Source organism: Triticum aestivum, chromosome 2D (assembly GCF_018294505.1).
Source record: "Triticum aestivum cultivar Chinese Spring chromosome 2D, IWGSC CS RefSeq v2.1, whole genome shotgun sequence".
Taxonomy (NCBI): domain Eukaryota; kingdom Viridiplantae; phylum Streptophyta; class Magnoliopsida; order Poales; family Poaceae; genus Triticum; species Triticum aestivum.
In genome coordinates, this window is record NC_057799.1 from 109,880,589 (window position 1) to 109,952,677 (window position 72,089).

The 72,089-nt window shown below is 45.0% G+C and overlaps 3 protein-coding genes and 1 long non-coding RNA gene across 4 annotated transcripts; 1 reads left to right on the forward strand and 3 right to left on the reverse strand.

Moving 5' to 3' along the window:
• Positions 1-18,820: 18,820 nt before the first annotated feature.
• Positions 18,821-21,673, reverse strand: LOC123048959 (uncharacterized). Its single transcript, XR_006423412.1, has 3 exons — positions 20,800-21,673; positions 20,108-20,709; positions 18,821-19,955 (listed from the first exon to the last, which is right to left on the reverse strand). It is a non-coding gene; the product is annotated as an uncharacterized lncRNA (long non-coding RNA).
• A 3,587-nt stretch (positions 21,674-25,260) lies between these two features.
• LOC123048960 (ribonuclease 1-like) lies at positions 25,261-26,127 on the reverse strand. Its single transcript, XM_044471968.1, has 3 exons — positions 26,035-26,127; positions 25,755-25,940; positions 25,261-25,683 (listed from the first exon to the last, which is right to left on the reverse strand). Exons 1-3 carry the CDS (start codon positions 26,125-26,127, stop codon positions 25,261-25,263), a joined length of 702 nt encoding a protein of 233 aa, XP_044327903.1.
• Positions 26,128-32,703: 6,576 nt separating this feature from the next.
• LOC123055698 (putative F-box protein At2g02030) lies at positions 32,704-34,002 on the forward strand. Its single transcript, XM_044479602.1, has one exon. It carries the CDS (start codon positions 32,704-32,706, stop codon positions 33,994-33,996), a length of 1,293 nt encoding a protein of 430 aa, XP_044335537.1. The 3' UTR covers positions 33,997-34,002.
• A 4,846-nt stretch (positions 34,003-38,848) lies between these two features.
• Positions 38,849-40,047, reverse strand: LOC123048962 (ribonuclease 1). The gene is made up of 2 exons (XM_044471969.1): positions 39,890-40,047; positions 38,849-39,727 (listed from the first exon to the last, which is right to left on the reverse strand). The coding sequence occupies exons 1-2, from the start codon at positions 39,983-39,985 to the stop codon at positions 39,098-39,100; spliced, it is 726 nt and encodes a 241-aa protein (XP_044327904.1). The 5' UTR covers positions 39,986-40,047; the 3' UTR covers positions 38,849-39,097.
• Positions 40,048-72,089: the final 32,042 nt, after the last annotated feature.

The window sequence follows — 72,089 nt, forward strand, 5'->3', positions numbered from 1 at the left end:
GGTTGCAGACACGTGCCATGCATGATGCCGCTATTGAAGATGACCTGTACTTGCTGTCCCAGTTACCATCTTCGAATATAATGACTTTCAAAGGGTACGAGATAAATGGGAATACATTTTACATGATCGCCCAAGATAAGAAGAGCACCAACCAAAACAGTGGTGTCCGCTTTGATGCAGCAACCAAGACGGGAAAGGACACATATTATGGTTACATAGAGGACATATGGGAACTTGACTATGGACGTGGTTTGAAGGTCCCTTTGTTTCGCTGCAAATGGGTCAATAGGACACGAGGCGGGATAACGGAAGACCCGCAGTACGGAATGACAACAGTGGATCTCAACAATCTTGCGTATGCAGACGAACCATCGTCCTAGCCAATGATGTGGCGCAGGTTTTCTATGTGGAGGACATGTCTACCAAGCCGAGAAAAAGAAAAGATAAGGAAGCGAATACATCATACGATGAGCCAAATCTCCACATAGTTCTTTCAGGGAAAAGAAACATCGTGGGAGTGGATGACAAGACAGACATTTCAGAAGATTATGAAAAGTTTGATGAAATTGCTCCCTTCATAGTGAATATTTACCCGAGCATCCAGTTAAATGATGAAGATTGTCCATGGTTACGGCGCAAAGGGACACACGCGAAGAAAAAGTTTCACACCCAAAGATCCCACTCTGGGATGTGACCGGCTTCACTGTCATCACTTTCTTCTCTAGTGAGTTTCTCGACTTATATATCTGGAAAGTCCCACTTTGGACAAACCATAGGGAATCTTTGTAATAGTTAGGGTACTTATGTGTTTTGACATTGGGATAATTGATTTTATACCCTTAGTTGGGTCATACTCGACAGGTTTATCCCTAGTTTCTGAAAACCCTCGGTTTTGCCCAAGCCCGTTTGCTCCTCTTATGGTTTTGCCCTTCCGTCACGTTTCCATCTAGTTAGTGTTGTTTGACCGTCTGTTGACCGTCTATGGACTTTTTGTTGGACTTATTTGCCCCTGCTTCTTCACTCTCTAGTGAGACACTGCCAAGTGGGACCCATCAGTCCAAAAACCATCCAAGGTTCACTTTTATTTCTATCCCATCGGTCAAACCCTAGTATCAGATCCCCTTTCTCTCTCTCTCTCTCTCTCTCTCTCTCTCTCTCTCTCTCTCAAATCCTGTCGGCGGTGGAGCCACATATCCCGTCGATGGCTAGCGGGGGAGGCCAACGGCGGTCCCGTCGGTGGTGGAGCCATCGATCCCGAGCGCCCGTAGGAGGAGAACCACCCCGATCCTCGTCGTCTCCACGCCCCAGATCCACCTCGTCTCGGCCCTGATCTACCTCGTCTCCGCCCCCGATCCGTCGAGGCCGAGCGTGAGTGCTGCCCTGCCCATGCTCTTTCCTCACCTCCTTCCCTCTCCCTTTCTCTCTCGATTCACTCTATCTCTCACCCTGCTCTTTTCTCTTCCTCAATAGTAGCAGGGAGCAGCACAAAAGCCACCATGGCCGCTGCCCATGGAAGTCCACCTCTGGATCCGTTTGCCGCCGACGTCCGCGTGGACCCTCATCCACGCCAACGTGGTCCAGCCAACCCCGATGCCCCCCGTTGGCCCAGATCCAAAGCGCCCCGTTGACCCTCCCCAGGGCCTCCTTCCACGCTGCAGCGGCGGTGGCCAAGCGTCCGTCATGGGGATGCACGGGCGAGGAGGATCTGGTGAGCTCCGGCGCCGATTCCGGGTGCTCCGGCGAGCTCCCACGTTGATTCCTTTGGCTCCGACGAGCTCCGGCACCGATTCCTTTGGCTCCGGCGAGCTCATACTCGACCTTCAGACGGTGTGTTTTCAATCGTTGACCCATCATTTCTAACACTTGATGCAAATTAGCTAGTATAGCTGGCAACTATGTATTGATGATTAATTATATTCGAGATGAGACCGACCTTAAGTACTGATTTGTGTTAATTACTGGTGTTTTAGTTAGTTTATGCAGTGTTAATTATTGCATAAAAAAGTAATGCAAAATTGATATTATGTTTATAACATGGCAGTGTCCGTTAAGAGATATTTGGTCCATTGTGGGTTCCACATGTTAGTGAGAAGAGAGAGGGATGTTTTCTGAGTGATGGGTCCCACTTGGAAGTGTCTAGTGACAGAGTGAGGAAGCAGGGGTAAATAAGTCCAACGAAAAGTCCATAGACGGTCAACAGACGGTCAAACAGCACTAACTGGATGGAAACGTGACGGAAGGGCAAAACCATAAGAGGAGCAAACGGGCTTGGGCAAAACCGAGGGTTTTCGGAAACTAGGGGTAAACCTGTCGAGTGTGACCCAACTAAGGGTATAAAATCAATTATCCCTTTGGCAATTGAAATGTGTACTTTTTGTGCGTTCAGTATGCACCGTTCAAAGCCACGTCATCAACTTTCAACCCTTTCTGACATCATTTGCTATTTTTCATGCATTTGCTGATTTTTTGAGCTAAATGACCCTGAAACTGAAAAGCACTACAAATGAACTCTGAAAAGGTTGAAAGTTGGCATGGTATCATCATTTCACCCACATATCATGTGCAAAAAGTAGAGAGGGTTACAGCAAAAACTGGATGCACTTCGTGTACAATCTCTTTCGAAGTATCAGAGTTTCGAAGGAAAACTCATCTGTTACAAAGGCATTTCATTTTTTTAACTTATCTCAACTCCAGACTTTTTGTGCGTTCAATATGCACCATTCAAAGCCACGTCATCAATTTTCAATCCTTTCTGACTTCATTTGTTATTTTTCATGCATTTACTGATTTTTTGAGCTATATGACCCTGAAATTGAAAAGCACTACAAATGAACTCTGAAAAGGTTGAAAGTTGGCATGGTATCACCATTTCACCCACATAGCATGTGCTAAAAAGTTGAGAGGGTTACGGCAAAAACTGGATGCACTTCATGTACAAAATGGACAATCTCTTTCGAAGTATCAGGGTTTCGGACAAAAACGCATCTGTTACAAAGGCACTTCATTTTTTGAAATAAACTAAGTATTACCAAATTGAATATAATGATAAAACACACTAATATTAAACATAAGAAAAAAGAATCACTGAAAAATCTATTTTTAAAGTGAAGTTATTCACAAACTAGTGATTCACACAAATTTCAAATAATTCAAATTTAAACTTTTCAAATTTGAAAACTACTGGCACTAATAGAAAGTTTGTAATTTTTTGTACCTAAAACAAAAATATTCACAAAGAAACTCTAAATACAGCAAAAAACAACTCACAAATAAATAAAATAAAAGAAATAAACCAGAAAAGAAAAAAAAAAGAAAAAAAAAGCCCGCCTACTGGGCCACAACGGCCTGCACACGACTAGAAACCCAACCTGTAGTTGGGCCAGGATGCAGGCCCAGTAGGCCCACAGGGCAGCGGCGCAGTTTAGGCCCAAAAGCCTGCTTTAGAGAGGAGCTCAAAGGAGCAGCCGCGACTGGGTTTATAAACCAGTGCGGCTGCCCTTCGCTCGGCGAGGTGGGACTAAACTTTGTGCACCGTAGGGTGGCAGCGCACCCCCTTTAGTACCGGGTCGTGGCTCCAACCGATACTAAAGGGGGGTCTTTAGTACCGGTTGCAGCCACGACCCGGTACTAAAGGGGGTCGCTTCCCGCCGCTTGGGCTAGCCAAATTTGACCTTTAGTACCGGTTGATGGCTCCAACCAGTACTAAAGGCCCCTCCTATATAAACAACACTTACGAATTTCGTCAGTTTTCATCTCTTCCTCTTCCCCGTCACCGCCGCCCCCCGTCGACGCCCCCCGTCGCTGCCCCAGTCGACGCCCCCGTCCCCGTCGTCGTCCCCGTCGCCGCCCGTAGCCGCGCCATCCCCATCGCCACCCGTCGCCGTCCCTGTCGCCACCCCGGCTCGTCGCCGCCCGTCTCCATCCCCGTCGTCGCCGCCCATCTCCATCCCCGTCGTCGCCGCCCGTCGCCGTCCCCGTCGCCTCGCCTCGCCGGTGAGCTCATGCCCCGCCATGGCCACACACACACACATTGTTAGTTATAAAAATGTTAGTAATTTTTATATTTTTTAGTTATAGAAATGTTAGAAATTTTTCTGTTTTTTAGTTATAGAAATGTTAGAAATGTTAGAAATTTTAGAAATGTTAGTTTTAGCTAGATGAATTAGATTAATGTCAAATTGTTAGACAATGATCGATGTTATAGATGCTTATAGAATTTTGACATATGCAACGATATCATTTTACAAATTTGTATATAAGAAATCACAATCCAATCATTTAAAAAATGTTACATTTGCATATAGTATTTGTTCTCGACGATGCCCGGCCCGCATCCTCGCCGTCGACCCGTTCGCGACGACGTCCTACTTCAGAGGACCCATGTCCGGGACTGGGCTCCGCCGGGTTGGCACTGGGAGGTGCTACCTTCAGGGGCGCGCCGCTTGGTGAGGAACCTGGCCCCAGGTCCCGTCGTCGACCCTGAGCTCCTTTGGTGGCGTTCGCGTGGGCCATTTTTGTTGGGAATCGTAGCATAATTTAAAATTTTCCTACGCTCACCAAGATGCATCTATGGAGTCTACTAGCAACGAGGGGAAAGGAGTGGATCTACATACCCTTGTAGATCGCGAGCGGAAGCGTTCCAATGAACGTGGATGACGGAGTCGTACTCGCCGTGATCCAAATCACCGATGACCGAGTGCCGGACGTACGGCACCTCCGCGTTCAACACACGTACGGTGCAGCGACGTCTCCTCCTTCTTGATCCAGCAAGGGGGGAGGAGAGGTTGATGGAGATCCAACAGCACGACGGCGTGGTGATGGATGTAGCGGGTCTCCGGCAGGGCTTCGCCGAGCTTCTGCGAGAGAGAGAGAGAGAGGTGTTGCAGGGGAGGAGGGAGGCGCCCAAGGCTTAGATATTGCTGCCCTCCCTTCCCCCCACTATATATAGGGCCAAGGGAGAGGGGGGCGCAGCCTTGCCCCTTCCTCCAAGGAAGGGTGCGGCCAGGGGGGAGTCCTTCCCCCCCAAGGCACCTCGGAGGTGCCTTCCCCCTTTAGGACTCTCCCTTTTTTTCTTATCTCTTGCGCATGGGCCTCTTGGGGCTGGTTCCCTTGGCCCATATAGGCCAAGGCGCACCCCTTACAGCCCATGTGGCCCCCCGGGGCTGGTGGACCCCCTTGGTGGACCCCCGGACCCCTTTCGGCACTCCCGGTACAATATCGATAAAGCGCGAAACTTTTCCGGCGACCAAAATAAGACTTCCCATATATAAATCTTTACCTCCGGACCATTCCGGAACCTCTCGTGACGTCCGGGATCTCATTCGGGACTCCGAACAACTTTCGGGTTTCCGCATACATATATCTCTACAACCCTAGCGTCACCGGACCTTAAGTGTGTAGACCCTACGGGTTCGGGAGACATGCAGACATGACCGAGACGCCTCTCCGGTCAATAACCAACAGCGGGATCTGGATACCCATGTTGGCTCCCACATGTTCCACGATGATATCATCGGATGAACCACGGTGTCGAGGATTCAATCAATCCGTATGCAATTCCCTTTGTCAATCGGTATGTTACTTGCCCGAGATTCAATCGTCGGTATCCCAATACCTTGTTCAATCTCGTTACCGGCAAGTCTCTTTACTCGTACCGCAATGCATGATCCCGTGACTAACGCCTTAGTCACATTGAGCTCATTATGATGATGCATTACCGAGTGGGCCCAGAGATACCTCTCCGTCACACGGAGTGACAAATCCCAGTCTCGATCCGTGCCAACCCAACAGACACTTTCGGAGATTCCCGTAATGCACCTTTATAGTCACCCAGTTACGTTGTGACGTTTGGCACACCCAAAGCACTCCTACGGTATCCGGGAGTTGCACGATCTCATGGTCTAAGGAAAAGATACTTGACATTGGAAAAGCTCTAGAAAACGAAACTACACGATCTTTTATGCTATGCTTAAGTTGGGTCTTGTCCATCACATCATTCTCCTAATGATGTGATCCCGTTATCAATGACATCCAATGTCCATAGTCAGGAAACCATGACTATCTGTTGATCAACGAGCTAGTCAACTAGAGGCTTACTAGGGACAGGCTGTGGTCTATGTATTCACACATGTATTACGATTTACGGACAATACAATTATAGCATGAATAATAGACAATTACCATGAACAAAGAAATATAATAATAACCATTTATTATTGCCTCTAGGGCATATTTCCAACAGTCTCCCACTTGCACTAGAGTCAATAATCTAGTTCACATCACCATGTGATTAACACTCACTGGTCACATCACCATGTGACCAACATCTAAAGAGTTTACTAGAGTCATCAATCTAGTTCACATCATTATGTGATTATCACTCAATGTGTTCTGGTTTGGTCATGTTATGCTTGTGAGAGAGGTTATTAGTCAACGGGTCTGAACCTTTCAGAACCGTGTGCTTTACGAATATCTATGTCATCTTGTGGATGCTACCACGCGCTATTTGGAGCCATTTCAAATAATTGCTCTACTATACGAATCCGGTTTACTACTCAGAGTTATCCGGATTAGTGTCAAAGTTCGCATCGACGTAACCCTTTACGACGAACTCCTTTCCACCTCCATAATCAAGAAAAATTCCTTAATCCACTAGGTACTAAGGATAAGTTCGACCGCTGTCATGAGATCCTTTCCGGATCACCATTGTACCCCCTTGACCAACTCATGGCAAGGAACACTACATGTGCGATACACAGCATAGCATACTATAGAGCCTACGTCTAAAGCATAGGGGACGACCTTCGTCCTTTCTCTATCTTCTGCTGTGGTCAGGTCTTGAGTCTCACTCAATACTCACACCTTGTAACACAGCCAAGAACTCCTTCTTTGCTGATCTATTTTGAACTCTTTCAAAATCATGTCAAGGTGTGCTGTCTTTTGAAAGTATCATCAGGCGTCTTGATCTATCTCTATGGATCTTGATGCCCAATATGTAAGTAGCTTTATCCAGGTCTTCCTTTGAAAAACTCCTTTCAAACAACCCTTTATGCTTTCCAGAAATTTTACATCATTTCGGATCAACAATATGTCATTCACATATACTTATCAGAAATGTTGTAGCGCTCCCACTCACTTTATTGTAAATACAAGTTTCTAACAAACTTTGTATAAACCCAAAAACTTTGATCACCCCATCAAAGCATATATTCTGACTCCGAGATGCTTGCTCTAATCCATGGAAGGATCGCTGGAGCTAGCATACCTTTTAGCATCCTTAGGATCGACAAAACCTTTCTGATTGTATCACATACAACCTTTCCTTACGAAAACTGGTAAGGAAACTTGTTTTGACATCCATCTGCCAGATTTCATAAATGTAGCTAATGCTAACATGATTCCGACGGACCTAAGCATCGCTACGGATGAGAAAAACTCATCGTAGTCAACTCCTTGAACTTGTGAAAATACTCTTTGCCACAAGTCGAGCTTCATAGACGGTAACATTACCGTCCATGTCCGTCTTCTTCTTAAAGATCCATTTATCTCAATGGCTTGCCGATCATCGGGGCAAGCTCACCAAAGTCCATGCTTTGTTCTGATACATGGATTCTATCTCGGATTTCATGGCCTCGAGCCATTCATCGGAATATGGGCCCACCATTGCTTCTCCATAGCTCGTAGGTTCATTGTTGTCTAGCAACATGACTTCCAAGACAGGATCACGCATTACTCTGAAGTAGTGCGCATCCTCGTCGTCCTACGAGGTTTGGTAGTGACTTGATCCGAAGTTTCATGATCACTATCATAAGCTTCCACTTCAATTGGTGTAGGTGCCACAGGAACAACTTCCTGTGCCCTGCTACACACTAGTTGAAGCGACGGTTCAATAACCTTATCAAGTCTCCACCATCCTCCCACTCAATTCTTTCGAGAGAAACTTTTCCTCGAGAAAGGACTCGTTTCTAGAAGCAATTACTTTTGCTTCCAGATCTGAAATAGGAGGTATACCCAACTGTTTTTGGGTATTCTATGAAGATGCATTTATCCGCTTTGGGTTCGAGCTTATCACCTGAAACTTTTTCACATAAGCATCGCAGCCCCAAACTTTTAAGAAACGACAACTTAGGTTTCTATAAACAGTGTCGTCTCAACGGAATTGCGTGGTGCCCCTTTTAAAGTGAATGCGGTTGTCTCTAATGCCTAACCCATAAACGATAGTGGTAATTTGATAAGAAACATCATGGTATGCACCATATCCAATAGGGTGCAGTTATGATGTTCGGACACACCATCACACTATGGTGTTCCAGGCGGTATTAATTGTGAAACACTTTCCACAATGTCTCAATTGTGTGCCAAACTCGTATCTCAGATACTCATCTCTATGATCATATCACAGACATTTTATCCTCTTGTCACGACGATCTTCAACTTCACTCTGAAATTGCTTGAACCTTTCAATAATTCAGACTAGTGTTTCATCAAGTAAATACACTCAGTATCTACTCAAATCATCTGTGAAGTAAGAACATAACGATATCCACTGCATGCCTTAGCATTCATTGGACTGCATACATCAAAATGTATTACTTCCAATAAATTGCTCTCTTGTTCCATCTTACTGAAAACGAGGCCTTTCAGTCATCTTGCCCATGTGGTATGATTTGCATGTCTCAAGTGATTCATAATCAAGTGAGTCCAAACGATCCATCTGTATGGAGTTTCTTCATGCATATATACCAATAGACATGGTTCGCATGTCTCAATCTTTTCAAAAATGAATGAGTCCAAAGATCCACCTACATGGAGCTTCTTCATGCGTTCTACACCAATATGACTCAAGTGGCAGTGCCACAAGTATGTGGTACTATCATTACTATCTTATATCTTTTTGGCATGAACATGTGTATCACTACGATCGAGATTCATTTTAGGTGCAAGACCATTGAAGGTATTATTCAAATAAATAGAGTAACCATTATTCTCCTTAAATGAATAACCGTTTTGCGATAAACATAATCCAATCATGTTCAACGCAAACACCAAATCTCGATAGTAGAGGGAGCATGCGATGCTTGATCACATCAACCTTGGAAACACTTCCAACGCACATCGTCATCTCACCTTTAGCTAGTCTCCGTTTATTCCGCAGCTTTTATTTCGAGTTACTAACACTTAGCAACCGAACCAGTATCTAATACCCTGGTGCTGCTAGGAGTACTAGTAAAGTACACATTCATATAACGTATATCCAATATACTTCTGTCGACCTTGCCTGCCTTCTCATCTACCAAGTATCTAGGTTAGTACTGCTTCAGTGACCGTTCCTCTCATTACAGAAGCACTTAGTCTCGGGTTTGGGTTCAACCTTGGGATTCTTCACTAGAGCAGCAAACGACTTGTTGTTTCATGAAGTATCCCTTTTGCCCTTGCCCTTCTTAAACTAGTGGTTTTACTAACCATCAACAATTGATGCTCCTTCTTGATTTCTACTCTCGTGGTGTCAAACATCGCGAATAGCTCAAGGATCATCATAACTATCCTTGATATGTTATAGTTCATCACGAAGCTCTACTAGCTTGGTGGCAGTGACTATGGAGAACTATCACTATCTCATCTGGGAGATTAACTCCCACTTGATTCAAGCGATTGTGGCACTCAGACAATCTGAGCACACGCTCAACGATTGAGCTTTTCTCCCTTAGTTTGCAGGCTTAAGAAACTTGTCAGAGGTCTCATACCTCTTGACGTGGGCACTAGTCTGAAATCCCAATTTCAGTCTTCGGAACATCTCACATGTTCTGCGACGTTTCAGAAACGTCTTTGGTGCCACAATTTTAAACCGCACCGAACTATCACGTAGTTATCAAAACGTGTATGCCAGATGTTTTGTAACATCTACAGACGACGCTGAGGTTCAGCACACCGAGCGGTGCATTAAGGACATAAGCCTTCTGTGCAGCAATGAGGACAATCCTCAGTTTACGGACCCAGTCCGCATAATTGCTACTACCAACTTTCAACTAAATTTTCTCTAGGAACATATCTTAACCAGTAGAACTAAAGCGCAAGCTATGACATAAATTTGCAAATACCTATTTGACTATGTTCATGATAATGAAGTTCATCTGATTATGAACTCCCACTCAGATAGACATCCCTCTAGTCATCTAAGTGAAACATGATCCGAGTTCAACTAGGCCGTGTCCGATCATCACGTGAGACAGACTAGTCAAGATCGGTGAACATCTCCATGTTGATCGTATCTTCTATACGACTCATGCTCGACCTTTCGGTCCTCCGTGTTCCGAGGCCATGTCTGTACATGCTAGGCTCGTCAAGTCAACCTAAGTGTATTGCGTGTGTTCCGAGGCCATGTCTGTACATGCTAGGCTCGTCAACACCCGTTGTATTCGAACGTAAGAATCTATCACACCCGATCATCACGTGGTGCTTCGAAACGACAAACCTTCGCAACGGTGCACAGTTAGGGTGAACACTTTCTTGAAATTATTATAAGGGATCATCCTACTTGCTACCGTCGTTCTAAGCAAATAAGATGCAAAAACATGATAAACATCACATGCAATCAAATAGTGACATGATATGGCCAATATCATTATGCTCCTTTGATCTCCATCTTCGGGGCACCATGATCATCTTTGTCACGGGCATGACACCATGATCTCCATCATCATGATCTCCATCATTGTGTCTTCATGAAGTCGTCACGCCAACGATTACTTCTACTTCTATGGCTAACGCGTTTAGCAACAAAGTAAAGTAATTTACATGGCGTTATTCAATGACACGCAGGTCATACAAAATAATAAAGACAACTCCTATGGCTCCTGCCGGTTGTCATACTCATCGACATGCAAGTCGTGATTCCTATTACAAGAATATGATCAATCTCATACATCACATATATCATTCATCACATCTTCTGGCCATATCACATCACATAGCACTTGCTGCAAAAACAAGTTAGACGTCCTCTAATTGTTGTTGCAAGTTTTTACGTGGTTTGTAGGTTTCTAGCAAGAACGTATCTTACCTACGTATGACCACAACGTGATTTGCCAATTTCTATTTACCCTTCATAAGGACCCTTTTCATCGAATCCGTTCCGACTAAAGTAGGAGAGACAGACACCCGCTAGCCACCTTATGCAACTTGTGCATGTCAGTCGGTGGAACCTGTCTCACGTAAGAGTACGTGTAAGGTCGGTCCGGGCCGCTTCATCCTACAATGCCGCCGAAACAAGAAAAGACTAGTAGCGGCAAGAAGAATTGGCAAACTCAACGCCCACAACTTCTTTGTGTTCTACTCGTGCATAGTAACTACGCATAGACCTGGCTCATGATGCCACTGTTGGGAATCGTAGCATAATTTAAAATTTTCCTACGCTCACCAAGATGCATCTATGGAGTCTACTAGCAACGAGGGGAAAGGAGTGGATCTACATACCCTTGTAGATCGCGAGCGGAAGCGTTCCAATGAACGTGGATGACGGAGTCGTACTCGCCGTGATCCAAATCACCGATGACCGAGTGCCGAACGTACGGCACCTCCGCGTTCAACACACGTACGGTGCAGCGACGTCTCCTCCTTCTTGATCCAGCAAGGGGGGAGGAGAGGTTGATGGAGATCCAACAGCACGACGGCGTGGTGATGGATGTAGCGGGTCTCCGGCAGGGCTTCGCCGAGCTTCTGCGAGAGAGAGAGAGGTGTTGCAGGGGAGGAGGGAGGCGCCCAAGGCTTAGATATTGCTGCCCTCCCTTCCCCCCACTATATATAGGGCCAAGGGAGAGGGGGGGTGCAGCCTTGCCCCTTCCTCCAAGGAAGGGTGCGGCCAGGGGGGAGTCCTTCCCCCCCAAGGCACCTCGGAGGTGCCTTCCCCCTTTAGGACTCTCCCTTTTTTTTCTTATCTCTTGCGCATGGGCCTCTTGGGGCTGGTTCCCTTGGCCCATATAGGCCAAGGCGCACCCCTTACAGCCCATGTGGCCCCCCGGGGCTGGTGGACCCCCTTGGTGGACCCCCGGACCCCTTTCGGCACTCCCGGTACAATACCGATAAAGCGCGAAACTTTTCCGGCGACCAAAATAAGACTTCCCATATATAAATCTTTACCTCCGGACCATTCCGGAACCTCTCGTGACGTCCGGGATCTCATTCAGGACTCCGAACAACTTTCGGGTTTCCGCATACATATATCTCTACAACCCTAGCGTCACCGGACCTTAAGTGTGTAGACCCTACGGGTTCGGGAGACATGCAGACATGACCGAGACGCCTCTCCGGTCAATAACCAACAGCGGGATCTGGATACCCATGTTGGCTCCCACATGTTCCACGATGATATCATCGGATGAACCACGGTGTCGAGGATTCAATCAATCCGTATGCAATTCCCTTTGTCAATCGGTATGTTACTTGCCCGAGATTCGATCGTCGGTATCCCAATACCTTGTTCAATCTCGTTACCGGCAAGTCTCTTTACTCGTACCGCAATGCATGATCCCGTGACTAACGCCTTAGTCACATTGAGCTCATTATGATGATGCATTACCGAGTGGGCCCAGAGATACCTCTTCGTCGCACGGAGTGACAAATCCCAGTCTCGATCCGTGCCAACCCAACAGACACTTTCGGAGATACCCGTAATGCACCTTTATAGTCACCCAGTTACGTTGTGACGTTTGGCACACCCAAAGCACTCCTACGGTATCCGGGAGTTGCACGATCTCATGGTCTAAGGAAAAGATACTTGACATTGGAAAAGCTCTAGCAAACGAAACTACACGATCTTTTATGCTATGCTTAAGTTGGGTCTTGTCCATCACATCATTCTCCTAATGATGTGATCCCGTTATCAATGACATCCAATGTCCATAGTCAGGAAACCATGACTATCTGTTGATCAACGAGCTAGTCAACTAGAGGCTTACTAGGGACAGGCTGTGGTCTATGTATTCACACATGTATTACGATTTCCGGACAATACAATTATAGCATGAATAATAGACAATTACCATGAACAAAGAAATATAATAATAACCATTTATTATTGCCTCTAGGGCATATTTCCAACAATTTTCGGTGTGGAGGGAGCCGGCCCCACCGGAGGTGGTACGTCGCCGTGTCAGGGAGGAGGATGAGCACGTCCATCGCTACATGGCTGCTATGGACGTCAGGTTCTCAAATACCTGGCAGGTTCTTTGGGGAGATGACCCGAGCTATGATCCTGTGATGGTTCCTTCTGTTTGGGTGTCCACCGCCCGCGCCTCAAGAACCGCGAGTGGCCTAGATTATCCTGTAGTATTCGATCTTTATTAGCTAGCTAGCTAGTGATGTATTCGATATATAATATTTGAGATGATGTATTCGAGATTATATATATATATTATTTGATAATATTAGAGACGATGTATTCGAGATTATATTCGATGATGCATATTATGTACTATGATTCAGTTTTTCCTTATTGATTGCATGCATGCATTGTAATTTGAATACTAAATTGTTTTATATTTCTTCTGGATTAGTTAAATAAAAGCTATGGCGGACAATACCGGCAGAGAAGGAGAAGAGGCCCTGTTCGAGATCATACGCTCCCCTCGCGGGCCAGATGATCAGAATGAAGAAGATGACGGCTCCCAATATCTGAACAATACCGGGGAGGGTGATATGATATTCGATCACGACGACCGAATTGATGAAGTCATGAACTATGATTATGATGACGAAGAAAATGTTGTTCTTGAAATAACAGAGACCGACAAGGTATATTTATATAAGCAGGCATCTGATGATCATCACATGTTTTAAATGATTTGAAGATATATTAACGAATAGATCTTTGTTCTTTCAACCCTCCGGATCAAGCAAATCTTCTACAGGCAGCATGACAGTGCGAGGCCCGGCCAAAAAGTTGAAGGAGGGCGTAATGTACAACATCGATGCCATCAAAACTTATGGCGAACCAATCGCGACTAAGAACATTGTGAACAAGTTCGTTCGTCAGTGCGGAGTTCTTGTGAAGGACCAACTCCCGATCTCCCTTCAAGAATGGAAAGAGCCAGCAAAGAAGCGTCCAGATCTTACTTTTCTCGACGACAGAGCAAAATCTCTGCTTTGGGAATCTCTCATGGAACATTTCACCCTACCAGATCATTTCACAGATGCAGATGTGCAGAAAGTCAAGGACGCTGCTCTTAGGAAGATGGCAATTGCATTCAACAACCACAAAAAAATATATGGACCAACTACGTCACAGGAGGAAGGAAGACTCCAGAATTCAAGGGAACACTGGAGAAGCAAAGAGATCACTGGCCCACTTTTATGAAATTCAAGGAATCCGAATTATCTAAGGAACGGTCGAGAAAAAACAAGGCCAATGCCGCAAAAAAGGAGCAGTTCCATAGGCTGGGGCCAGGTCGCTACGCGGTGGCAATGCCTAAGTGGGATAAGTCTGAGCAAGAGATGCTGGCTGCAAAGGTCACTCCAGTTACATTGAGCTGGCCCCCCAGGTGCAGGACTTGGTTCTATGCGCATGGGGGGCGTTGAACCCGAAGACAGGCCAGGTTTCGAAGAAGGCATGTCTTAAAGGAGCCGAAGATAAGTTACTTGATGCAATAGAAGAAGCTAGAACGGGGGTGTTCACGCCCAACAGAGGGAACGACGAGCTTACGCGCGCCCTGGGAAATCCTGAACACCCGGGAAGAACACGAGGCAAGGGCGTTGTTCTGTGGTATGAGGGGTTTTCGGACTGGAACGCGGACTACAGAAGCCGTGCGAGAAGGAAGATGGAGGAGGAGAAGAAGACGAAGCTGGAGGAGGAGCAGAGGAAGAAGCAAGCAGAACGCCTTCAAGGCCTAGAATCAGCGCACGCGGAGTTGGCACTCAAATTCCAGCGGCAACAGCAGCAAATCGACTCACTTAGCCAGGAAAGGGGGTCTCGGCGGCAGCAGCTAGCGGATGATCCAGCATTGGATAGCACCGTCCCATCCATGCCTAGAAGCAGCGTGGGTTCTGCCCCGGGCGATGCACTACTGGATAGATACTCTGTGGATAACATCATGGAGAACACTAATTGTGAGCTACACTTCAAAATGAAGAACATATCCATGAAGGTGGCGGATGCCGTTGCTTATACAAATCCCCCCGAAGCAACCTTCCATTGCAACCCGATTCCAGATGGCTATGCTCGTGTCGTGGTTGATGAGGTGGTGGACCAATATTCGAGGCTAGAGCTTGACATTCCTGGAGGTGACGAGGAGCACACACTGGGAGAGGCCATGCATCGTATCATCCTATGGAGAAAGGATTGCATCATCTTTCGAAGGTCACCGACACCGCGTCAGCCGACTCCTCCTCAAAGTCCGCCACCGCGTCAGCAGACTCCCGCTCCTCCAAGTCATCAGCCACCGCCTCAGCAGAGTCATGCTCCTTCAAGTCCGCCAACGCGTCAGGCCACTCCTCCTCCTCCAAGTCCGGCACCGCGTCAGACCACTCCTCCTGCTCCAAGTCCGGCACCACGTCAGCCCACTCCTCCTCCTCCAAGTCAGCCACGGCAGCCGTCTCCACCACCTCATCAACAGCGGAAGAGAGCCCCCGCAGCTATGGTGCATAGTGGTACAAGTCGAGTTACATGAGGTACGGGTGGAGGCAAGCGATTTCAATATGGTCCAAGCCTCGCGCCTCTTCCGATGAGGCCTTACGACATGACCGACGAGCAAAATGAAGCCATAGGAAGGCCCAAGTGGACGCCCATTTTGGACCGAAACCGCCACCGCCGCCAAAGGAGAAAGTGCCTGAGGATAAGGTTGACCACTGTATTCGTATGGCTAAACCACCAGCTCCCAAGCCTGTTGACTCAGACTATGAGCGCCAAATCAGGAAGGCACATCGAGCACAACAAAAGAAGGAGTCGAGCTCGAGCCAAGCAGCTGCCAAAAAAAGCGGGAAAACCGTTCCCCAGCTGGGAGAACAGGCGGTGCAATCGATCCCCCCGCTCATTGTACCAACACATGCGAGTACCGGCGCCGATCAGCTGGTAATAACCGACGAGCATAGAAGGCAGACTGAAGAGCTCGGTATCACTGTTGGACAACTCCTAGAGATCGAGCCCATGTCTTCGCTTAGAGAGGAGGACATAAAACGAAAATATGTCTACGGCGAACCTTTGGTCAAGCCTAAGGAGGTCAAGAACCTCCCAACGAGAATGTATGAATTACATGAATGGTACATGAAAATTACCAAGAGTTCCAATCGAGAGTCCCTCATGGTGAAAGTCAATGCAGACCATTACTTCCATGCGCTAGCTCTGTCCGTTGAGTATACAGAACTGTTTCAGTTATTCAATCAAGAAGCACTCGACAAATCTCTCGTCAGTTGCTATTGTTTGTAAGTCATTTCTTTCTGTAATTTAAGTCTCAAGCTAGCTGTCGTGCTCATTGATCGATCATTACCTCTAATTATCCTCACTATATTCTTTTCTGTGGTATTATGCAGGATGAAGATGTATGAAATGAAAAAAGTTGGACGCTATGGCATTGGGTTCATTGACCCAAATACCATTAATGAAGAGACATGGACATTGAAATGGTATCGAGTAGATGTAGAGAAAAACATGCTAGAGTTCTTGAAGCGCCTCAATACCAATGAAGATATACTACTTCCTTACAACTTTCGGTGAGTCACACTGTCCTGTACTACAAATTCTGTTTTTGCTTACTAGCTAGCTAGATGTTAATAATTAAGTGTATAGGGTTTAGGGTAGTTGATGAGTGTTATGCACATGCCTGCTTAATTAAGACATGCAAACGTGTGCGCATGCAGTTATCACTGGATCTTGTTAGTCATTAAAGTTGAAGAAGGAACAGTTGAAGTACTGGACTCACTACTTAAAAAACAAAGTGACTACTCAATCTTGAAGGGGATAGTCGACAGGTAATTTCAATCATTATTAACTATATGTCGGCCTCTTTAGTTTGTCATTTCCTGATATCAACTATTTAATAACTCCTTTATTCATTTTCTTTGCCGGCGGGCAGGGCTTGGAAAAAGTTCATCAACGTGACTCCAGGCCAATGGAAAAAAAGTTGTATTGGTTTCGACCCAAGGTAAGTAATTAAGTAGTACTAGCTAGCTACCATCTCTTTAATTTTTGTTTCAATACCATTAATTATCATGCTTGATTAATTATTATCTGATTAAATTCTATTCTGGTAAAGGCCCTGAAGCAGGCGCCGGGGACTGAAGTGTGTGCATACTACGCTTGCGAGAATATTCTCATGATGGCGTCCGAAAGGAGCAAATCTGATAGACAACTATGAGTACGTTTGCCCGAAAACTATTCACAATTTTTACATCATTATCGATATCTAATCACACAACTAATACATGCATATTGATCTCCTTCTGAAAAGTTCAATGAGATGCGGGATAAGCTCCTACCAACGGAGCGCATACGAGCACTTCAAGAGGAAATAACGGGATTTTTGCTCGACCAGGTCATAGATCCCAAAGGAGAATACCATTACCTGCTACCACCCCCATAAACCACTCCCAATTGTCATCGTGCTCCGAAGGCACCAAGGCAAATGCCACTGGCTCTGATGGCAACATGTAGGAGAAATTGTATATACCTAATTGTATATATACTAGTACAATGCCCGTGCGTTGCCACGGGCTCTTGAAATAGTTTGCAAGAGTTATATAAAGATAATGCATGTTAAATTTCACACGTACGGACAATATAACACAGACACAATTATTTAATAATTAAAGTACATTTTTGCAATGTAAATTGCCAAAAAGAAAAATTAACGGCATGTCCATGTAACAAACTTAATGGAGTTCCAACTAAACATCTATTATAAAATTATTAATATCTAGGTTATACGCTTAAGAAATTCTTTCACAATATACGGAAAGTTGTCTTTAGCTTCATTCCCACGATGTTTTAGCAAGTATAATAAAAACTGCTTTCTCAACTCATATCCATCCTGCACAAACAATATATGTAGTTAGTATGAAAATAAGTAACGGACAATACTCACCGCGCAAACCGGCTTGACCCGTTCCACCAGAGCATAAAATGAATCATCGCTAATCATAATTCCCATTAACATCAACCAGTATTCTTGGTGTTTATTACTGTTAGTCAACTGGCATTTCAAGTTTCATTACTGCCTGAAATGAAGGTTATCACTCTAAAATAGCATGGTCATATTAGTGACCGTGCAAACTTCAAGATTTAAAACCGATAAGCAGCCCTTCAAATTGGAAAGGGTGCACGTGCAGCGCACGTAAGTTTAGGAATTTCTTCATCATTTTGATTATCTAAATCAATTTTTTTCATAATAGTTGTCACAATAACATGTTATGTTTAACAAGAATTGGTCTAAACTGAAATTTTATAACAATCCAAAGTCCAATTTCGGCAAACAGCCTCCTCGCTAGCAAGATGTGTCAGCACCATCCAATCGCCATCTCGCAACTGTCATCCTGGTGGTTTGGATTTCTGAATATGTTTGTCTCTTTCCTGCCGCACGCAACACTTTATCTCCATGTCACGCCGAATCTTCTTTTTGGGCTATCATCAGGGGATTTTGTCTACCTAAATATAATTACACACCATGAAGACAAGCTCGAATTGCTGGTGGCTTGGATCGTCTCAACAACACCCAACCAAGAACCAACCGACCAGGCTCGATCCTCTGCAAGGAGGGCATACCAAATCATCTCCTTTTTTATCAACACAGATAGAATGTTCAAAACAATGCCATCGTAATCAACATGGGCAAAACATAGCAAAAAATAAGGACATGCTATTGTTCTACGCGAGACAATAAGCAACTTCAGCATCCAGTGTCCCATCATCTACCATGAAGATTGGGAACTCCGTCGTTCCAAGATATGCTTCAATATTTCAATATTTCAAGATTGGGAACTCATTGCATATAACCTTTTTCTTGCTTGTTAGCATAAACCCAGACATTGTCACCCCACAACAGAAAACATTAAGGTTTCAAAACAAAAGAAAACATTTGAACAAAAGAAAGTTAACGTATAGCAGATCTCAACCCATCTTACATCGCAAACTGTTAACCCCAATATTTCATGATCTGAATGGGGGAATTAAGGTTGGATTTTGTCTCTGACGAATCAGATTTCTGGACATTGTCAACATCAAGATTCCATCGCATGGTTTCATAACAATCAACCTGTACATGGATCTCTGATTAAATTCTAGCCACTACCATGAAGCTCCCGGTCAGCAAGAGTTGTATTTTTTCTGTTTAAGCGGGCACCTAGTTTTTCTAATACATGGATGTAATTCTCCCCATGTGGCTCAAAAGAAGCATGATGCCCCTGGGTTCCTGAACCTTGACCCAACGCCACCCATTTATTTGTGACAATTTATGCCCAAATTTATCTCAAACAAAAGGTATGCCCAGATCTGTAACACAAGCAGCTGAACAATTAAAAAATATAAATATCCTAGCCTTCTTTTTCATACGACTCATGAGATTCTACAGCAACAAAAATGATTTTACATTGTTTTTCACACACGCATGAACCAGAGCTGCTAGGCAGCAATATTCCACCATTTGACAATAACTATAACGATAAAGAATGACTACCAGACCATATCCTTTACTACATAATGGAATACTAATGTGCAAACAAATGCCACCATTGCTCCTGAAGTATTCATATCATCGAGTAAGAATGGTTGCATGTTTATCACCTTTTCCAATCCAATGAAACTGATGTTATAACGCATTACACATGCTATGAAAGAAATTGATGAGAACAATATTACATTTGCTCTTACTGCAAATCAACACCAACAAATCTATAATAGGTTCATGCATAAAGCAAGTGAATTTGAAAAAGAAACCAGAACCTTATTAAGTGATCCTAATTCCATGCGAAGTTGCCTAGGAAAAATAGAAGTGGAGGATCAAGGTGGATTCCAAATAATAGTAATATAATACTCCTTCAAGGTAAAAAAATGAAATCTAGTGGGTACAAGCATTTTGAATAATAAACAAAATTAAGATCTAACTATATACGTGCATCATCTACTAACCCTTCAAAATGATGATTTTCATTTGGACCAAGTACATCTCAAGCTGCAAGCACAATAAAATCACCATGGGCTTGGAGCCCACCATCTCTCCACGTTCCTGCATGTGAAGAATTAACCAGTGCCCCAAGTCAGAACTACTGCTAACCTTATTCATGTAGACCTTACTAAAAATTCAGAAAATATGCAGAGTATCCATTTTTGTTAACCTAGCTATCTGCAGTCCAAGACAGAGCGTGACCATAATCCACACTACAACACATGAATATAGCTACCTTATGGGGCATATATGCCTAATCCTCATATCTTCTTGTTTGGAAAAGAGTTGACCATTTGCACATAGTATAGAATGGCGAAGATTGAACATGCTCTCGTACAATTGGGGAATGGTGTGGAGCTCCATAAGCGACGGCGGCGATGCCGGCTACAGTTGTTCTGACAGGAACTAATTTGCTTACTCTTCGTTTTCAGTTAACCACATAGTACTACACTGCCATATACAAAATCAGGAGAGGAAGGTACCTTCTGTACGCCCACTGCACGGGAGAGTTTTGTGGCGGACTGTATACCTGGACACGATAATCTTGTTTCGAAGGAGCGCCCAACTGCGGCATGGAGGTCAGAGAGGGGTGAGAGCCGGACCGGCGTGATTCACACAGTGCAAACCTGATAAACAAAACGCAAAAGTCCAGCACCTGGTTTACTGCAAGGAGCTCGCTGGTGTCCAGATTCAACCCGAGGTAGACTTGCCCATTATCTCGCCCTTCCGCCATCGGATCGGCGGGATGTCCCCTGCTCAGCCGCTCCCGTCGACAGGTACGGCCGTCCGCGACTGCAGGCGTTGTGGCGGCGAGGGACTCTTGGAGATGCGATCGAGCAGCCTACCCCTTGACTTGCAGAGGCAGGAGCTGATACGGACGCCGATCCCACTGAGGGGCCCGGTGGAGTGCTGGTGCGGACTTGATGATTCGACACATGAAGTCGAATAGATCATGGAACCCGGCACCGCCGCCGGCATCAGCGGGGTCCCGTCGCATGGGTCGTGGTCTAGGCTCGGGGGTCGTGTCGACGGCGGCATGGAGGTAAGAGAGGTGAGAGCCTGCTGGCCGTGCCCTTCCTCCCCTCCCTTCCTTCTGTTCTCCCTGGAACCGCAGCAGGCCATGGAGGAGCTCAGCCGCCGCCGTCGTCCCTCCGACTCTCGCCGGAGCCGTCCGTCGTCGACCCGATCCTGCTGCCATCCGCCAGATCCACAGCAGCCCCGCCGGAGCCCACAACTTGGCCATCACCGTTCCCTCGAGATGCCGCCGCCTCCCCGTGTTGACCGCGTCGCTCACCTGCATTCAGGGATCTTTCGATATCGGATTGTGTTTTCCTTTCCTTGGATTAGGAAACGATGTACCGGGGTCGACGCGGGGCGCGCGGAACGTTTGGTACGGCAGAGTTTTCGTCCGCCCAGGTAAATTGCTAAGCGCGTTTTTGGCTCTGGATTAGATTAAATTAAGTGATTCTGATCGTGTGGTTATAATTGAGCTATGTTGTTATGTGTACGTTAGGCTGGGTACACTTAGCGATGTACATGTTTTCTTGTTTAATAAGTAGTAGAGATGGTTTACCTATGAATTTCTTTAAATCCATTATTTGTTTCCTCAAAATCTATTATTTATTTCCTAAAGCAAATTGCATTAATGAGAGAAATTCACTGATTTGGTTAAGGTAGGAAAGAATCTATTATTTGTTTCCTAAAGCAAATTGCATTAATGGAAGAGATCCGTTGATTTGGCTAAGGTAGGAAAGAATCTATCATTTGTTTCCTAAAGCAAATTGCATTTATGAAAGAGATTCGTTGATTTGGCTAAGCTAGGAAAGTTAGATCCGTGATCTTTTGTCATTACGAAAGTGTTGAAAATAAACCGTATTAAATCCATTATTTGTTTCCTGAAAATCTATTATTTATTTCCTAAAGCAAATTGCATTAATGAGAGAAATTCATTGATTTGGTTAAGGTAGGAAAGAATCTATTATTTGTTTCCTAAAGCAAATTGCATTAATGGAAGAGATCCGTTGATTTGGTTAAGGTAGGAAAGAATATATTATTTGTTTCCTAAAGCAAATTGCATTAATGGAAGAGATCCGTTGATTTGGCTAAGGTAGGAAAGAATCTATCATTTGTTTCCTAAAGCAAATTGCATTTATGAAAGAGATTCGTTGATTTGGCAAAGCTAGGAAAGTTAGATCCGTGATCTTTTGTCATTAGGAAAGTGTTGAAAATAAACCGTATTAAACCCATTATTTGTTTCCTGAAAATCTATTATTTATTTCCTAAAGCAAATTGCATTAATGAGAGAAATTCACTGATTTGGTTAAGGTAGGAAAGAATCTATTATTTGTTTCCTAAAGCAAATTGCATTAATGGAAGAGATCCGTTGATTTGGCTAAGGTAGGAAAGAATCTATTATTTGTTTCCTAAAGCAAATTGCATTTATGAAAGAGATTCGTTGATTTGGCTAAGCTAGGAAAGTTAGATCCGTGATCTTTTGTCATTAGGAAAGTGTTGAAAATAAACCGTACCGGACTACCAACTCCTCCATTAGGTTTTTTTTCGCTGGTTAATCTTGGTAGGTCTTTTTTCGTTGGTTAACCTTCGTAGGTCTATTTTTTGGTACGTGGATGGGTGCGGGTTGGGGCCTCAGGAGGAGGTTTTTTCGGTTTCTGGTGGATAAGTCAGAGGTGGGAGGAGGTACCAAAAAAAAACCATGAAAGGTGGGACTAAAAAAAACCTGGAAGCGAGACTACCAACTGCTCCATTAGGAGTAGAGATACATGTGTATGTGTGAATGGTGGTTGTGAGACATTCGATGATATATATATATATATATGATCGGTTCTACGAGAAATTCTATTTATATATATGCATAACGTGTACAATATGTAGTATCGTAAAATACCAGCAAACAAAAAAGAATTAAATGGAAAACACAAAATTAAAGGAAAAAGAAATCATGAACCCCAAACCCCCCAAACCTTTTAGTACCGGTTGGTGTTACCGACCGGTACTAAAGGGCTCCCCGCCCCCGGCACTGGCTCGTGCCACGTGGTGGCCCTTTAGCGGCGGTTCGTGCAGAACTGGTACTAAAGGGGGGACCTTTAGTCCCCACCCTTTAGTGCCGGTTACAGAACCGGCACTAAAGGGCCTTACGAACCAGTGCTATAGCCCGGTTCTGCACTAGTGCGCCCAACTTTTCCAGATAAGCTTCCAGGAGTAGCAATACATTGATCCATGGAATTGGGCCAGGTAGCAGGATTATGCGGAGTAGGTGCCACTCGCTGTCCATTTCCAAATCAACTGGTCCGGGGGAGCAGAGAGCATGGTGTGCTGCATGACCTGCCAAAGCTGCAGGTACTGACCAATCTCATGCATGCCAAGGTTGCCATGAATGTCGCGTGCTCAGGAGTTGCCATTCAGCTCGTCCGCCACAGTTCTCGCCATAGGCCGTCCCTTGGGGATGCAGTCGTAGAGATTGGGCAGGAGCTCGCGGACGAATTGGCTGTTGATCCACCGGTTTTCCCAGAGCGGGGCGGTCATCCCATTCCCGATGACCATGGACGTGGATGCCCAGAACAGCACACACTCCATGGACGAGAACTGGAGGTCGAGCCCTTGCCATGCTCACTCGGGATCCGTTCTGGAAACCACAACCAACGCAACCACAATGCGAGGCCGGCGTGTTTGAGGTCGCGGACGCCTAGGCCCCCGAGCTCGATGGGGCGACAGACGCGGTTCCAGTTCACGTGGCAGTGCCCTCCGTTGGCAGCGGCGTGCCTGGCCCAGAGGAATCCGCGCTGAATCTTCTCGAGTTGCTTGATGTTCTTCTTGGGGGGTGCAAACGCGAGCAGCTGGTCCACCGGGATGGCGCACATGACTGATTTTACCAGAGCCAGGCGACCGGTTTTGGTCATCAGGCAGGCCTTCCAAGTTGGGAGGCGTGTGGCGACCGAGTCGACCATGGGCTACAGCTGGGCGGCTAATGGGCGACGCGTGGACAAGGGGATGCCGATGTAGGTGATAGGGAGTGTCACCACCAGGCAACCGAGGTGCGTGATATTCTCCGTGGCCGCCTGATCGCCGTGTAGGATAGTAGAAGAGCTCTTGGCTAAGTTCACCTGGAGGTCAGAGGCCCTGCCGAACAAGGCGAGGATCTCCTTGACCACAACGATGTCGCTAGCTATGACATGGTAGAAGACCATGACGTCGCCGGCGTAGAGCGAGATCGCCAGGATGTGCCGTCGGGGGGTGCAACGACTGCAGAATGGCCAAGCTGTGGGCGCGTCTTGGGAGCCGTCCAAGCGTGTCGACGACGAGCACGAAGAGCTGCGAGGCATAGAGTCTCCCTGACGGAGCCCTTGTCAGTGCCAGATGGGTGGTCCGGGCTCGCTGTTCATGAGAACACGCGTGCTGGACGATGACAGGAGAATGGCTGTCCATTCCAGGAAGCGATTCTCATAACCATATTGGCGCAAAACCTCGAAGAGGACTGGCCATGATATGGAGTCGAAGGCCCGCGTGAGGTGGAGCTTAAGCATGACTCGCGGAGCTCCCAATTGGTGCAATAGCTTGAGCGACTGCTTGACGAGGACGTAGTTGTCATGTAAGCTCTGCCCCGAGATGAATGCATTCTGGCTGCGATCTATAATATAAAATATGTCTATATACATCCATATATAATTCATATTAAAATTTCTAAAAAAAGTCTTATATTTGAAAACAAAGGGAGTATGCAGTAGGTGTGTCCTCTCGATGCTTCATATTGAGTCAATAAAATTCATCCATTATCAAAAAATACTTATGAGTTACCACGAATGAACGGAAACAATGTATCGAGAGCTTTCGGAATCTAAGCGAGAGATAAAATAGTGAAAGAGTGTGGCTATGTCTCAGTAGAGTGAGATTTAACCAAGTTTTAGTGAAGTGACATAACAGTTAGAGAAAAAAACTATTTTTTAACACAGATACAGATCTCAATGTGAGATCTCATGGATAAGCATCCACTAAGACTTGCAAAACTATAGTGAAAATGACCGCGCGCTGCCGTCCCTCTGAAACGAGTGCAGCGCCGGCCGGCAACGAAAGGTTACCGCGTCACATGCCCTGGCTCCAGCTAGAACGCGGGGAACTTGACCTGGTCGGTGCAGCGGCCCTGCATCGGCACCGCCGGGCAGGGGATGGGGCCGGTGCCGGCGAGGTCGACGCACTGGTACACCTGGTACAGCTGCGTCTCGTTGCGGGCGTTCCGGTTGCACTCGATGCCGGGCGCCGACCCCGTCGCCTCCCCGATGGCGTCCCGGATGCTGCCCACGCAGTACGTCCTCTCCTCCGACGGCACGATCCCGGAGTCGAGGAGGATGCGGGTGAGGTTGAAGCGGGCCTTGTACCGGAGCGCCGCGAGGAAGTAGGCGTGCTGGTCCATGTTGGAGCAGGTGCCGTGCCTGCTCCACTCGTGGCTCCAGAAGGCCGTGCTGTCGTTGCTCCTGCACGACAGCGTCCCCCAGTTCCGGTCCATGTCGCTCTTCAGGTCGCTGATCTGCAACGCATTCACCGACAGATTACAGAGGGAACTTCTGGAGATGAAGAGTGGCATGCGGTCATACGCACCAGCGACGGGGCGAAGGTGTTGGTGGCGTTGCAGAAGTCCGGCCAGCACCTGGTCCTGTTGGTCTCGCCGGCGGGGCGGCACGCGGCGTAGTTGGGCCACAGGCCGTGGATGCCGAAGTCCGCCGCCGGCTTCACGTTGCCGGGGAAGCAGCAGCCGCCCGTCGTGTCGCAGAACGAGCCGGGCCACTGCATTCAGGAACGGTCAGCCTTTGTTCAGAGTTCAGACACACACAACCACGATCGAGCAATAAAATGTTCAGAATTAATTTAGTCAGTTTACCTTCTGGACATGGTAGAAGAAATCGAAATCGGTGGCTGAGGCGAGGAGGAAAGGGAGCAGGACGACGGTGAGCGAACAGTAATGGAGTCTCATGCTTGCTCTCAGACAGTCTGAGGCTTCCAGTCTTTGCACTAACTGCGTTTAGGGTGAGGATTACAATCGCATATTAGGACCGTAACGACATGGTGAGCAGGGCACGGACAGAAAAGTGCGATTCCTGAATACAGTATAGAAAGATTAGTTTGGACTAATGTTCATACAATCATACGGCATCACCTAATTAAGATCCTACGCGGGATCAGAAGTTCAGAACGAGCCCTGCAGGGCGGATCCAGTATTTGTCAAGGGTGTACTGTACACCCAAAATTTGCTGCACAAAATTCCTATTTATAGATATATATGGCAAAAAAGACAGAGTGGCATACTTTGAGAGACTACACAGCAGCTCTCATGTGGCAAACCGACCAATATTAATCCATCGGCCACTAACCAGACCTAACTAACCAGTAGCCCAAGAGCAGCAACGAGCCACCTCTGCCCTCACGCACGAGAGATATTAAGAGCATCTACAACTGGACGTAAATCCGACCCCTCAAACATCCGCGGACATGACCGGGCGTCTCCGCGGACAGTGACCATGCAAACCATGCAAAAGAAATCCTACATGCTACGCACACACTAGCTAACTATGCCTCTCGTCGGAGATGTCCAGGATATGGACGGCGAGTGGAAAGTAGCGGTGTCGGCGGACAAAAGGGCGGAAGTGTGGATGGGTAGGGTTTCGGTGCCGGCGATTGGCTTAAATACCGTCAGTCCCACGTGGCGGATGTGCCCGGACGTTTGATGCGGGTTTAGGATACCCGGTTGTAGATGCTCTAAGCACAGTTAAATACCCCTAAAAAAGCTCAGTCCAAAGTTCCAATCTGAAATTTCATTATCTTTGGTTTTAGAGATATATAGCTCTTTGTAAAATAAATAAAAAATCTTCTCCCAAGATATTGATCCTATTGTGAACAATTTGTGTTGCCGTGGACAAATGCACTTCTTTGTTAGGGTGAATTTTTTTTTTGAACACCCAAAGTTGAATTCCTGGATCGGCCACTGCAGCGCATGCATGATCCCGACCCGACCATATGGGCATGAGACACAAGCACCAAAAGCTGGCACTTCCAAAATACTTTTAGACCATGGGCCATAATTGATCTGGTTTATTGAGAAATCAAGACAAGGTTCAGAGTTTGATGAAAGAGCCTGATCTGTGTTATGAGCCTACGATCATTGGTCCCTTTAAAGTTTGGCAGCAATATTGTAGAACCCTGCGGCATGGATGTAGTTAGTTAGACAAGCAAATCTCTGGATTGCAGTGTCGGTAGGGTTGGTCTTGCACTGGAATTTCTTGACAACAATACAGAAAGAAAATGCTCTCCGCGATCTCCACGAGCGTGCTCGTGGATCCGCCTCTCCTCTATGGCGATCGGACTGATGGCAGCGCTTCATTATCGAGTCGGTCTTCCATGCTCCTATCCTCTTCAAGTTTGTCTGTTGGGACTGATTAGACAGAGCTCCGACGTATCTTCCTGCCGGCTCTTCGAGGCAGTAAAGTTAGGGTTTCCAACCGTGCATTCCCATCGTGAAATTTGATGTCATGCTTCTTGGATCGATTTAAGGGTTCTATGGCGATGAGTATGGCTCTGGGGTGATGGTCCTTAGGGACATGTGGACAATGACTTTTCGATTGTCATCGACAACGTCAGGCCAGCTCTGATATAGAAGCGGCGACATCGTCAATAGCTCGTTCTAACGGAGGCAGTTTCGGTGATGGTTCAGAGATCTTAATGTGGTTCAGAGATCTTAATGTTTGTGGTGTTTTGTACTTCTGATAAACCTTTATATCTCCTCTGTTAACAAATACAAAATATTTTGGATATTTCAACATGAACTAAAGAGTGTCTCTATATTTAATTGAAAAAACACACTGAAGCGTGTGTATATATATTTAATTAAAAAAATGTTAAAGCATATTCCTCTCTATCTAAATATAAGATGTTTTTGCAGTTTAGTAGTAATGGATATGAGTCCTAAAAAAGTTGTTATGCTTTATGGCTCGATGCCTACATGGCAATGTTCAGCACTTACTTAGTCTCGGATACAATGTTCTTGGCAGTGTTGGTACCTCGCTCTGCTGAAAGTCAATAGAAATCAAAATAAGGTTGACGATACTTTAGCTATAATAGGAAGAACTGGTGATAGCACAGCATGTTGGCTACTCCGTTCCTAAATATAAGTGTTTCTAGAGATTTCAATATAAACTACATATGGATGTATATAGATAGAGTATAGAGTGTAGATTCACTCATTTTGCTTCGTATGTAGTCCATATTGAAATCTCTAACTTACATTTTCTCTATACACATTTAACATGTTGAAAATGCTTGGTTAACATTTTCTAATGTTTTATGTAGAGGTTTTTTTAATATAGTACTCCCTCTGTAAACTAATATAAGAGCGTTTAGATCAGTACTTTAGTGATCTAAATAGTGATCTAAATGCTCTTATATTAGTTTACGGAGGAAGTATATAATTAGAATATTTGAAAGTGTAAACAATTTTTTTAAAGAAAAAAGCGAAAACAGAACACATGAAAAAAAACAGAAAAAACACGAGGCTGTGGCCTGGCGTGCGCCTGGGCCGGTCCATCTGCCAGAGTTCCCTCGGCCACGCACTTGGGCGGCCCAGACGCTCGCACGACTTCAGAGTCAGGAAGGCTGCGAGGTATAGCCGCGCCGGAGCCGAGTCGCATCACCCAACCCAGGCTGCCTCCAATGCATCCGTCGCGCAAATCCTTCCCCAGCAGCAGCCGTCCGAGAGAAGCTGCCTTTGACCGGATCTGAGTTAGTCACTTCGATGTCTCAGATCTCACGGATTCTTTCTCATACAAAATCGGGTCCCCTGTTGTTTCACTTCTGCTTCGGTAGACCCCCCTTAAACACATTGTAAAAATGCTGGGAAAATTAGAAAACAAGAATGAGGGGTCGAACTCATAACCTCATCCTTCAGTTTAGGGGAGCTAGCCACTGGACTACGCCACCACTGCTGAAAATGTAAATCACGAAATTTACTATTATTTGCTCCCTGTAGTACTTTGTACTCCTCAAGTTTTTTTTTCTTTTGAGAATCTTTGTACTACTCAAGTTGTTCAAGGGTTCTGTGCGTGTATATTTATTTTGTGTGGAGGAACGTAGCAAAGTACTACGTGGATACATGTGCAAATCTCAAATCGATTTGTGCAAGCTATACTTGTACACGTGTGCGCGCATGTCATTTCTGTTGATTTCTTCGTCATAGATTCATGGATGTAGTCTAGTGTATGTGTATGTGTCTCCAAACAGCCATTGTATCATGTATGTATGTTCCCATTTTTTATAATTTTGTCCCAAATTTAAAAAGTTGATAAATTTTTAAAAAAGTACGTAGTATGCAAATTGTCTTCAATATAAATTATTGGGAATTTGTTAACAATTTTGAAAAAATGTTCAATTTTATAAAATTTCCATACACAATTTAAAACTTCAAAATTATTGACAAAATTTCAAGAAGTGGTTACGATATGAGAAAATATTCATGTTAATTGATAATGACGAAAACTGCAAATAACTAAAGCATTCAAATTAGGAAAAATTACATGCTTAGAGATCCATTCGTCTGGCCTAGTCTAACACACTCCTCTCAACTGGTGTTTTTTTGGACCATGGATAAGTGACTCCAACTTCTGGCAGTAGCCTGGCACGAACATATGAGGCATCCGAGCCAGGTTTAAACGACTTCCGACATTGTTTGCACGTTGCCATACGTCCGACAAGATATCATACCCTTTTCACCGAGAAAACTCCAGAAAATACAAAAATCCAAACAACTTGGCATAATGCCTTGAATTGGTCACATAAGTTTGTGAAAAAAAAACTGGGGCCATTTGACAGATGTGAAAAGATAATGTGCTTTAAAACAGGCTCTTCTAGCTTTACGAAACACCCTCCGTTGAACATGATCTAGTTTTGGACATTCTTAAAATGACCTCAGCTTTTGCAAGTAGGTGGGTATACCCGTGGTAGACATCCATGCCTAGTTTAAATGATTGCCGACACCATATGCAAGTTACGACACGTCCGATCATTTATCTACATTTTTGACTTAGAAAACTCCAGAAGATGCAAAAAAACTCGAAAACCGAAACAACTTGGGATTGTGCCTTGAATTGGTCATAGCAGATGGTAGAAATTTTTTCGGGCCCATTCGAAGGATGTCGAGATACAACGTGCTCACAAACGGAGCCTTGTGGGCAACCCGAACACCCTTCATTGAACATGGTCTAGTTTTGGACATTCTTGAAATGAAACCAACTTTTTCAAGAAGGTGTGCATGCACATGGTAGTCATCCATGCTAAGTTTGAATGATTTCTAACACCGTATGCAAGTTGCGACACGTCCGGCCATTTATCTACCTTTTTTGTCTGAGAAAACTCCATAAAATGCAAAATTTGTCAAAAACCAAAACAACATGGCATGGTGCCTTGAATTACTCATAGAAGATGGTGGAAAGTTTTTGGGGCCATTTGAATGATGTCGAGAAATGATGTGCTCTCAGACGGAGCCTTCTGGCCAACGTAAACACCCTCCATTGAGCATGGTCTAGTTTTGTACATTTTTGAAATGATACCAACTTCTTCAAGGAGGTGGGCATGCCCATGTTAGCCATCCATGCTAGATTTGAACGATTTCTGGCACCGTATGCAAGTTACGACATGTGTGACTATTCATCGGGCTTTTTTGACCAAGAAAACTCCAGAAAAGGCAAAGTTTGTCGAAACTAAAAAACTTGACATGATGCCTTGAATTTGTCGTACAAGTTCATGGTAAAAAATAGGGTCCTTTAAAGGATGTCGGGAAACAACGTGCTCTAAGGCGAAGCCTTCTAGCCTAACCGAACACCATCCATTAAACATTGTCTATGTTTGGACATTCTTTAAATGACCCCAACTTTTGTAAGCATGTGGGCATCCCAATGGTTGGCATCCATGTTAGGTTTGAACGACTTCCGATGCCGTATGCAAGTGTCACAAATGTCGTGCCATTTATCGCTCTTTTTTTACCGAGAAAATTTCAGAAAATGCAAAATTTTGTCGAAAACCAAAATAACTTGGCATGCCTTGAATTGATCATACAAGGCCATGGAAATTTAGGCCATTTGAAGGATGTCGGGATACAGGGTGCTCTCAAGCGAAACCTTGTGGCCACCCGAACACCCTCCGTTGAATATTTTTTTTGCGATTCATGAAATGGTCTTAACTTTTGCTACTAGGGGGCATGCCCATGATAGGCATATATGCCAGGTTTGACGTAAAAGTATATTTAAAATTACTATCTAAAAAGGTAACCAAGTTTTAAAACAATAATAAATCAAAAAGAAGAAAAATGAATTAACATGAATAGAGAAGAAAAAAATATAAAAGAAAAGAATGCTTAGGCTTTGGCCCAACTAGGCGACAACATCGCTCCTGTGAGGCGCCTATTAGGCCGGCCTAAGCATTCACAGATTTTGAAAAGCACATCAGTTTTTAGAAAAATGTTCATGGATTTGAAAAATTTTATAGATTTTCAAAAAAAAAAAAGTTTACCAAAGAAAGATGCAAAACAATGTTCCCGATTTTGGGAACCCAGCTTGCCAGCTGGATTTAAAAAAACTCATCGTATGTGAAAAAAAAAGTTCATCAATCTTGAAAAAAAAATCACATGTTTTGAAGAAGGGTTCACAGATTTGTTTTTTAATAAGGATTCGAAACAAGTTCCCAGATTTGGAAAATATTTCATAAATTTAATAAAAGTTCACGATTTTTAAAAAGAAAAGAAAAAGGAAAAAAGTAGAAAACAAAAAAAAGATTGAAACTCGACAAAAAAAATTGGAAACCCACTGCGTATTATAAGTAAGATAGATGTCATACCAATAATTGTTACAACTACTAACGTGGTCTGTTGGTTACCTTGTTGTATAGTCGAACGGGAGGTCTCTAGTTCGAACCATGCTAACTGCATTAATTTTACATTTTAAAAAAATGTGAAACATTAAGCGAATAGAAGAAAAAAGATAAATATACTGGCCTATACGTATATACATACCGACGGGGGACTCATCGTATATACAAAAGTGTGAAAAGTCCATATTACCCTTTATACGGTTTGTAGGGGGGTCTACCAAAGTGGAACTCCTGTTGTTTTTCTCCGTTTGATTTACAAAATTGGGTGCGTCCCTATATGAAGACGGAGACCGTGTCCGGGGAGGATCCGAAACAGATCAGGGAGAGTTTATATATAAATATCCAGTCCCGTGCATTGCCTATACGTATATACATACCGACGGGGGACTCATCGTATATACAAAAGTGTGAAAAGTCCATATTACCCTTTATACGGTTTGTAGGGGGGTCTACCAAAGTGGAACTCCTGTTGTTTTTCTCCGTTTGATTTACAAAATTGGGTGCGTCCCTATATGAAGACGGAGACCGTGTCCGGGGAGGATCCGAAACAGATCAGGGAGAGTTTATATATAAATATCCAGTCCCGTGCATTGCATATATATGCAGATCAAGTAAAGCTTAATTTCTTTCTGCCTTGAAGATGGTGGTTAATGACGCGAGAAAGAAGAAGGTGCCACAGAGGAAGCGAAGGACGAGGAGGCGGCAGACTAAATTTTCCTGCGAGGACTTGTTGGACGAGATAGTGTGGGAGATCTTAATCAGGCTTCCCGTGGAATCACTGGTGAGGTTCAAGTCGGTCAGCAAGGCTTGGCGCACCATCATCTCGGATCCTGTTTTTGTTCGTGCGCACCTCCATCACTCCAAACAGAAACATCACAACCCGTTATCCTTCCTTATCATCCCCCAGATTTATCTGGAACCGGATCCTTCCAACATTGTCTCCACCAACATCCGCCTCTACCACTGCTCTTTACAACAACAACAACAACAACAACAAGATGACAGAATGAGCAGTAGTGCAATTGCAACACTCCTTTACGGGAAGCACTTCCAGGCAGGCGAGTTTGGGTTGGTGTCCCAAATGGCACACTGCGATGGCTTGGTGCTGCTACCCATCGACACCAACACCTACATCTTTAACCCTGCCATGAGAGATGTCGTCGAGCTGCCTAAGAGCCACCGCAACATGTTGCAACATTCAGCCTGCCTTCCAATTGGATTTGGCCTTGATGCTTCCACGGGCAGATACAAGGTTGTGCGCTCTTTCTACTATTCAAGTGATTGCCATCACATTGCGATGGGAATGGAAGTGTTCATCATTAATGATGACCAAGATGGATCTTGGAGGGAAACCTTGACTGATCCACCTGCCCTTATCTCGTGTCCTCAGACTGCCATACATTGCAAGGGGTGTCTGTTCTATTTCATTGATAGAAAAATCCACAGCTGCTCCACGCGGGTGCTACTCCGTTTCAGCCTTGGGGACGAAACATTTGGTTTTACTCCATTGCTTCCTAATATGTACACTCAAGTTGAAGATGAAGATATTATTATCCATGAGCTCGATGGGGAATTATGCGCTACCATCTTTTCGAAGGTCCAGAGGCAAGTCTTGATATGGATGACAAGAGATATCCCAGATCCACAATGGAAGTGTCATCGCATAATCAATTTCTCAGAGCCGTGCTATCCAATAGCCTCGCTAAGCCATGGTGGGTTTCTTTTAAGAAGAGGCAATAGTCTCTTCCGTTATTACTTGGAAGCTCACGGCATAAAAGAAGAAGACACATTGGATATCGATGACTTAAGGTTCATTGGACCTACCGAAGACACCATGGGGCATGCATGGGAAAACGTGTGTTGGTTCGACATACTTTTGTACACGGAAAGCCTTGTTCCAATTACTCCCAAGGCGAGCTTACAAGCCTTGTAATGTGTACGCTTGTCCCCTACTCATGACCACCTTCTTTGGTGGATCATCAGATGTTTCTCTCTGGAAAAGGAATAATAAGAAGCATGAGGCCAATGTCTATTTCATGTTGTACATAGCACATAAATGAGGTCCTTTTTGTGTGCATCTTTCTATGGTTTCCTTAGAAACTTTGTAAGGTGTTATTGTCGTGGTTGTTATGTGCAGTTTTAGGAGCAGCCAATCAAAGTCATTCAAATAAGAGATATGAATCATATGATCTTATTAGCTAGGAAATTAGGACTAGCCCTTGGAGCTGAATTTATGCATCCATATCTGCAAGAAAGGGTGTGATATAGTTAGGTCCCCTTCCCCTCCCTAGCGCCGCCACGAGCCCCCTCCACGCGCCTCCCTCCCCTTGCCGCCACCTCGACGTACTAGCGGGCAAAGCCCGGCCAGCGCTGGCGGCGGCGGGGTGCTCTTCTTCCCCCGCTCTGTCTGGCGGGCGCGGGCCTCCAGGTCGGGCGGTGGCTTGGGGTTTGCTCGGGGCGCGGCAGCAGCAGCCGCCGGCGGCGGACTGGCGGATTGTGGGTGGCATCTTGAAGGGGCTGCAGCGGCAGTGGTGCGCAGTGGGCTCCAGCGGCAACAGACGGCCAGATCTAGGCCCATGCGGCGCGAGCTGCGGGTGTCCGTCCCTGCCGTGGCCGCGACTGGTTGGTGGAGGAGGCGCAGCGGCGATGGTAGGTGGGCCTGCTGGTTGGGCTCTAGGCGTTCCGCCGACTGGATGATGGCAGCAGCTCAGATGGGCTCCCCATTGAGTATTCTTGGCGGTAGGCGGTGGTCCTTGGGGGTCCTCCTTACTGGTGGTCGGGTCTACGTCGGTGGCTTTGTGCGGTTCTGCGTCAGCCGCTAAGGTGAGGCGTCACAGGGGTATGTCCGGTGGGGAGGTTGGTTGGAGGAATGGGCGGCGCCGACGTGCTCAGGCCACTTGTCACTGGCACAGGGGTGTGCCGGTCCGGATGCGTCCGCTCCCCCACCTCCCCTATCCCCGGTTGCGTGCAGGCTGTCGCAGCTCCGACGATGTTCAAGGCGGGACATATGATGCGGTTCGTCGATCAGGGGTGTCCCTGTGGTACAATGTTGATCTCTTTGAATGGTCTTGGGGGTGTCTGGATGTTGGGGGCGGCCCTGGCGGCGGATGCGTGGTGTTCGGGGGCGGAACCTACGTCTCAGGTGCGGGCAGGCAGCCATGGCTTCGCGGGAGGCTTGACTGCAGGTGGTGGACGGAGCAGGGGTGTGAGCGCCGGGATACATCACCTGCCCAGTTCTTGTACTGGCCGCCAACGACGACGGCGACGTATGTGGACGTCATATTCTTCTTGGAGGCTTCATCGCGGTGCTCCCACTCCTTGTGTGTGGCTCTGGGTGAAAACTTGATTTGCCGATCGGACAGTGGCGGCTATCCATGGTCATACCCTTTTGGGAGGCTCCAGCCTGGAGTCCTTGCTTTGTCATTGTCCGTCTCAACCCTCCTCGGTGGTGGAGGTCTCCGTCGTCTCCAAGTGGTCCTTCTTAGCTCATCTTTAGTTTGCTTGGTTGTCGTCGATGTGGTGTGACGGTGCCCCGACACCTTTATTTTTTGCCTTAAGTGTGTGTTGTGTGCCGCGGCGGCGTGTGTTTGTATCAGTTTGCTTGGATGCTTGTGATGATGGTTGCTTTGTAATATAAAGCGAGGGAAATCTTTTTTTGTAAATGGGTGTGATACTAGCACATATTAGGACACGGTGTTTTGGCTCCTAGGTGCATATGCATCCATTGTCTAAATACACATTTTGAAAAGTTGAAAAATTCAAAACAAAAATTCCATAACTATATCCGGACATTTTATGTGCATGCACAAAGTTTCGGTGAAAAACGACATTTTTGTGGCTTGTGCAAAAAAATAAAGCAATGCAAAATGAATAGTTGTAATGAAGCATCAGAAATTGTCTTTTTTACACAAGCCACAAAAAACCTCGTTTTCACCAAAAACTTTGTGCACGCACATAGAATGTCCGGATATACACGCGGGATTTTTATTCGAAATTTTTTAATTTTTTAAAATGTGTATTTAAACAATGGATGCATATGCATGCACCTAGGAGCCATCGCCAATTTCCGATATGGGGATGCGTACATTGTTGCATTTCCTTAAAGCTTTTGAGGTTTGGAGACGCTCTAACCGGCAAACATTATCCACACCAAAAAGACACACCAATCCCAATCAAGGTGCCGTGACATGCCGCGTTTCACCTATTGACTTCGTTCAAAATTTGTGGAGCAAAATGGAACTCAAGATTATAGGTCTTTATTTGATCAGGAATTAATAGTAAAATCCTTTATAACACTTTTTTATTTTTAAAAAGCTCACATACTATACACTATGCTTCCTAGTTTTATGGCCTCACAATTAATCGAGGTATTCAATTTAGAATTGGGTCAATCGATTTTGACCGGATCAACACTTTCTCAATCTCCCCCATTCAAATTCATTTAATTCATTATGTTCCCTTTTGAATTTTTTTCATTCAATTGAGGTATTCAATTTTAGATTTGGTTTCTATTTTGACAATGCTAATGATTTTTCAAATCAATTAGCAGCATCCGGCCTATAAAAATATATCAATACCGTACACCCTCCCATCACCGGAAAAAATACACCACCATGTGATATTGTAGCACCAATTTAGTAGTACATGCGACCACCGACACTGAAATTTCTCCACATAAATATACGTTGGTTAGTGGATAACTTAGAATCACACCACGAAAGATCCACGAAATCATCGCATTATACATAAAAATAAAATACACTCTATCATCTCCAATACCCGCCAAACTAAATATTCCATCAATTTCAAAATATAAGGGGTATTAGTTTTGTAGAAAGTCTAACTTCTCCAACTTTGACCAAGTTCAGAGCAAAAATATCGACATCCACAATGTTAAAAAAAGTATAGAAATTCATTTCATGATGAAGTTAAATGGTTTTGATATATTTGTCTTTAAATTTTATTGAACTTTAAAGGCTTGACTTTTCAAAAATGTAATACACCATAATATTGAAACAGAGTGATTATTTTTCCAAGAAACTTAACAACACCAACGGAGCAGCAAAGCACGTCCAACCCTTCTACTAGTTTTGTTAGACTAGTCACAATGGGAGTAACTTAACTAGTAACATCATACATTTCAATACAAGATTGCTTATGTGGCAGCTAATTAATGAGGAGAGAGGGGTTTGTGGTAACTTAGCTAGTTACTGTAACATCACACATTTCAAGGCATAATGAGTCTATAGCTTAATAAATGAACTCTTTCATGATACCACTCATATGTTACTACCCACTATGGAGGTAGTAAGAGCAACTCTATCAGACCCCGCAAAACGCCGGCCCGCAAAACGCGTATGCAGTTCGCGCAAAACAGCTTTTGCGGGCCGGCGCGGGCTGACATAGATGCAGACCCCCCAAACGGATCCTAAAAATGTATATTCACGGAATATGCTTTTTTACGGTTCGGCTTTGCGGGTTATGCTCTTTGCGCCGCTGCATCCCCGCAAATCATCAGCCCGCAAATCTCAAATCCAACATAATTCAACAATCGAAAACAAACTGAATTATTCAAATCAAACATAAAACAATAATCATCCGCATTACAAATAATTATTCATATCACCGTAGCAAACTAAAAATAATGCAATACAAAACTTTTCATGAATACAAATACAAATGAGTACAAAAATTAGTCACTGTCCAACCTCAATTGTGCTATCTTCACCAATGCGAAGATACTCATCGGCATAGTCAGCCGGAACGCCATATGCAATCACCCGCATAGCTGCGGAGATTTTTTGATATGCACTAAATCCCTTTAAGCCCGCGGCATTCCTTCTCTGAGTGAAATACCGGCAATTTGCCTCGCAAGCTTCAACAATTTTCACAAAAAGGGATCGGCGCATTCGGTACCTTCTGCAGAAGAGGTGTGCAGGATATGTAAGATTCTCCGAAAAATAATCTTGCATCAACATCTCGTTTTCAAGATGGCGATTCCGCGGAATGCACAGACGCCCGACAGTAGATCCTCGCCTCCTCTTTCGGTACTCGTCTTCATGCTCCTTCACGTCAAGCGCCATGACCAATGTTTGCTGCCGAAAGTTCGCAAGCATGGTCTCCACATCCGAGTCGTCCGAATCGGACGAATCGGATAGCAAGAACTTCTCGCACGGGGTCAACTCCATCTACACGCACGCCGGCGCGTCAATCTACTACACAGCTCGCGAAAATCATAAAAAGGGGACTAACTGGCGGTGCGCTCGGCGGTGGTCGATCCCAGCGGCGGCGGCGACTGGGGGGCGGCTCTTCTCGCCGGATCCGGAGGGGCGGTGCAGCGGCTCGGCGCGGGAGGGTGTGGGGCGGCCCCGCGGAGCGATTCCGCCCGCAGATATGGCCGGAATCGCCGGCGGCGGGCGGGCGGCGGCGGAAGGAAAGGGGAAAAGAGCGCGGGCTGAAATGTCCCTCCCGCCAACTGCTTCTCTGTGATGCAGGGCACCGCAGCCGCGAGGGGGAAACCCGCGTTTTCCCGGGTTGAGGCCGGAAATTTGCCGCGCCCCCTAAAATTTTTTGCGGGCCGGGGCGGGATGCGTGGTCTGGTCGGGCAGGCTTTCCAGCCCGCACCCGCATTTTGGCGGTTATTTTGCGGGTCGGAGGCGGATGCGGGGTCTGCTAGAGTTGCTCTAACATAGACTAGTAACATCGGCAAGTTACTACTCTATGTTACTCCCCATTGTGAGCAGTCTTAAAGCACATCTGGATATACCTTAATTATGCACATGAAAATTATATGACATTGATTTACACGAAGATTTGTGCGGCTGTTTTATTTTTTCTTTCATCGATGTCCAGAACTCAGGATTGGATGCGATTAAACTGAACCAATAACACTCCCCAAAAGAAAAAGAAAAACTGAACCAATAACAAACACAAAAGAGGTGTTTGGATTAGAGGGTGGTAAGGTAAATTTTTTTTTTGCGAATAAGAGGGTGGTAAGGTAAATGGATAAAACTCTGAACTAGAATTCAACTTAATCAGAAGGCCGGCAGCTGGACCCTGTTTTTGCAGTTGCCCTGCACCGGCACCGGGCAGTCGATGAGGTTCTCCCCTGAGCGGTCGACGCACTGGTACACCTGGTACAGCTGCACCTCGCCGGCGACGCCCCGGTTGCACTCCAGTTTCGCCGCGAATCCGGTGCCTTCCTTGATGGCGTCATTGATGCTACTCAGGGAGTAAGTCTCGCTGTCCGACGGCACGATCCCGGTGTCGGCGAGGACGGCGGTGAGGTTGTGACGGGCCTTGAGCCCGAGCGCAGCCGCGAAGTAGCCGTGCTGGCCCAGGTCGGAGCAGGTGCCGTGCTTCTCCCACTCGTGGCTCCAGAACTCGATGCTCTTCCCGCCCTTGCACGCCAGCGTCGGCCAGTTGGCGTCCAGCTCCTTCACCAGGTCCTTGATCTCCCACAGCTGCAGGGGCTCGCTGTTGCAGAACTCCGGCCAGCACTTCTTCTTCCCCTTGGTCACCATCTCGATGACGCCGTCGAGCTCGCCTTGGGTCTTGCACTTGGCGTAGTTGGGCCACATCCCGTGGATGCTGAAGTCCGTCGCCGGCTTGCCGGTGTCCGGGAAGCAGCACCCTGTCTTCGTGTCACAGAACGACCCAGGCCACTAGGAACACAATACGTTCGTCCAAAAGAAAAACAAGACGACGATCATCGTTAGATTGGAAGGAATCAGACAAGTTTAACATTGCAATGCATACTGACATCTGTACAAAGATGTGATCTACAGATTGGAAATTGATCATCGATCAGTACTATTGCTACTCACTTGCTGAACAAGGTAGAAGAAATCGAATTCTTCCGCCGAGGAGACGGCCGCGAGGGAAAGCAGGAGCAGAGCCGAGAGCACAACCACAAGCTTCATCTTCGCCTATCAACTTTGATGTGTAGTTGCAGCCAGCGCGCAGCTACTTATAGCACGACGTAATGTAACAATATCTTCTTTTCTAATACTATATGCACGAGATGTAACAACTTCATGCAACAGGCAAAATGTTTAGCGTAGATGCAATCGGAGTCCAAATAGGACAAGCAAGTAGTAGGTGCCTAATCCTGATCCAGTAGTCAGTTAATTAGGAGCCCGCCTCGTTTTGCAAAAAAAAATAAGTAGGAAATTTCATCGTAATCGATCGTTCATTGGATCGCTTCCTTCCCCACAATTGGAGGGAGCGGCGATCGACGTGATGTTCGTCGGGACATGTTGTTTTCTGCAACTGACATCTAGTTTGAAAGAAAACGGACGTGACTAAGGAGCACGAGGTTGCAACTTGCAACGGGGCAGCGGCACTTTGTTATGTTGTGGGTTGGAGAAGACCAATTATTGGCATGCACTTTTTTTTGAGAAACTATTGGCATGCACTTATAGTTCGGACAAAAAGGTTTTTAACATATTTCCAACAAAAGGTAATCTAGGAATATGATATTTGACGCTTAAGTTTTTTTAAACACAGTACAATCGAAGTCGCTAATATACACGAGCATACACTCCCCTCTGTAACGCTACGCTTAAGTCGGCCACTGCAGCTGAGTGACTGATTTAATGGGCTGGCACATCTAGCTCCACTACCCTATTTTGATTTTGTTATCTTGCAGCTGTTTTTTTTGGATTTTATTAAAAAATATTATTGATTTTTAAATTCTTAAACAATTTTTCAAAAATATCCAGTTTTATGTATTTAAAAAAATTGTAAATTTTTTGAAATCTGTGAGCAATTTTTGAAATTTGCAAAATTTTAGAACAATCACAAATATTTTTCAAATCTGCGAACTTTTTTGAAATTGGTAAACATTTTTAAAATTCATGAATATTTCTTAGTTTTTGAAAAAAAGAATAGGCAAAAGTTTTCAAATTTCCAAATATTTTTTCAAATTCATAAACATTTTTCTAAATTTATGAATATTTTAAAATTTTGTGAACTTCTTGCAAACTTGCGAACATTTGTTGATTTCGCCATTTTTCAGATTTTAGAAAAGATGGATTTTTTCGTAAACCAGCAGAGCAACAACAGCTAGCATGGGGAGCATGCGTGAGCAAGTGATCGAGCTGCCGCGAGTGAGCAAGGCGAGGCATGGAAACACCAATTTTGGGCCGCGGTACAGTACGCTCGGGTTGCAAGGAAACATGTAAGCCATGAGATGATGCCACGCGCCACAAGAATCTGAGGGTTAGGTTGTGGCATTAATGGTTGAGCGCCCGTCGCCAGTGGTGCGTGGGAGGACGAACTGCTTCAAACGCATTGTGCGAAGAGCAAGAAGTTAAAACTTCCCTCCCGAGCTGACAGTTGGATTTGGAGCCAACTGCAAACGAGACCTCACCGCTAGCTACACTCCCTCCCGAGGACAATTTGGAGGCTGCGAGACCACATATTGGCACTCCAAAAATTATGTCGATTATGGGGTGGATGACAACTCTTCTATAGTGGTTTTTAGCCTCCTGCCTCCATATTAGCGGTTATTATGCAGTTCGGAGGTTTTTGGCGACTGAGACAGGATCTACTAGGATCGATGGCAGTCTGACAACTTCTAAATATTGATGGATCAGCTTTTGTTTTTTGTTTTCTGCCTGAGGGTCCAGATTCATTATAAAAGTTTGCCAGAAGTACAAAACATCCCAAACATAATAAAATTCCATTGAGATAATTTCAGCTATATCTTATAACGGTACAATAGTTGCGGTGTGTTCGAGGTGGTTTGGAGCTCCAACGTCTCGGTTCTGGTGACTAGTGGTCTCATGTACATCTATCCTTTGCACGTGACAAATGTCTTGTTTCTATACTTTCTGCTTGCTGGCAGAGTCAGCGCTCCCGGAGTGAGAGGGTAGAGGGCCCTCACATCCGACAATTTGATGGTGATGGTGCGACAAAGTCTGGTGGTTTATTTGAGGTGCTGTGTGTTCTCTTTTCAACGGTGGCCTTGACTGTGTCTTGCGCTAGTCCGGCCTCCCTCTGTTTCTTTTTCATGGCTTACCGGAAGCGTCTAATAGTTGCACTCATGGTGCTTCTTAGCATGCTTGGCTTGTTTTGTTGTGTCTTTGTTTGATGAGTATGTATGCGTATGTCTTCGATACTCTATATTGTTAGATCGTGTGACTTTATTTATAAAACAGTGTGAAAGCCTCTTTAAAAATCAGACGCTCTAAGTTTGGCCATAGTGGCAGTTGAGGGAGTCCTGTATTAGGGGGTCCCCGGGCGTCCGGGCTATGTGACATGGGCCGGACTGATGGGCTGTAAAGATACAAGATAGAATGCCTTCCCCTGTGTCCGGATGGGACTCTCCTTTGCGTGGATGGCAAGTTTGGCGTTCGGATATGAAGATACCTTCCTTTGTAAACCGACTCTGTACAACCCTAGGCCCCTCCAGTGTCTATATAAACCGGAGGATTTAGTCCGTAGGGGCAATCATAATCATACATGCTAGACATCTAGGGTTTACCCATTATGATCTCGAGGTAGATCAACTCTTGTAACCTCTATACTCATCAAAGTCAATCAAGCAGGAAGTAGGGTATTATCTCCATTAAGAGGGCCAGAACCTGGGTAAACATCATGTCCCCTGCCTCCTGTTACCTTCGATCCTCAAACGCACAGTTCGTGACCCCCTACCCGAGATCGGCCAGTTTTGACACCGACAGCAGTAAGGCAAGTTTGTTTGTGTGGCAAGTAATTAATATGGAGAAAGGTGTTTGTAATGACATAAGATATTACCGTAACATCACACAGTCCAAGGTAAAATGAGTCTAAAACCTAATAAATGCAACTATAAATCATACTACTTCTATGACACTAGTCTAAGTTACTCCCCACTATGAGTATTAGAGTATCTATAGTCGAGCTCCCCAAATCCACCCTATGCGCTCGGGCGAACGGCGCTGCCACTGAATGGTCACAAAATCCCGACCCAGATGGGCTCCTCATACCAGCCCTATATGCCCGAGCTGACCAGCACCCCTCATATCCAGCCTAAATCTGGGGCGGATATGAGGAGGCCCAGACACGCCCGGGCGCGTCTGCGACGTCGGATTCCACAGACAGGACACACCATAATTTGCAGCAAATTGACCAAGTCCACCAAATCCGCCGCCCTCCATTTGCCATTGTCTACCATTTCCCGCGCCCTAGCCGTTGCCGTCTTCCACCCTTGCTCCCCAATCCGCGCTGCCACCCCACCCGCCACCCTAGATGTCGTTGCCGTCACTACTGTAGGATGCTGCTAATGCGACACTACGATCAGAGACCCTTTGACGAAACTGTGTGCGATGCATTAATCGCAAACGGTGATGTAAAAAAAACCGTCAAAAAAGATGCAAAACGTTTGCGATGAATGATACATCAAACACGGTTCAGATTTTAGTTGCGTGTGCGATGAGGGGTATACGAGGTATCTATACGAACTGTTTGCGATGAGACAGAACAATAGAAACGGGCAGCCATATCAAGGTGTGTGCGATATACGGCATATAGTTCACTCCGATGAACCGTTTGCGATGAGTGAGGTGAACACAAACGATTCGGCATAACAAGATGTGTGCGATACCCGGCAAACAGGTCGGTAATCAGAATTGTGTGCGATCATTATAGACAGTCCATACGGTCTTTTTTTGTGAATTGTGTGCTCGTCAGGGCACATAGTTCAACAAACCAACCTATTGGCGATAATGTAGAAGATCTCTGTCGAATACATATTATTAACCGTCTGCGATGAGATTGACAGGATAAACAGAGATATATACAGTCTGCTTAATTTGGTCCTTCTTCTTCTTGTTGTTCTTGTTGGATGGCCCCGCGACATCGTCTTGGCGAGGACGCTTCTTGCCGCTGACCGTTGGCTTTTCATCGCCGCCGTCGTCGTCATTGTCGTCATCCTCCTCCACGTTCGACCATTCCTCATCATCATCGTCGTCTTCTTCTTCGTCCTCCGACGGATCCTCGTCTGTCTGGTTGTCGTATGACGACTCCGGAGGCAGCGTCCCTTCCATGAACCAGATATAATCGAGGTCTGGGCTCGACGCCGGACTCATGGAAGACGAGTGGGATGATTCCGATGTTGACCTCTCATCGGGCGCCAGACTGCTGGCCGAACTGTCGTCCTCGCCGTCGCTCGATATGGCTGCAGAGTGTGTGCCAGTGTGTAGCGCGGCTTGCCGGGGACGATGAAGATGGTGGACACTTAAGCGGGGTATGCAGAGAAGAGGAACTGCCAATTGAAGCGGGGGTTGACGTATTATCTAACCGCTGATATAATCAACCGCAATTATTTGTACCCAGTCGCTCCAAATTCCCGGGGTTGCGCAGGACTCCTATTGGCTATTTGGCTGGTTTGCTTTTTCAGGACCAAAACAAGGAACGAGTTTTGAGATTATGCACCGGTACCGGTACGAACGGAGTAGGACAGTTGGCAAGCAATACATTGAGCTCTTCTTATTGATAAAGCCAGTAATAATCAAACTAGAAAGGAAAAGGAAAAAGACAAAGAAAAATATTTGCACGAATCTTCGCGTAACATCAATGGCATAGGACCTAGTTGTGCATTACTTAGAGCACATCTAGATGTGCTTTAGCAATACTGTCAAACAAAACCCCCAATCATCATTGCAAACAGCACATAGAACATGGCTAATGCGACAACGACAACTACACATGCTAGTTCATTCTAGTCTCTTGCTTTCATCTGTTGCCTATGATTGATTCTTTCTTGCTTCATCGTACTGATTGTACATTCCAAATCAGCCAGTTTCTTCTTCAGCTTTATGTTATCTTCTGCGAGCTTGGTGATAACACTCCGAGCCCTGCCATGCCATTCTTCATCCAGCCAGTTAACAAAGGCACAAGCCTCATATCCCTGCCAATGTTAAATAGTATTCTGGATGAGCGGTGGCATTAACTGAAGTAAAATGATGAACTTAATTAGCACTAACCTCTAAGGGGAAACTGAGAAACCGCCAGCCAATGTTGAATCCCTCCGTGCATACACGTCGAGCGGGAGTGTGCCCGTGCACACAACTCATCTTTTGGTACTTCTCGGTGGCGCAAAACTCGGAGTCGAACTCGTGTTGCGGGAGTCTCGAGTCAAGCTCCGGATCCGGCGGCATATCGCTTTCCTGGGGGGGGGGTCATTCAGGACGGATTCAGCAAGGAGCTATACTTTGGACATGCTAAAAAAGATTGGGACAGATTGGAACCTGACAAGACGATTCGGATCCGTAGTACACCTGCCTTCTGATGACCTTAGGCAAGTGCTCGGCGGCGACCGCCGTCGTGGCGGTGATACGAGCAGGAGCAGCTGCACCGAAACCATCAGCACCACTCGTCCGCATTCCTCCAATGTCAGCGCCACGCGAGGGAATTTGGAGGCTATGTAGGGATTTGGGGGAAATGGGGAATCCGTGGAGATAAGCTAATGGTCGGGAACTACTAATGGCCCTATATATATGTTGTATACGGCACACTGTTTGTACATGTCGTTTGTGTTAGGTGTTACAATGTCACACACGATTTCATTGCCAAACCGTGTGAGAAGACAACATAGGTTAGACACGGTTGCCGTTACATAACCGTATGTGATGTACTAGCCTGTCCATATAATCGAGTTACGGTGAGATACCGTGTAAACAGCCGCTCTGCGGATATCCGTAAAAAAACAGCCGCTCTGCATATAGAGATGGCGGCGACGGCCTAGGCAGCGGCTACCGGAGAAGAGGTCAATCCTCGGTCGGTGGGCGGTGGCGGCTGATACGTCTCCTCTTGTTTTGGACTCTAATTTGCATGATTTGGATGAAACTAACCCCGGTCTGACGTTGTTTTCAGCGGAACTACCATGGTGTTGCTTTTGTGCAGAAATAAAAGTTCTCGGAATGGAAGGAAACTTTGCGAGGAATTTTTATGGAATAAATAAGGATTTTTCGAGCCAAGACCCACCAGAGAGGGGCCCCTGGTTGGGCAGAACCCACCAGGGCGCGCCCCCCTCTCCTGGCGCGCCCAGGTGGGTTGTACCCACCCGGTGGCCCCGCTGATGACCCCCCCTAATACTATAAATTCTCATATTTCCAGAAAAAAATCAGGAAGAAAGAATTATCGCGATCCATGAGACGGAGCCTCCGCCAAGCCCTGTTCTTCCTCGGGAGGGCAGATCTGGAGTCCGTTTGGGGCTCCGGAGAGGGGGATCTTCGTTCTTCGTCATCACCAACCCTTCTCCATTGCCAATTCCATGATGCTCCCCATCAGGAGTGAGTAATTTCTTCGTAGGCTCACTGGTCGGTGAGGAGTTGGATGAGATTCATCATGTAGTCGAGTTAGTTTTGTTAGGGCTTGATCCCTAGTATCCACTATGTTCCTAGATTGATGTTGCTATGCTTAAAGCTTGTCACTTTGGGCCCAGGTGCCATGAACTCAGATCTGAACCGTTTATGAATTCATCATTATATCCATGTTTCAGATCGGATCTTGCAAGTTATAGTCACCTACTACGTGTTATGATCCGGCAACCGTACAGTGACAACAACCGGGCCCACTCCCGGTGATGACCGTAATTTGAGGAGCTCATGTATTCACTATATGTTAATGCTTTGTTCTGGTTCTCTATTAAAAGGAGGCCTTAATATCCCTTAGTTTCCATTATGGACCCCACTGCCACGGGAGGGTAGGACAAAAGATGTCATGCAAGTTCTTTTAATAAATCACGTATGACTATTTATGGAATACATGCCTACATTATATCGATGAACTGGAGCTAGTGTCGTATCGCCCTAGGTTATAACTGTCTCATGATGAATATCATCCAACAAGTCACCGATCCAATGCCTACGAATTTATCTTATATTGTTTTGTTGCGTTACTACTGCTATCATCATTGTTACACTTGCTACAAAATTGCTGCTATCACTGTTACTGTTACCGTTGCTGATGTTACTATTATCAAAACTATCAAACTACTTTGCTAGTGATCACCTTGCTGCACATAATTAATCTCCAAGTGTGGTTGAAATGACAACTCAGCTGCTAATACCTTCAAATATTCTTTGGCTCCCCTTGTGTCGAATCTATAAATTTGGGTTAAATACTTACCCTCGAGAACTGTTGCGATCCCCTATACTTGTGGGTTATCAAGACCTTTTTCTGGCGTCGTTGCCGGGGAGCATAGCTATATTTGTTGAGTCACTTGGGACTATTATCATATTAGCACTATGAAGAATCTGAAGGATCCAAAGACTAAGATTTATCCCTCAAAGACGAGGGGAGGTAAGGAACTGCCATCCAGTTTTGCTTTAGATTCACCTTCTGTTATGAGTAAATTTGCAACACCACCACATGCTATCTCTGATATGTCGCAAATTATTGATGATGCTACTTCTACTATGAATGATGCTTATGATGATGCTAGTACCTTGCTTGATAATGATGATGTGCCACTTGGTGACTTTCTTGATAAACAAATTGCTAGAGTTATACAACATGATGTTGTTAAATCTGATGATGAGCTTGAAACTGAAACTCCTGAAACACCTGCTAGAACTAGCCTTCCTAGATATGAATTGCCTAAGGTACCGGAAGGTTATGTTATGAGTGAAGAAGCAACTAGAGATATTCTTGCTTGCAATGATAGAGATGATCTAGAGAAATTACTATGCAAGTATAAAGAAAAATCTCTGAATGGTAGAATGAAATGTGATCCTAAGTTTGCTACTTCACCTATCTGTATTGCTGATAAGGATTATGAATCCTCTGTCGACCCAAAGTTAATTACTTTGGTTGAATCTGATCCTTTCCATGGTTATGAAACTGAAACTGTTGTGGCACATCTTACTAAGCTGAATGATATAGCCACCCTTTTTACTCATGATGAGAAAACTTGCTACTATTTTATTCTCAAATTATTTCCTTTCTCATTAAAGGGTGATTCTAAAGTTTGGTACAATACTCTTGCTCCTGGTTGTGTGTGTAGTCCCCAGGATATGATTTATTACTTCTCTGAAAAATATTTTCTTGCTCATATGAAACAAGCTGCCTTACATGAAATATTTAACTTTGTGCAAACTAAAGAAGAGAGTCTCCCACAAGCTTGGGGAAGGCTTCTCCGGTTACTTAATGCTTTGCCTAATCATCCTCTTAAGAAAAATGAAATACTTGATATCTTCTATAATGGACTAACCGATGCTTCTAGGGACTTCCTAGATAGTTGTGCTGGTTGTGTTTTCAGGGAATGAACTATTGCTCAAGCTGAAGAATTATTGAATAACATATTGAAAAATTATGATGATTGGACTATTCCTGAACCACCGCCTAAACCCACTTCGAAGAAGAGGGGTATATTATATCTCAGTCATGAAGATATGCAAGAGGCAAAGAAATCTATGAAAGAAAAAGGTATTAAAGCTGAGGATGTTAAAAATTTACCTCCTATTGAAGAAATACATGGGCTTGATACACCACCACTGCCTAAGGTGGTAGAGGTAAATTCTCTTATCAAGTTCAATGAAAATGATAATCCTCACACTATGCATCCTAGTCAATGCTTTTATGAGTTTGAAAACTACATTAGAAAACAAGATCACTTCAATGCAAATATTATGAAACAATTGAAATACAATTCTGATATGATTGCTCGCTTGAGTGACTTGTTATTGGAATATCAAGTGGTGTTAGAGGTGTGGGAAAACATGCTTCTATGGTTCAAACTCAGTTAGAACAAGTTGCTAAATCACAAAGAGAATTACTTGATGAAATGAATCATAATATGTATGACTTTGCTGTTAGAGTTGCAACTAGAGGAGGTAAAATGACTCAGGAACCACTTTATCCTGAGGGGCAGCCAAAAAGAATAGAACAAGATTCACAAAGAAATAACACTAGTGCACCTAGTCCTTCTAAAAAGAGAAAGAAAAAGAAAAATGATAGGACTTTGCACACTTTTAGTGAACCTGAAATAGAGAAACCTCTTGATATTGAAAATGGAACTTCTATCTCTGATGCTGAAACTCAATCTGGTAATGAACACTCACCTACTGATATTGAAAAAGATAATGATGAGGTTCATGAAGACTCTCAACCAACCAATTGTAAAGAACCAGATAACGATGTTGAGATATAACCACCTGTTGATCTTGATAACCCACAACCTAAGAATAAAAGGTATGATAAAAGAGACTTTGTCGCTAGAAAACACGGTAAAGAAAGAGAACCGTGGGTTCAAAAACCTATGCCCTTTCCACCCAAGTCAACTAAAAATAATGATGATGAAGAATTTGAACGCTTTGCTGAAATGCTGAGGCCAGTCTTTTTGTGTACTCGCTTGACTGATATCTTGAAAATGCCTCCTTATGCAAAGTATATGAAAGACATCATCACAAATAAGAGAAAAATACCGGAAGCTGAAATCTCCACTATGCTTGCTAATTATACTTTTAAAGATGGAGTACCTAAAAAACTTGGAGATCCGGGAATACCAACTATACCTTGCTCTATCAAAAAGAATTATGTGAAAACTGCTTTGTGTGATTTAGGAGCTGGTGTTAGTGTTATGCTTTTCTCTTTATATAAAAGACTTGACTTGAATAAACTCACACCTACTGAAATATCTTTGCAAATGCCTGACAAGTCAACTGCCATACCTATCGGTATCTGTGAGGATGTGCCCGTTGTTGTTGCTAATGTTACTATTTTGACTGACTTTGTTATACTTGAGATGCTCGAGGATGACAACATGTCGATTATCCCTGGTAGACCCTTCTTGAATACTCCAGGGGATGTTATTGATTGCAATAAAAGCAAGGTCACTTTTCATATTAATGGTAATGAGCATACGGTGCACTTTCCGAAGAAACAATTCCAAGTGAATGGCATTAATGTTATTGAAAAATCTCCGACAATCACTATTGGAAGTTTTCAAATACCTCTACCTACTGTCAAAAAGAAATATGAAACACTTATTGTTGGGGAAATGCATATCCCCATTGAGGTAACTTAGTGATTTACGAAAGTTCTTCGGTTTCATACTAACCGAAAGTGGTTGCTAATAAGACCTGATCAACCTTATCAATGAATCATTTTTGAGCAGTATGAAGTTGATGAATTTAGTAAGCACTACTTTCTGTCCCTACTCTTTATTTTCTGTTTTTATTAGTTAAATAAAATAAAATGCCATGTTTTGTCTGTTTTCTGAATTTCCCGTGCAATAAAGAAATGACCCAAAAATAAAGTTCTCAAAATGCTTTGAATATTTTATATGAATTTTTCCTGAATATTTAAGAATTTTTGGTGCAAAAATTACTAGAGGGAGGTGCACCAGGTGGGCACAACCCATCTGGGCGCGCCAGCACCCCCTGGCGCGCCCTGGGGGGTTGTGGTCCCCACGTGGGCCCCCTCACTTATCTCTTCGTCCCACATTGTCACCTACCTCCAGAAAAAATTCACCCTTGCTCTCTCTCTCGAGTTCTTGCTCATTTTGCTGCCATTTTCGATCTCTTTGCTCGAAGCTCCATTTTCGAAACTGTTTCGGGGGATTGTTGCTTGGTATGTGACTCCATCATTTGTCCAATTAGTTTTTGTTCTAGTGGTTTATACTTTGAATAGATAGCTACTCTTGGTGCTGCTGTAGATGTGCTTGCATGTTCAATTCTTAGTGTTCTAAGTAGTTTGAATGCTTGCTATGGCCTCTATGTATCCCTATGAGTAGTTGCTATTAGTTTTGTTGGAAAAATTTTGTGGACTAAAAATTCAGATTTTTGTTCATAGGAAAAATTGTACGCGGACATGATGAACTTATTTGGAAGGAGCTCCTCGAGGAGATGATCCTCGGGGGCATCTTCTAGTGATAGTTCCGCTTGTCGGTCCTATGTTGAACCAAGTGAAAGTTCCACGCGATATGCCGCCACCAAAACATGCTTATGGCCTTGTGATGAATATATGGTGCAGGTGGGCATCAAGGAGGAATTTGAGCAATATGTTCACAATGCCGGTCTTGGTCCCTACCTCTCAGATAAGTGTGAACAGCGTCATCTTCTCACTGAATCATTTGTCAAAGGATTTAAATATTTTCCACGTGAGTCTAGGGTGTCGTTTTTGCTTTATGATGAACCATTTACTATCTCACTAGAGAATTTTGCTCACCACTGCAAACCTCCATTTTTGGTTCGCTCGACGAGCCAGCAAAAGCTGAGTATGAGAACTTCCTGACTAGTCTTTGTTACGTGAAGGTAGGGGAGTGAGACAAGGAAGAATAAAGAGCGTTCACTTTCCCGCAATTCAGTATCTTGCTTTATTTAACGGAAAATGTATAGTAGGCAAGCAAGACTGCAACATACTTTGTTCGCCAGACTTGAGCCTCATTCACACCACTCTCACTAGTGAAAGGAATTATAACCTTGGAGCAATTGTTGCACGTAGACTTCGGCATAACGCCAAAAGTGGATAGTTCTATGGTGGAATTTATGCCACACATTTAGCACGAGGACTGGGTGTTTCACCTTTGCCCTTTGACCCTATCCTACCCACTCTTTATTTAGATTTTGAGGTCTTAAAGGAGCATAATATTCTCAAGGGAAGGGCTGATAACTTCACTTATAATTTGTTGTTTAACCAGTCACATGTTGTGGACACATATTTGCCTACGCCTGCTCTCTTTGATTGTCACAACAAGGGGAGATATTTTGTTCTTGAGAGCGAGGCCCGAGCTCACAACGCAGCAGTAGTGGCAGCCCTGCAGGCCGAGGAATCCGCACCAAGAGCCTCCGTGAGCTACCACGCCGACTACTATCCAGGCTACTGATCGATTACCAAGTTAGGCTAAAAGCCTAAGCTTGGGGGAGTACGTGTTTCCACTGACTTTATATTCATGTTCACATATTATTCCATTTGTCGGTGCTCACACTTTTTCATTGTATTATCCATGCTTAGATTTATTTTCTTGCTTTCTTCTTATGTGTTTGAAAAACCTTAGAAAAAACAAAAAAAAATAGTTGTAGTAATTTACTTTCTATGCATGCTTAGTAGTAGCACTAAAAAGAAAATCCAAAAAGATTTCCTTGTTCTTCTTTTGCTTGTTGGGAGCTTTCCCGTGTAAATAGTTTTTCTTATTTTTGCTTTTTATTTGCTTGTTGAAGAAAACCAAAAACTCCAAAAATATTTCAGTGTGTTTCTCTGAATTTCTTTTCTTTTTATTCGAGTTGTACCGAGGAGAAGACCACGATGAAAATGTTGAGTGGCTCTCATATGAATAACTGTTGAACTAATAAAGAGTCCATTTTACCATGTATTCTCCTGTTGAATAAAATGTTTGCAGATTCCAGCTTAGTCCATGGCACTCTTGCACTATTATTATTTTCACATCATTCGGTCATGCAAGTGAAAGGAAATAATGACGACATTCGATGAGCTGGCCGTGGGAAAGAGAACTGGTATGAACTCGACTTGTTCTGTCTGTGTAAATATGTTTAACCTAGCATCCAGGCATTAGCCCATTATGATTAAACATGTTTGCAATGACAATTAGAGATTATAGTTTCTCATGCCATGCATAAGTAGCTAGGAGTTGATAATGATTTATCTTGGATATCAACATAGCGCTAAGATGATTGTGATGTAGTATGATGATATGGTATCCTCCTCCGAATGTTCAAGTGGCTTGACTTGGTACATGTTCATGCATGTAGTCGAATCAAAACCAACATAGCCTCTATAATGTTTATGTTCATGGTGTTCATATCCTACTCATGCTAGTGTCCAATGTTACTTATGCATAATGCCTAGTCATGATCGTTGTTGCTCTCTAGCTGGCCGCTTCCTAATGTTAATTGCTAGCCTTCGCCTGTACTAAGTGGGAATTCTACTTGTACATCAAATTCTTGAACCCAAAGTTATTCCAGATGAGTCCACCATACCTACCTATATACGGTATTACCCTGCCGTCCTAAGTAAATTTGCATGTGCCACCTCTAAAAAACTTCTAAAAAATTTATCCGTTTTGTGTGCCTGGATCGTTCATGGAACGACAGGAGGTGGTCGATATCTTCCGTGCTAAGCAAGTTATCCTCAGGTCGAGTGTTTATTCACTCGCCATCGCACGAGGAAATGGGCGGTAATAGGGATTCCTAGTCCTGAACTCAAAAATGCAAATAATTAAACAAAACTCCCCCGGGACTGATGTTGGTATGGACGGCACCCATTGTTTCGGACAAGCCATGGAGTGTGATTGATGGTGGAGGGGGAGTAAACCTTTACTTTTATCGCCTGGGAACCGCCACTAGCGTGCTTAGCATGGAAGATGTTGATAACTGATAGTCGTGAAGTGAATGAGAAGGGGGCATTTCCCAAAATATCATTTATCTCTGTTTTAAAAATTGAGCTCTGGCACCACTGCAAATCACTGCTTCCCTCTGCGAAGGGACTTTCTATTTACTTTTATGTTGTGTCACCACCTTCCAAAACCAAACGCCAGAAACTAAGTAGAGCACAACTGTCATGATTTATGCATTGTATATAGGTAATGTTGGTTGCATCATGACTGGATCTTTTCTACCATGAATTACAATGTTTAGTCGCTGCTTGAACTTTGGAGGTTCTCTGCATTTATGTTTGGCGGTCTCAGAAAGGGCTAGCGAGATACCACTATTGTCATATTATATCATGGTTGTTTTGACAACATGTTGCTGTTTGAGATATCTTATTATTGCTTGCTAGCTGATTATGTCATTGATATGAATCATTATATTCTTTAAGAGTTACTGTTGACATGGTTAGTTATAATGTTGGCTGAAAACCTGGGTGCTGTTTAAGCTTATTTATGCAAACAAGAGCAAAAGAGTTCAAAAAAGTTTTTCTTTCTCACTTTCAGTTTATCAACTGAATTGCTTGAGGACAAGCAAAGGTTTAAGCTTGGGGGAGTTGATACGTCTCCAATGTATCTACTTTCTCTCATGCTTTTCCTCTTGTTTCGGACTCTAATTTGCATGATTTGGATGAAACTAACCCCGGACGAACGCTGTTTTCAGCAGAACTACCATGGTGTTGTTTTTGTGCAGAAATAAAAGTTCTCGGAATGGAACGAAACTTTGCGAGGAATTTTTATGGAATAAATAAGGAATTTTGGATCCAAGACCCATCAGAGAGGGGCCCCTAGTTGGGCACAACCCACCAGGGCGCACCCCCCTCTCCTGGTGCGCCCAGGTGGGTTGTACCCCCTGGTAGCCCCGCTGATGACCCCCATGATACTATAAATTCACATATTTCCAGAAAAAAATCAGGGAGAAAGAATTATCGCGATCCACGAGATGGAGCCGCCGCCAAGCCCTCTTCTTCCTCGGGAGGGCAGATCCGGAGTCCGTTTGGGGCTCCGGAGAGGGGGATCTTCGTTCTTCGTCATCACCAACCCTTCTCCATCGCCAATTCCATGATGCTCCCACCGGGAGTGAGTAATTCCTTCGTAGGCTCGCTGGTCGGTGAGGAGTTGGATGAGATTCATCATGCAATCGAGTTAGTTTTGTTAGGGCTTGATCCCTAGTATCCACTATGTTCCTAGACTGATGTTGCTATGACTTTGCTATGCTTAATGCTTGTCACTTTGGGCCTGGGTGCCATGAACTCAGATATGAACCGTTTATGAATTCATCATTATATCCATGTTTTAGATCCGATCTTGCAAGTTATAGTCACCAACTACGTGTTATGATCCGGCAACCCCGGAGTGACAACAACTGGGCCCACTCCCGGTGATGACCGTAGTTTGAGGAGTTCATGTATTCACTATGTGTTAATGCTTTGTTCCGGTTCTCTATTAAAAGGAGGCCTTAATATCCCTTAGTTTCCACTATGGACCCTGCTGCCACGGGAGGGTAGGACAAAAGATGTCATCCAAGTTCTTTTAATAAATCACGTATGACTATTTACGGAACACACGCCTACATTATATCGATGAACTGGAGCTAGTGCCATATCGCCCTAGGTTATAACTGTCTCATGATGAATGTCATCCAACAAGTCACCGATCCAATGCCTACGAATTTATCTTATATTGTTCTTGCTGCGTTACTACTGCTATCATCACTATTACACTTGCTACAAAATTACTGCTATCATTGTTACTGTTACCGTTGCTGCTGTCACTATTATTAAAACTATCAAACTACTTTGCTACTGATCACCTTGCTACAGATAATTAATCTCCAGGTGTGGTTGAATTGACAACTCAGCTGCTAATACCTTCAAATATTCTTTGGCTCCCCTTGTGTTGAATCTATAAATTTGGGTTAAATACTTACCCTCGAAAACTGTTGCGATCCCCTATACTTGTGGGTTATCAGCGGAGTCATAGGAGGTCAATCCTCAGTCCGTGGCGGGAGATAGGAGGAGCTCAACCATTGAGGTCGGCGGTGGGGTGATTCGAGCACATCCATCACGGTCGATGGCGGGATAGTGGATGTCGAACTTCAGGCGGCAGCCGCACTAAGCTTTGCTCCTCGACCCTGCTGTCTCGGCATGCCGCCGCATCGCGCTTGTCTGTCGGCTGGGTGGAGGTCGCTACATGGCTAATTAATTAAGGTATTCTTTTTGTGAGTGGCTTAATTAAGGTATTCAATTCCTAAGTGTAGTGTTGTACTAGTACTCTGCATGTAAATTGACTGGCCATTAATTTTTGTCATTGCACGTCTGGATAACAACATGGAGCGCCCTCAGTAATTATTAAAATAAAACCTTGTGATTTATGCATGCATCTTTGGGCAGCAGTTAATCCATGTATTAATGTTGTTGTTTTGCTTTTAATTACCATCCGTGTGCTGCAGATGGAACGATGTTGATGGATGAAGAATCGGAAAACCGCATATTTTATCAGTGGCGTGACAGAGTTCATGAATTTGGCTGAAAGTACAAAGAGGAGAATTGGTGATGCGGATTACATCCTGTGTCCATGTACTGATTGTGCCAATACAGAGTCACATGAAGTTGCAGATGTCCAGATGCACTTAGTCTCTAGGGGATTCATGGATGGATATACACGTTGGACCAGACACGGTGAAGAGGAGGTCATTGATGAAGATACCCAGGGCAGCGAGATGCCAAACCTCGATCAGTGTCACATGGATGTTGAATCTAACATCGGGGCAGAGGCGTCAAGCTACCAATGGAACACCAAAAAGCCGAAATGCCCACTGAAAAACCAAGACGTCGACACAGATGACGACGATCTTGATATGCCAGATTTTGCTGCTATGATTGCAGATTTCGAGGGCCCAGAAAAGGATATGATTGGGTACAAGGATCTGCCAACCATTGATGCGGACTCCAAGAAAGAATTGTATCCAGGTTGCAAAAAGAAATATTCCAGGTTGAGTGCCACCCTGGCGCTTCTCAGATTTAAAGCAGCAAACGGTCTATCAAACAAGGGCTTCATAGAGATGTTAGGTATTTTCAAAGAAATTCTTCCGGAAGATAATGTACTCCCCAGAAGCACGAATGAAGCGAAGAAAATTGTTTGCCCATTGGAACTTGAAGTACAGAAGATACACGTTTGTGTGAATGATTGTATATTGTACCGTGGTGGGTACAAAGATTTGCGTGCATGTCCCACATGTAAGCATGCACGATACAAGAGTAGGAGAGCAAAGGACAGGTACAAATTGGATGACGAGATCAAGACAGGAATCCCGTTCAAGGTTGTTTGGTACTTGCCTTTAATTCCAAGGTTGAGGCATTTGTTTGCAAACCCTAGAGAGGCAAAGAGGTTACGGTGGCATCATCATGAGCAAATTGCGGATTGGTTTATGAGGCACCCGAAAGATGGGGCTCAGTGGGAATTAATCGACAAAAAGTTTGAAAATTTTGCCAAGGATCCTAGAAGTATAAGGATCGGGGAGTGTACTGACGGGATGAATCCTTTTGCCGATATGAGCACCAATCACAGCACATGGCCGGTGCTTCTGTGCATATATAACCTAGCTCCTTGGTTGTGTATGAAGAAAAAAATACATTATGATGTCAATGATTATCCAAGGACCGAAGCAACCTGGAAATGACATCGACATTTACTTTCAGCAACTGGTAGAAGAACTGCTGACAGTGTGGATAGATACGCCTGCTGTAAAATGTTATGATGCTTACAAAAAGGAGATTTTCGATCTACATGCGATGCTGGTGCACACCATTCAAGATATGCCGGCATTAGGCAACACATCGGGGCAGAAAACAAAGGGAGATGTAGGGTGTGTCACATGCATGGATAGGACAGCTAGCAGAAGACTTCCCAACTCACGCAAAACAGTGTATTTGCATCATCGTAGGTTCTTACGGAAAAATCACCCATACCGAAAGATGAAAGCTAAATTTGATGGTACGGCAGAAGAAGGTGCGGGCCCAAGACCCTATGACAGGGAGGTGTGATAACCCACAAGTATAGGGGATTGTAACAGTTTTCGAGGGTAGAGTATTCAACCCAAATTTATTGATTCGACACAAGGGGAGCCAAAGAATATTCTCAAGTATTAGCAGTTGAGTTGTCAATTCAACCACACCTGGAAAACTTAATATCTGCAGCAAAGTATTTAGTAGCAAAGTAGTATGGAAGTAACGGTAACGGTGGCAAAAGTAACAGTAGCAGTTTTGTAGTAATTGTAACAGTGGCAGCGAAAAAGTAACTAAGCAAAGATCAATATGTGAAAAGCTCGTAGGCATTGGATCAGTGATGGATAATTATGTCGGATGCAATTCCTCATGCAATAGTTATAACATAGGGTGACACAGAACTAGCTCCAGTTCATCAATGTATGTAGGAATGTATTCCGAATATAGTCATACGTGCTTATGGAAAAGAACTTGCATGACATCTGTTGTCCTACCCTCCCGTGGCAGCGGGGTCCTATTGGAAACTAAGGGATATTAAGGCCTCCTTTTAATAGAGTACCGGACCAAAGCATTAACACTTAGTGAATACATGAACTCCTCAAACTACGGTCATCACCGGGAGTGGTCCCGATTATTGTCACTTCGGGGTTGCTGGATCATAACACAGTAGGCGAGTAATGACTTGCAAGATAGGATCAAGAACTCACATATATTCATGAAAACATCATAGGTCCAGATCTGAAATCATGGCACTCGGGCCCTAGTGACAAGCATTAAGCATAGCAAAGTCATAGCAACATCAATATCAGAACATAGTGGATACTAGAGATCAAACCCTAACAAAACTACCTCGATTACATGATAAATCTCATCCAACCCATCACCGTCCAGCAAGCCTACGATGGAATTACTCACGCACGACGGTGAGCATCATGAAATTGGTGATGGAGGAAGCACTAAAAAAAGACACATCCGTGACATTTTGGGCCGAACGAATTTTTTTTCTGTCATACTTATGACACTTCTATGACGATAATTGTGACAAAACCCGGTATCATCATAGATGTGGTGGGGTCCTACTTCTATGACAAAAATCATGACAGAAAATGGGCTTTTCGTCCTGGGCGGGCCGGAGACGCAGCTGCATGACATTCTTTGGGCCGTCCATGACGGAAAAAACCGTGGTAGAAGCGAGGGCGAGGAAAATATCAGGGTGTTCCCGGTTACGGTGGGTGGTCGGGGCCGAGCGATGCGCGTTTCTCTCGTACATGCACGCGCGTGGGTGCGAGGCGTTGGGCTCTAACTGAACCCGAGCGAGGCGTTGGGCTCTAACTGAACCCGAGCGATTGCACTGCAGGCTACGCGTTACTGAACCCGAGCGATCGATCGATGGCTGTTAACTGAACCGGATCGAGCGATTCCTTCGCTACTGCTGCTAACTGAAGCCGATCGATGCTGCCTCTGGATGAATAGTGAGCGTTGCAGGGGGGGTTTGGATGAACAGTTCCCAGTGGGGGTGGATGAACAGGACCCCGTGGTGTTGCCTCTGGATGAACAGGACCCCGATCGATCGAGCTGGTTGGGGTTGGATGAATAGGACCCCGTGGAGGGGTGGATGAACAGGACCACCCCGTGGAGGCCTGGATGAACAGTAGAAGGTGGAGGGCTGGACGAACAGTAGCCCATGGAGGGGTGGTTGAACAGGAGCCCGTGGAGAGGGATGGTTGAACAGTAGCCGGTGGAGTAGCGCGCGGTGGAGGCTGGATGAACAGGAGCCCGTGGATGAACAGTCGCAGGTGGAGGCTGGAGGAGGTCGATGAGGGAGTCCTGGATTAGGGGGTCCTCGGACTGTCGGACTATATACTTTGGCCGGACTGTTGGACTATGAAGATACAAGATTGAAGACTTCGTCCCGTGTCCGGGCGGGACTCTCCTTTGCGTGGTAGGCAAGCTTGGCAATTCGGATATGTAGATCTCCTCCCTTGTAACTGACTCTGTGTAACCCTAGCCCCCTCCGGTGTCTATATAAACCGGAGGGTTTAGTCCGTAGGACAACTACAATCATAATCATAGGCTAGCTTGTAGGGTTTAGCCTCTACGATCTCGTGGTAGATCAACTCCTGTAATACTCATATCATCAAGATCAATCAAGCAGGAAGTAGGGTATTACCTCCATCGAGAGGGCCCGAACCTGGGTAAACATTGTGTCCCCCGCCTCCTGTTACCATCCGCCTTAGACACACAGTTCAGGACCCCCTACCCGAGATCCACCGGTTTTGACACCGACAGTCGATGGTGAATGAATAGTAGCCCGTGGAGGCTGGAGGGGGTCGACGGTGGAGATGAACAGTATCCTGTGGAGTGCCGTTTTGCGGTACGCCACACCCCTCCCGATGAACAGGACCCCTGTTTCGACCGTCGCACTCCAACACAAGTCTGTTTCCTCCATTTTGCGGTACGCCACACCCCTCCCGATGAACAGGACTCCCATTTCGACCGTAGGAGGTCCGTTTCCTCCGTTTTGCAGTACGCCAGACCCCTCCCGATGAATAGGATCCCGTTTCGAACGTGGACGGTCAAACACAAGGCCGTTTCCTCCGTTTTGCGGTACGCCAGGCCTCATTTCCATCGGCTGTTCCGTCCAAGCCCTCCTGATGAACACGACGACGCATTCCGTTCTGACCCAGCCGGTTGGCTCCCCATGAACACAACGACGATGCTGTTTCTCCGTTCCGACCCAGCCATGTACACGACCCCTGGCCGTATGTATGCGCGAGTAGGCGTTCGAGACCCTGCCCGTATGTACGTATGTGGCCGTATTTTCTTTCTTGCACACTGGCCGCTGTATGTATGTGTACATGCTACGTGCGCGCCTCTACTACGACATGTGCACGCCTCTACATCGACTAGTATGTATGTACACATTCGAGACCAGAATGACAACGCTACGTATGCTTCGACCAGGTGGGTCCCGACTGTCAGGCACTTCATTGCGTGCGAAGATGTAGCTGGTGGGTCCCAGCAGTCAGGGGGGCGAATCATTTTTTTTTGCCCGGCACTTCCTTGCGTGCGAAGATGTAGCTGGTGGGTCCCAGCAGTCAAGGGGAAATGTTTTTTCACGAAATACGGTGGCTCGTCTGGTGGGTCCCCGCTGTCAGGTGGAGGAATAATTATTTTGCGCGTAATAAGGAGGCACTTCCTTGCTGCGGCCGTGGACCCAGCTGTCAGCATCTCCACATACAGTACTCTTCCGATGGAAGTCGTTCCTTGACCATGTTGACCACGCCGCGCCGAGAGCACCAGGGCGGTGGACGACGTCGAGGCCTAGGAAGGGGACGACGCGGAGCCAGGGAAGACGCGGCAGTGGAAGCCCGCGCGGAGAGGAGTACGAGGGTTCACTGGTTCGGCTGCGGTGTGAGGCTGCCGTCGCCGCAGGGCCTGGCCAGCGGTGGGAATAGTAGGGGGCAGTGAGGCCTCCGCGGCAGCACAGCCGGCCATGGGAGGCAGGAGCATGCGGCACGACCGGCGCTGCTTTGGGCGGCTGGAGCAAGAAGACCAGAGGTTGAAGAAGCACTACGGCCGTTGGATGGACATCGTACGGTCACTGGAGCTAGAATCGTTCATATTGACTAAGTTGACAAAGCACTCCATCCCCGTCAACTTAGTAGGCCCACAAGTCAGCCACCCACCAAGGTGGGGCCCAACTAGTAGGAGGAGTATTCATTATTTTGTGCGTAATAAGGAGGCACTTCCGGTGGGTCCGAGCTGACAGCGGGGGGAACATTTTTTCGCAAAATATGGTGACCCGTCCGGTGGGTCCCAGCAGTCAGGGGAGAAACATTTTTTTTGCAAAATACGGTGGCCCGTCCGGTGGGTCCCTGCTGTTAGGTGGAGGAATCATTATTTTCCGCGTTATAAGGAGGCACTTCCTTGCTGCGGCTATGGACCCAGCTGTCAGCCTCTCCACGTATAGTACACTTCTGATGGAAGTCATTCCTTGACCACGTTGACCACGCTGCGTTCCGTTGCATGCATGCGTCCATGGGCGTGGTGCGTCCCCACTGTCAGCCTCTCATGTATAGTCATCTTCCGATGACTCTCGGTTGTTTACCACACCGTGCCGAGCGCACCAAAGGCCAGTGGACAACGGCGAGGCCCCAGACTGGAACGACCCGGAGATGGGGAAGACGGGGCAGTGGAGTCGCAGATGGAGAGGAGTGGGAAACTTGACTAGTTCGGGTGCGCGGCAGCACAGCCGCGGTGCCGCCCACGGGAGACAGGAGCAAGAACAGAGGTTGAAGAAGGAGCACGGCTGTTGAATTAACAATCAACGGTCCAGCTGCTAGAATCATTTGTTGATTAAGTTGACAAAGCCCTGCGTACACGTCCGCTTAGTAGGCCCACATGTCAGCCACCAAATCTGACGGGTCCCAGCTGTTAACGGGAGGAATAATTTTTTTCGCATAACAAGGAGGCACTTCCTTCCGTGCGAAGATACAGCCGGTGGGTCCCAGCTGTCAGGTGGAGGAAACATTTTTTCAGCTTAATAAGGAGGAACTTTCCTTGCGTGCGACCATCGACCTCATGGGTCCCAGCTGTCAGGCTCTCCACGTACAGTCCTCTTCCAATGACTCTCGTTTGTTGACCACGCCGCACCGAGCGCAGCAAGCCGGTGGACGACGGCGAGGCCCCGGACGGGAGCGACTCGGAGATGGGAAGACACGGCAGTGGAGTCGCAGATTGAGTGGAGGAGAAGGGTTATAACTGGTTCTGGTGCGGCGTGGGGCTGCAGTCGGTGGAGAATAACAGGAGGTGTGGAGGGGTGGAGGGATAGCCTGGCCGGCGGTGGGGTAGCGCTTCGCAGTGATGTGTGCTAAGCAGAGCCGCTAGCCTCCGGAGGCCGGACCAGGCGGTCCCGACGACGCTGGAGGAAGAAGACGAGTGATTGAAGGTGCATGCTAACCAAGTTGACAACGCCCTGCGTAGGCTTGGACCTATTGGCCCACTGATACGTCTCTAACGTATCTATAATTTTTGATTGCTCCATGCTATATTATCTTCTGTTTTGGACATTATTGGGCTTTATTATTCACTTTTATATTATTTTTGGGACTAACCTATTAACCGGAGGCCCAGCCCAGAATTGCTGTTTTTTTGCCTATTTTAGAGTTTCGCAGAAAAAGAATATCAAACGGAGTCCAAACGGAATGAAACCTTCAGGAACGTGATTTTCGGAACGAACATGATCCGGACTTGGACCCTACGTCAAGAAACAAAGCAGGAAGCCACGAGGTAGGGGGCGCGCCTACCCCCCTGGGCGCGCCCTCCACCCTCGTGGGCCCCACGTTGCTCCACCGACGTACTCCTTCCTCCTATATATACCTACGTACCCCCAAACGATCAGATACGGAGCCAAAAACCTAATTCCACCGCCGCAACCTTCTGTACCCACGAGATCCCATCTTGGGGCCAATTCCGGAGCTCCGCCGGAGGGGGCATCCATAACGGAGGGCTTCTACATCAACACCATAGCCCCTCCGATGAAGTGTGAGTAGTTTACCTCAGACCTTCGGGTCCATAGTTATTAGCTAGATGGCTTCTTCTCTTTTTTTGGATCTCAATACAATGTTCTCCCCCTCTCTCGTGGAGATCTATTTGATGTAATCCTCTTTTTGCAGTGTGTTTGTTGAGACCGATGAATTGTGGGTTTATGATCAAGTTTGTCTTTGAACAATATTTGAATCTTCAGAATTCTTTTATGTATGATTGGTTATCTTTGCAAGTCTCTTCGAATTATCAGTTTGGTTTGGCCTACTAGATTGATCTTTCTTGCAATGGGAGAAGTGCTTAGCTTTGGGTTCAATCTTGCGGTGTCCTTTTCCAGTGACAGTAGGGGCAGCAAGGCACGTATTGTATTGTTGCCATCGAGGATAACAAGATGGGTTTTTTTATCATATTGCATGAATTTATCCCTCTACATCATGTCATCTTGCTTAAGGCATTACTCTGTTCTTATGAACTTAATACTCTAGATGCATGCTGGATAGCGGTCGATGTGTGGAGTAACAGTAGTAGATGCAGGCAGGAGTCGGTCTACTTGTCTCGGACGTGATGCCTATATACATGATCATAGCTAGATATTCTCATAACTATGCTCAATTCTGTCAATTGCTCAACAGTAATTTGTTCACCCACCGTAAAATACTTATGCTCTTGAGAGAAGCCACTAGTGAAACCTATGGCCCCCGGGTCTATCTTCCATCATATTAATCTTCCAACACTTAGTTATTTCCGTTGCTTTTATTTTAATTTGCATCTTTATCATAAAAATACCAAAAATATTATCTTATCATATCTATCAGATCTCACTCTCGTATGTGACCGTGTAGGGATTCACAACCCCTTATCGCATTGGTTGCGAGGATTTATTTGTTTTGTGTAGGTGCGAGGGACTCGCGCGTAGCCTCCTACTGGATTGATACCTTGGTTCTCAAAAACTGAGGGAAATACTTACGCTACTTTGCCGCATCACCCTTTCCTCTTCAAGGGAAAACCAACGCAGTGCTCAAGAGGTAGCAAGAAGGATTTCTGGCGCCGTTGCCGGGGAGGTCTACGCAAAAGTCAACATACCAAGTACCCATCACAAACCCTTATCTCCCGCATTACATTATTTGCCGTTTGCCTCTCGTTTTCCTCTCCCCCACTTCACCCTTGCCGTTTTATTCGCCCTCTCTTTTTCGTTCGCCTCTTTTTCGCTTGCTTTTTGTTTGCTCGTGTGTTGGATTGTTTGCTTGTCATGATGGCTCTACCTAGATTTTGTGATCTTCACCTTAAAAGGTTAGAAGAGATCGAAAGCAACGTCAGGAGTTTTATGGTTTTGCAATTTGAGCATAATAATTTCTTCAGAAACAAGCTTAAGGAACAAAAAAGCTTTATGAGTTATATGAATAAAGAGCTCGATGATATGTCTAAAGAATTTGATGGTTTGAGATCCCAAATTGCTCATCTTGAGAAGTTGATAGCTGAAATATCGGATAAGCAGGCTACCTTAGTTAATAAGATGGCCGCTAAACCGGAGAACTTTGAAAACAAAGATGAAGATCTAAAAGTTATTGATGTGTCCCCTATTAAATCTTTGTTTTGCAATATGAATCTTGATAATGATGGGACTGAATATGATCCACCTTTACCTAGAAGGCGTTCCAAAAATTCGGAGTTTTTAGATCTTGATGCTAAAATTGATAAAAGTGGGATTGAAGAGATCAAAATCCTAGAAATATATAAACCCACTATTTTGGATTTCAAGGAATTTAATTATGATAATTGCTCTTTGCTAGATTGTATTTCCTTGTTGCAATCCGTGCTAAATTCTCCTCATGCTTATAGTCAAAATAAAGCTTTTACCGAACATATCGTTGATGCTTTGATGCAATCTTATGAAGAAAAACTTGAGTTGGAAGTTTCTATTCCTAGAAAACTTTATGATGAGCGGGAACCTACTATTAAAACTAAGATTAAAGATCCTGAATGCTATGCTTTGTGTGATTTGGGTGCTAGTGTTTCCACGATTCCAAAAACTTTGTGTGATTTGCTAGGTTTCAGTGATTTTGATGATTGCTCTTTAAACTTGCACCTTGCGGATTCCACTATTAAGAAACCTATGGGAAGAATTAATGATGTTCTTATTGTTGCAAATAGGAACTATGTGCCCGTAGATTTTATCGTTCTTGACATTGATTGCAATCCTTCATGTCCTATTATTCTTGGTAGACCTTTCCTTAGAACGATTGGTGCAATTATTGATATGAAGGAAGGGAATATTAGATTCCAATTTCCATTAAAGAAAGGCATGGAACACTTCCCTAGGAAGAAAATAAAATTACCATATGAATCTATTATGAGGGCCACTTATGGATTGCCTACCAAAGATGGCAATACCTAGATCTATCCTTGCCTTTATGCCTAGCTAGGGGCGTTAAACGATAGCGCTTGTTGGGAGGCAACCCAATTTTATTTTTAGTTTTTTTTCTTTTTGCTTCTTTTTAGGAATAAATATTTGTTCTAGCCTCTGGTTAGATGTGTTTTTATGTTTTAATTAGTGTTGTGCCAAGTTAAACCTATAGGATCTTCTTGAATGATAGTTATTTGATCTTGCAGAAATTTCCAGAAACTTTCTGTTCACGAAAACAATTGTTAAAAATCACCAGAACGTGATAAAATACTGATTCCAATTTCTGCTGATCACTAAACAAATTGTCTAGGTCTTCCTATTTTGGCTGATTTTTTGGAGTTCCAGAAATTTGCGTTAGTTACAGATCACTACAGACTGTTCTGTTTTTGACAGATTCTTTTTTCGTGTGTTGTTTGCTTATTTTGATGAATCTATGGCTAGTAAGATAGTTTATAAACCATAGAGAAGTTGGAATACAGTAGGTTTAACACCAATATAAATAAAGAATGAGTTCATTACAGTACCTTGAAGTGGTCTTTTGTTTTCTTTCGCTAACGGAGCTCACAAGATTTTCTGCTGAGTTTTGTGTTGTGAAGTTTTCAAGTTTTGGGTGAAAGATTTGATGGATTATGGAACAAGGAGTGGCAAGATCCTAAGCTTGGGGATGCCCATGGCACCCCCAAGATAATCTAAGGACACCAAAAATCCAAAGCTTGTGGATGCCCCGGAAGGCATCCCCTCTTTCGTCTACTTCCATCGGTAACTTTACTTGGAGCTATATTTTTATTCACCACATGATATGTGTTTTGCTTGGAGCGTCTTGTATGATTTGAGTCTTTGCTTTTTAGTTTAACACAATCATCCTTGCTGTACACACCTTTTGAGAGAGACACACATGATTCGAAAATTATTAGAATACTCTATGTGCTTCACTTATATCTTTTGAGTTATATAGTTTTTGCTCTAGTACTTTACTTATATCTTTTAGAGCACGGTGGTGGATTTGTTTTATAGAAACTATTGATCTCTCATGCTTCACTTAGATTATTTTGAGAGTCTTAAATAGCATGGTAATTTTCTTAAAAAATCCTAATATGCTAGGTATTCAAGAATAGTAAAAACTTTCTTATGAGTGCGTTGAATACTAAGAGAAGTTTGATGCTTGATGATTGTTTTGAGATATGGAGGTAGTGATATCAAAGTTGTGCTAGTTGAGTAGTTGTGAATTTGAGAAATACTTGTGTTGAAGTTTGCAAGTCCCGTAGCATGCACGTATGGTAAACGTTATGTAACAAATTTGAAACATGAGGTGTTCTTTGATTGTCCTCCTTATGAGTGGCGGTCGGGGACGAGCGATGGTCTTTTCCTACCAATCTATCCCCCTAGGAGCATGCGCGTAGTGCTTGGTTTTTGATGACTTGTAGATTTTTGGAATAAGTATGTGAGTTCTTTATGACTAATGTTGAGTCCATGGATTATACGCACCCTCACCTTTCCATCATTGCTAGCCTCTTCGGTACCATGCATTGCCCTTTCTCACATTGAGAGTTGGTGCAAACTTCGCCGGTGCATCCAAACCCCGTGATATGATACGCTCTTTCACACATAAACCTCTTTATATCTCCCTCAAAACAGCCACCATACCTACCTATTATGGCATTTCCATAGCCATTCCGAGATATATTGTCATGCAACATTCCACCATTCCGTTTATCATGACACGTTCATCATTGTCATATTGCTTTGCATGATCATGTAGTTGACATAGTATTTGTGGCAAAGCCACCATTCATAATTCTTTCATACATGTCACTCTTGGTTCATTGCATATCCCGATACACCGCCGGAGGCATTCATATAGAGTCATACTTTGTTCTAGTATCGAGTTGTAATCATTGAGTTGTAAATAAATAGAAGTGTGATGATCATCATTTTCTAGAGCATTGTCCCAAGTGAGGAATAAAAAAAAGAGAGAAAGGCCATAAAAAAAGAGAAGGCCCAAAAAATGAGAGAAAAAGAGAGAAGGGACAATGTTACTATCCTTTTACCACACTTGTGCTTCAAAGTAGCACCATAATCTTCATGATAGAGAGTCTCGTGTTTTGTCACTTTCATATACTAGTGGGAATTTTTCATTATAGAACTTGGCTTGTATATTCCAACAATGGGCCTCCTCAAGTGCCCTAGGTCTTCGTGAGCAAGCAAGTTGGATGCACACCCACTTAGTTTCTTTTGTTGAGCTTTCATATATTTATAGCTCTAGTGCATCCATTGCATGGCAATCCCTACTCCTTGCATTTACATCAATCGATGGGCATCTCCATAGCTCATTGATTAGCCTCGTTGATGTGAGACTTTCTCCTTTTTGTCTTCTCCACATAACCCCCATCATCATATTCTATTCCACCCATAGTGTTATGTCCATGGCTCACGCTCATGTATTGCGTGAAACTTGAAAAAGTTTGAGATTACTAAAGTATGAAACAATTGCTTGGCTTGTCATCGGGGTTGTGCATGATGAGAGCATTCTTGTGTGACGAAAATGGAGCATGACTAAACTATATGATTTTGTAGGGATGAACTTTCTTTGGCCATGTTATTTTGAGAGGACATAATTGCTTAGTTAGTATGCTTGAAGTACTATTATTTTTATGGCAATATGAACTTTTATCTTGAATCTTTCGGACTGAATATTCATACCACAATTAAGAAGAATTATATTGAAATAATACCAAGTAGCACTCCACATCAAAAATTCTGTTTTTATCATTTACCTACTCGAGGACGAGCATGAATTAAGCTTGGGGATGCTTGATACGTCTCCAACGTATCTATAATTTATGATTGCTCCATGCTATATTATCTTCTGTTTTGGACATTATTAGGCTTTATTATTCACTTTTATATTATTTTTGGGATGTGGCACCCCGGCTCAGAGCGACCGGTTTACCATGCATTGCCAGCCCAGAGACCATGTCTTCTGGCAACACACAACAATCTTGGTATAGAAAACAACCGCTTTATTGATGCTAGCGGAGCAGAGTTTATATTACAACAGATGTCGAGGCCAAGCAGCACGCCGGTGTGGCTGAACAATATGTACATTATTTAGTGAACATAAAGGGGCCTCGATCATAACAACTACGCGGTAGCGGAACAACGTCGTAGCGGAAGCTCCATATCATAGGGACACTGATGTGGACACGATCTAGACTCGGGCAGCGCTCCTTTCCAACGAGACTTTCCTGAAATCTGGCATGACACGCCAAGTCAGTACTTTGAATGTACTTGCAAGCTCACAACAGGCATAATCATAATGGCAAACAATATCATGATAATTAACCAATTAATAATAATGCAACACTATATGTCCAACATCCTGTGATCATGCTCGAACGTCCCTTGGGATGAACTTACCAACCGTGATCTTTCTTGGATCACAAACAAAATACCATCATGGTCTTGACAAAAATAACTCGTGATCCTTACGGCGATCACAACCAGGACCAATATCTGGTCCCGAACATCTCGATGGCCTTTCCGCCATCCTCAACAATGCAAAGTTCATAGCTTAGTGTGCAAATTTTATTAAACGTTGACTCATGGTGGGACCTACTACGAGGTGTCCGTGACCGTGGACTCGGCTATTGATAGATTATACACTCTGCAGAGGTAGCACACTGTACCCACACCACGGAACCCATGGCCTCGCACTCCCATTCGGGTGGACGAATGACATTCCGACAAAACCCTTCCATTGCCATGACACTCTCCCGGCCACTCCGACCCAATCCCCAACGGGCTAGTCCTGGGTGGCCCCGTGTCTACCAAAGACACAACGACCACCGTCATGGCCAAAACGATCCCACTCGGGGACCCGGTACCATAATCTCAACAACGGGAACACAAGGTTATGCCTGCTTACCGGGCCAGGGTAAGCACGACGTAACCTTCCCTAGTTGGAGGCACCGACCAGAGGTAATGTCAATGGACCGAATCAAGGCCTTCCCACAAAGGCAAATGTGGTTGCACTGGGAAAAACTCGATTCAGCGGCACCATGACCCAGTCAACGATATATTCAAGTTGAGTTATATTCAGGTTCAACTTAAAACGAAAATGACCGGTGTCATAGCATGCCATGAAATGCAAAACTACACATGCATCACATATTAACGAAACTGACTGATGTCACCCATACTCACACTAAGCATAAACCTCAACGACTTAATTTATTTTCCTGGTCAGGATAACTCACTCTTAAACCAAAATATTTTACAGCAAGTTTATTATTTTCTCATGCAAGAAAGTAACTCCGATTAATTTTTGACATGCAAAGCAAAGATTATACCACAAACAATTCCTAATTTTCTTTACCAACCAAGTTAGGTTCAAACATTCTGTAAGTCAAGTAAGATGACTAAAGAAGTACTTAACAGAATATTTTCTAGCAAATTTTTACTATTTTATTTATGCAAGAAAATAACTTTAATCAACCACTAACATACATAACAAAAATTATTTTTATCATCACCACAAATAGAACTTAGCTTTGCTCTACCAACTAAGCTAGTTTCAACATTCTGTAAATCAAGCATAATAACTAACAAACATTTAACAGAATATAAATAACACAATAGTTATTTAAATGCATGGATTAATCATTTCATTCAAGTAAGAAAATCAAAATATTGAAATGACACCATGAAAATGTTGCTGTGGCTTGCCTTAGTGCAGATGAGGTTCAGAAGCCTTCTAGTGATCCTGAAAACAAGCCTCACCCTCTGAAAATAATTTTAAACACAAAAAGAAAATATCAAGAACACTTCTGAAAATCACCAGAAATTCTAAACAGCTCAGAAAAATATCATCTTTGGTGAGCTGCTAGATTTCTTTGCAAAGAACAAGATGCAAAAAGAATCAATTCATTTGGACTTATGGTTGAAGAGTTATGGCTGTTTGAAGTGTTCTGTAAATTCAAATGAATTTGAATAAAAATAAACAGACTGGGGGGTGACGTCGAAGGCGTAAAGCCCAGGGGCGCCACCACTCATACCGCTTCGCGCGCGTACAGAGTGGCTGTCTAGCGGGCCCCACTAGTCAGGTGAGAAGGAGGGGGAGAAGGAAACAGAGGGAGTCGCAGCTCCGCCGGAGCTCTCGCCGGCGACGAGGGCTCCTTGGCCAAAGCGAGAGGGAGGGATGGAGAGAGGGGACGGTGGCGCACCTGCCCGTACCCGTAGCGTGGCTAGGGGTGGTCGGACGGCGTCGGAATCAACCTCGCAAGCGGAGGCAGAACGAGGTGGTCGCCGGAGACAAAGAAGACAGCAAGCAGAGGCAACTCCAGGGGCTCCAGGTTGGCGGGATGGCTTCACCGGAGAGAGGCGGAGGCCCTGGAAGGGTCGTCCTGGCCTGGGAGGGGCTGGAGCTACCGCGGCGATCAGAGGGGATCGCCGGCGAGCTCGAGCTCAAGGACGGCGGCCCGCGGCTTGCCCGGCCGGGCTACGGCTTCCTACGCAATTGAGGGTTGTGTGGGAGTGGTGGATGGTGCTCGAGGAGGCTGGGGGCGGCTCCATTTATGGGCGAGCGGAGAGGGGGGGTTCGGGCTCCGCCGGTGGACACGTGTCCACGGCGCCCGGCAACGAGCGGCGTCAGTGAGAGGGGGAGAAGGCAACGCAGCTCACGCGGCAACTTTTGGCGAACGGGGACGAGCACAGGAACGAGGAGAAGGCGACGAGCACAGTGCGCACCGCACTGTTGGGTTGGCCGGACCGTGCCCATGCTCGCTGCGGCGAGCTCCGGCGTCAGCGAGCGCCAGAGGGGAGTTAAGGGAGTTGAGACGAAGATGGTGGTGAAATTTGGCGCGCTACGGCAGACGGGGAAGCGAGCACGCGCGAAACAGAGCGCTTGGCGGCACTCAAAGCGCGTCGACACGCATGCCAGCACCCCTGGACGAACGCGGTCACCGCGTGGACTATGACATCAGGCCGAGCTAAGCCTAAACTTCATGTCTGGCGTGTTGTTCGTGGTAGATTGAGAGGTTACCACGCTTTGGTTTGGATCCAGGTGCAGTAGAGTAGTTTTTACATGCCAGGTAAGTTTCTGGTTAGTAACTTGGAGAGGTTACTGAGGTCAAATGGCTGGGAGTTAGAGGCTGTGCTTTGGAGGTTAGCCAAGAGTTACTAAGGTGAAGACGCACAAGAAAGACCAGGCACAATGGAGCAAGTAAAATGGTAGTTGCTGTAGAAACCACCATTTCTGTCCAGAACAGAAAATATTTTCTGTAGCAAAAATATTCCAAAAAGTGATGAAATATTTTGATCAGGAAGGTGCCCTAGGGTTCAAAGAATATTTGTGAATTATCTCAGATTTTTCTGGGCCAGAAAAATTAGGGTTGTTGTGGAGCATAGTGATCTAGCTAGGGTTTTTGAGAGAGAAATGAATATTTTTATTTAAGAAAAATATTCCAAAGATTATTTTGGAGTGGATCAGAAGGGGAATGACAATTAGGGAGGGAAATGAAGCACTTGGGTGAAAGCCAAGGGTACCCAAGTGTTTAAGCCCATATGAAGAGATTCAAAAACTCCAAGTTTCAAATTGAATCCAAATGAAAATCAAGCAAATGAGAGAGGGCAAAAACCAGGCTGTCACAAACCTCCCCCACTTAGAATGAGTCTCGTCCTCGAGATTCGGTTGCTTG

Excerpts from the sequence above, each read along its gene's own strand:
- LOC123048960 (XM_044471968.1), bottom strand. The coding sequence starts at position 26,127 with ATGAGACTCCATTACTGTTCGCTCACCGTCGTCCTGCTCCCTTTCCTC. Across the intron at positions 25,941-26,034 it reads TCTTCTACCATGTCCAGAAG|TGGCCCGGCTCGTTCTGCGA; the intron begins GTAAACTGACTA and ends TCCTGAATGCAG. Across the intron at positions 25,684-25,754 it reads ACACCTTCGCCCCGTCGCTG|ATCAGCGACCTGAAGAGCGA; the intron begins GTGCGTATGACC and ends AATGCGTTGCAG.
- LOC123055698 (XM_044479602.1), top strand. The coding sequence starts at position 32,704 with ATGGTGGTTAATGACGCGAGAAAGAAGAAGGTGCCACAGAGGAAGCGA.
- LOC123048962 (XM_044471969.1), bottom strand. The coding sequence starts at position 39,985 with ATGAAGCTTGTGGTTGTGCTCTCGGCTCTGCTCCTGCTTTCCCTCGCG. Across the intron at positions 39,728-39,889 it reads TCTTCTACCTTGTTCAGCAA|TGGCCTGGGTCGTTCTGTGA; the intron begins GTGAGTAGCAAT and ends TTGTGTTCCTAG.